The 72089-nt window shown below is 32.4% G+C and overlaps 4 protein-coding genes across 4 annotated transcripts; 2 read left to right on the plus strand and 2 right to left on the minus strand.

The window, feature by feature from the left end:
- Positions 1-17926: 17926 nt before the first annotated feature.
- LOC124941737 (probable xyloglucan endotransglucosylase/hydrolase protein 23) lies at positions 17927-19013 on the minus strand. Its single transcript, XM_047482086.1, has 2 exons — positions 18695-19013; positions 17927-18598 (listed from the first exon to the last, which is right to left on the minus strand). Exons 1-2 carry the CDS (start codon positions 18983-18985, stop codon positions 17993-17995), a joined length of 897 nt encoding a protein of 298 aa, XP_047338042.1. The 5' UTR covers positions 18986-19013; the 3' UTR covers positions 17927-17992.
- An 11448-nt stretch (positions 19014-30461) lies between these two features.
- On the plus strand, positions 30462-31531 carry LOC124942836 (probable xyloglucan endotransglucosylase/hydrolase protein 23). The gene is made up of 2 exons (XM_047483399.1): positions 30462-30758; positions 30864-31531. Exons 1-2 carry the CDS (start codon positions 30483-30485, stop codon positions 31476-31478), a joined length of 891 nt encoding a protein of 296 aa, XP_047339355.1. The 5' UTR covers positions 30462-30482; the 3' UTR covers positions 31479-31531.
- A 7797-nt stretch (positions 31532-39328) lies between these two features.
- LOC124941312 (nuclear poly(A) polymerase 1-like) lies at positions 39329-47042 on the minus strand. Its single transcript, XM_047481613.1, has 13 exons — positions 46873-47042; positions 46225-46773; positions 46060-46137; positions 45865-45972; positions 45458-45520; positions 45189-45350; positions 44306-44419; positions 44156-44218; positions 43729-44058; positions 43064-43228; positions 41906-42748; positions 40364-40437; positions 39329-39612 (listed from the first exon to the last, which is right to left on the minus strand). Exons 2-13 carry the CDS (start codon positions 46318-46320, stop codon positions 39567-39569), a joined length of 2142 nt encoding a protein of 713 aa, XP_047337569.1. The 5' UTR covers positions 46321-46773; positions 46873-47042; the 3' UTR covers positions 39329-39566.
- A 12775-nt stretch (positions 47043-59817) lies between these two features.
- Positions 59818-71060, plus strand: LOC124942703 (probable protein phosphatase 2C 8). Its single transcript, XM_047483250.1, has 10 exons — positions 59818-60174; positions 62194-62299; positions 65854-65890; positions 65989-66033; positions 67183-67235; positions 67569-67730; positions 69072-69155; positions 69886-69975; positions 70062-70109; positions 70759-71060. Exons 1-10 carry the CDS (start codon positions 59879-59881, stop codon positions 70864-70866), a joined length of 1029 nt encoding a protein of 342 aa, XP_047339206.1. The 5' UTR covers positions 59818-59878; the 3' UTR covers positions 70867-71060.
- The last annotated feature ends 1029 nt before the right edge of the window (positions 71061-72089 follow it).

The raw sequence follows: 72089 nt of genomic DNA on the forward strand, positions 1-72089 counted from the left end.
GTTGTAACATGTAACAGAGTAACTCGCATTGATCACAAGTTCTTTAGCTAATCAATAAATTTCGTCTACATCCCAAAACATATCTTTTTCTCCTCGATTTCCTAACCAGTCAATCCCGGTTATTGTCACTCCAATTAATTCATGCCCTACTGGTCAAAAAGATCAAGAAGAATTTTATCTCAACGAAGACTCTAAAGAGGATCGACCTAACTACATGGGTACAACATGAGGAGGTAATCAAACCCCTGGGAATACTGAAAAATAAATTCCAGCGATTGGCCAATTACTGCTAACGGAATATGAACGCCAGATGGGTCAAGTTCAAACCATGCAGGCATAAATGCAAGTCCAGCTAAAGATTTTTTCCCTTTTAGAAAATATTTATTTTAAATTTACTTTTTATGTGTTTTTAAACTTTTATTTAAATTGTCCTACCATGCTAATCTTAGTACTAAAGATGATTTCCCACATTTGTGTGACCATAATAACATATAAGTAATTAAATACAAGAATGAATATACATGTACAAATATACAAAATGAATCATTCATCTCCAACATTAGGCTGAAGTGAATGTTGGCTGAAGTCATTGTATCATATTGGATTTCTACAAAACAAATCAGTAACGGGAATGGATTCGAACAGGGGACATGCCTTTTGTCATGCACCCTTGCGTCCAAACTTCAAACCACTGCACCAATATGCCATTTAATTGTCCTATCGTTGTTTATGACCTTTTGTCTTTTATCGGAGAAAACTTATTCTTCATATTTTCTTTTATAACTCAACTATTTTTCCTAAAACATCAAAGTCAATAATTTTTGACAACACAAGCTAGTAAATAATTAAATGAAAGCACACGAACTTGTTTAAGATTGTTAGTAATATTGTCTTGAAATCACAAAAAATATAAAAGTATAATATTACAAAGAAATTGAATAAACTATAATATTAAAAGATACAAATTTACTGAAATCAAATGTTGATTCAAGGCATGTGTTTAACACATTTCTTTTAAAATAGTTACACCGTTCCCTTCTTGTGTTGGAGTTTATCAGATGGTTGTCTCCCAAGGTACAACAAATCTCGTAGTGATTTAGCACCAAAATCACTACGCAATGAACTTGACCAATATACCTAAACTAACACCGAAATCAAAGAATAATTGTGTAAAACCATAATTAAAATGATCAATGAAAGGTTTTTTTCTGAAAAACTAAGAAGTAACTAGCTTCTTGTGATGTTGAAAGTGAAAAACAATTAAGTTTATTTAGAGTGATTGAAGGATAAAACTTGTAATTCTGTAATTGCTATTATCTAGTACAATATGTGATCAATTGAGAAGTTATATCAAACTAAATTAGTCAATCAACATAATGACTAATATTTTTAACATAAGTGTGAGCATGAAAATTTGACTTACCCTAATTTTCAAATAATATTATTATTTTTAATAATATTCAAATAATATTTTGAATTTTAATATTTAAATAACTCAAAGAACGAATTAAAACATAATTAAGGGTTAATTATTGTGATAATTAAATCCTAATTAGGAAAGTTATTCAAAATCCCAAAAATAATTTGAGGATAAAATATTGTATTTATTTTACCCAAACTGGACCAAAGAAGAGGTTTAAAAATATTTAATTGTGATTAAATCATTAATTATGTTTAATTTATTACTTCAAACAATTAAATAAATACCCCAAAAATTCCCTAAAATACCCAAGAAATAAAATATGATCATAATTTTTATTATAATTCTAAAAATATTTTTTGGGAAATTTTGTGTGAAGAAAACATATAAAGGGAATTAAAATCAATTTTAAATAACTTTTTTTATTACAAATAAAGTTGATGATCATGTGTAGTATAAATTATTTTTAATCTTTGCAGTAGAAATTTGGACCATCAGATCAGCTCTCAGTCTTCATCCAATAACCCAAATTCTCTCATGCATCCGGATGCAACGAAGCCACGCGCGCATGCCCATACCGGAACAACTAACTGGATGGACAAACCTCGTTAGTCAATATAAAGTCTGGGGGCCTAAGTGAACATCCCTCATAACTTTAGGATATCAAAATAAAAATAAAAATTGAAAAGGTTGTAAGGGACTTCATCGACTTCCTCGTGTTCTCTTCCAACACTGGTAAAAAAATGACCTTTACCGACGGTTTTTACCGAAGGTTTTGTAAAACTCTCCTAAATACTCCCGAGAGGAACAAATCCTTCGGTATTAAAAATAGATTCCGAGAGGGGTGTAAAACCTTCGGTTTTATTAATCATTACCGAAAGTTCTACAAAGAACTTTCGGTTTTTACATTCCCAAAAAACCCAAAAAAATTCTAAGTGTTGGATGTGGGTTAATTGCGAAGGTTTTTGTAAAAACCTTCGGTTTTGAATTCCCTTGGTTTTTTAATTACGAAGGTTATTCAAAGAACCTTCGGTTTTGCCTTTTTTGAAAAGTTCATTTCCGAAAGTTTGATAAAGAACCTTCGATTTTGCTCATGAAATAAAAATTCTAAATTTTGTAATGGTTTTTTCCGAAGGGCCTTTAATAAACCCTCGGTTTTGACTAATATCAAAACCGAAAGTTTTATGAAAACCTTCGGCATCAACCTCTATAAATACAAACCCTAACCCTTCTCTTTTTCATTTCACTCATCTCTCCTTTCTCTCTCTTCCGCGCCGCCGCCGCCTGCCTCCTCCAAGCCGGTTCTTCTTCTCTTCTTCTCCTCTCTCGTTCAGGTAATTTGTTTCATTTGGTTTTTTTTGTTTTGTTTATTATAAGATTTAGATTTCTTAAGTTTATATATATATATATTATAGATCTAGATTTATGCTAGTTTACGTTATTTTTTTGATTAATATATATATACATATATCTGAAAATGCAATTAGGATATGGGTGATTCGACATGGAAGAGACTTCGGCGTACACCGGAGAAACTGCATCCGTTTTACCAGAATCTGATAGCACAATCAGAAATTGCAGCACGTGAGGAAGAGGTAAGACAAATGACGCTGGAAATGGAACAAATCCGATTAAGGGATGCGGAAAGAGGTCGTTTACTTAGTGAAATTAAAACCGACAGGGCCGAAATGGCCCAGAGATTAGAGAATCTCGAACAGGAACTTGTGGTGTTGAGGAGTCGACTGAATCAACCACCCCCTCCTTCCACCCCATCTAATAATTAATTAATTTCTAGATTTATTATGTTTTTATTAGTTATTCCGTACGAACGATGACAATATTTGTATGTGTTTTGTTTTAATATTCATGAATTATTAGTATTATGTTTGGTTGGTTTGGTTTGGTTTGGTTTGAATATGTTGTTAATTAATTATATGTTCTATTTGTTTACTTTTAATCTTTTAAAAAAAACAGCATGGCCAAAACCGAAGGTTTATTTCAAAACCTTCGGTTTTGACCCTATTTTAAAAAATCTAAAGGGTAAAACCGAAGGTTTTCAAATAAACCTTCGGTTTTGCCCTTAGATTAAAAATATCTTAAAATTTTCTAAGTGTGGGGGAAGGGTAAAAACCGAAGGTTTTCAAATAAACCTTCGGTTTTGCCCTTAGATTAAAAATATCTTAAAATTTTCTAAGTGTGGGGAAGGGTAAAAACCGAAGGTTTTCAAATAAACCTTCGGTTTTGCCCTTAGATTAAAAATATCTTAAAATTTTCTAAGTGTGGGGAAGGGTAAAAACCGAAGGTTTTCAAATAAACCTTCGGTTTTGCCCTTAGATTAAAAATATCTTAAAATTTTCTAAGTGCGGGGAAGGGTAAAAACCGAAGGTTTTCAAATAAACCTTCGGTTTTGCCCTTAGATTAAAAATATCTTAAAATTTTCTAAGTGTGGGGAAGGGTAAAAACCAAAGGTTTTCAAATAAACCTTCGGTTTTTCCCTTAGATTAAAAATATCTTAAAATTTTCTAAGTGTGGGGAAGGGTAAAAACCGAAGGTTTTCAAATAAACCTTCGGTTTTGCCTTAGATTAAAAATATCTTAACTCCTAAATTATTTTGTTTTTAACCCAATAATATTAACTCCTAACTAATATAATCTATTGTGTGTTATATTTTAAAATTTAATATTGTGTTTAATGTTAAAGTGTTTATGATTGTGTTTGATTATTATAGATAAGTGTATTTGAATGTTTTTGTTTGATTATCTTATGAATGTGTGTAATGTTTGATCATATGGATTATGCAATATTTGAAGGATGTCAAATGTGTTAAATTAATGTTGTTCAAGGTTATTAGAAAAGTGATAAACAAATGAATTTAACAATTGGTAAAGTGATAATTCCGAAAGTTATATAATGAACTTTCGGAAATAACCATCAAAAACCGAAAGTTAATAATATAACTTTCGGTTTTACCATTTCCAAGACCGAGAGTGTTATCTAAATCTTTCGGTTTTGATAGCTATTTCGGAAATTAATGATAAAACTTTCGGAAATATCACTTCTCATTTTTTAAATTATAGTGTTTTTTACCTTCACATATAGACTCCTAACTAATATAATCTATTGTGTGTTGTATTTTAAAAATTAATATTGTGTTTAATGTTAAAATGTTTATGAATGTGTTTGATTATATAGAGAAGTGTATTTGAATGTTTGTGTTTGATTATCTTATGTATTTGTGTAATGCTTGATCATATGTATTGGGAAATGTTTTAAGGATATCAAATGAGTTAAATTGATGATGTTCAATGTTATTAGAAAGTGATAAACAAATGAATTTAAAATTTTGTCAAATTGTAAAACCGAAAGTTTATTATATAACTCTCGGAATTAGTTATCAAAAACGAGAGATTATTTGACATCTCTCGGAAATATGAAAATGAAAACCGAAGTTTTTAGTCTAACCATCGGGTTTTACATTGATAAAACCGAAAGTTTAAATAAAACCTTCGGTTTTTACATTGATCAAAAACCGAAAGTTTTATTAAAACCTTCGGTTTTGATCAATGTAAAAACCGAAAGTTTTATTTAAACTTTCGGTAATAATTTAATAAAAAAAATTAAAACCCTTTTCCCCTTTTCTTCTTCCCATTTCCTCTTTCACCGTTTTTGCTCCCGCTTCTCTCTTCCGCCCCCTTAGCCCAAATCGACGCCGCCACCCCCAAATCGACGCCGCCAGATAGAAGACGCCGCCGACCAAGGACGCCGCCGACCCAAGACGACGAGCGACAGACGACGACGCCGCCGCCACCGACCGACGCCCTCTGTTCCTGTTTGCCGCTCTTCTCCTCCTTCAGCCGCTCTTCTCCTCCGACCAAAGGTAATCAGTTATATATATATATATGAATTGAAATTTAGGTTTATTAGAATTATGATTGGAGTTTATGTTAGATTTTTAGGTTTGAATTTGTATGTATGAATTTTAGGTATGAATTTTAGGTTAGAATTTGGATTTTTGTTTGATTGCATTTTGATTTAGATTAGATCTTGTTTAAATTAAGGTTTTGGTTTGATTTTTATTTGTTTTTGGTATGATTTTGGTTAACTTTAGGTTAGAGTCATGTATTGAATAATGAATTGATTATTATTGTTTGTTTATGAGTTTGTGAATGCATTGATTATTGTTCATTTAGGTTAGATTGGTTTGATGTTTGTTAGATTTAGGTTGGATTGGTTTCACGTTGGTTTGATTTTGGTTGGATTGAAATTTGATTTTGGTTTGATTTAGGTTAGATTGGTTTGATGTTGGTTTGATTTTGGTTGGATTGAAGTTTGATTTTGGTTTGATTTAGTTTAGATTGGTTTGATTTTTATTTTGATTTTGGTTTGAGTTAATTTTGTATGAATTGTTGGATTTGGTTTTTGATTCATACTTTATTGTTTGATTAATAGGGTTTATTATTGTTCGATCTACGTACACCGCTCGCTCTTCTTCTTCGTTGCTCTTTTTGTGCAAGGTTAGTTATTGTTGTTTTATTATATGGTTAGGTTAGTAATTTAATGTTTGATTTATGTTAGATTTAATGTTAGATTTAATGTTAGATTTATGTTAGATTTTAATGTTAGATTTAAGTTTGATTTATGTTTAGGGTTGATTTATGTTAGATTTTAATCTGAGACTTAAGTTTGATTTATGTTTGGGTTGATTAATTATGTTAGATTATGTTTGAAATGTTGAATTAGATTGAGTTTGAATTAGATTTCATTTTAGGTTGGAATTGATATATGGAATGAATTGTGTATGAATAAAATTATGTTGGATTATAATTGATTGGTTTGAAATGTGTAAGAATGAAATAATGTTAGATTATATGTATGCTAGATTTACGGTGGAATTTTGGTTGGATATGTAGAGATTATGTTAGAAATATGTAATCCTAATTAATTTAGACAAAGTTAAGTAAATAATAATGTGGGTTGTTTTCCATTTTATTAGAAAGATAGAAGTACCCGATAAAAGCTGGATGACCTTACGTCGAGATCATCTAGATTACGAGGAAGGTGTTGACAAATTCTTCGAGTTTGCTGTTAGGAGTACATCCCGACAAAAAGTGAAATGTCCTTGCGTGAAATGCTTGAACACGCCGTTTATGGAAATAGACGAAGTGAAGACTCACCTCATCATTTATGGAATAAATGTGCATTATGAGTACAGGTATTGTCATGGAGAAAAAAGACGTACTACTCAAGTGGTTAATGAAGATGTCGATGAAGATGGCGATGACTACGATGATGATGATGATGATCAGTCAGAGGATGCCGTACCAGAATTCAACGATCCGAGAATGGAGACGAATAATACAGTTAACGAAGAGGTCAATGAAGAACGTTATATGCACAATTTCATAAACGATATGTTCTCCAACGTTAATGATGTCCCGAACAACAATGAACCAGTCGAAGATGCGCAGAGATTTTATAAATTGCTTGATGATTCCAAACGGCCATTGTATGAAGGTGCTCGAATAACGAAATCATCGGCACTATTGAAACTACTTCACATAAAGAATGTCTGTCAATGGACAAATTCTTCGTTCGATATGTTGTTGCGTCTACTTAAAGACTACATATTACCGATTGACGCTCAATTGCCAAACTCCTACTACGAAAGTAAAAAATCCATTACTGATATCGGGCTTAAGTATGACAAGATAGACGCATGTAGGAACAACTGTATGTTATTTTGGAAAGACGACATAAATGAAGATTCTTGTAGAGTTTGTGGTCTTTCAAGATGGAAAGTCGACCAAACAAGTGTGACAGTTCGAGAGAAGCAAAATGGGAAATTCATTCCAAAGAAGGTGTTGAGATATTTCCCTCTAATACCAAGACTGCAAAGACTATACATGTCCTCAAAAACGGCTCCAATGATGAGATGGCATAAAGAAGGAAGAGTTGATAGTGATACGTTGAGACATCCCGCTAATTCCTTAACCTGGAAAACGTTCGATGAAAATTATAAAGATTTTGCGTCTGAATCTCGAAACGTAAGACTAGGTTTATCAAGCGATGGATTTCAACCATTTGCAAATGGAAAAAAGTCATATAGTGTTTGGCCGGTATTCTTGTTCCTTATAATGTGTCACCCTCTACTTGCATGGATTCTAGCAATTTTATTTTATCTACGTTAATTCCGGGTCCAAAGAGTCTGGGAGATGCGATTGACATATTTCTCCAGCCATTGATCGACGAGTTGACTGAACTGTGGCAAACTGGTGTGAGAACGTTTGATGCACACACCTCGCAATACTTTAACATGCGAGCGGCGTTGTTGTGGACCATTAACGACTTTCCCGCATACGCGAATTTATCGGGCTGGAGTACGAAAGGTAAATTTGCTTGTCCTTGTTGTAACAACGACACAGTATCTCTTCGATTGGTTCATGGTTCCAAACAATGTTACATGGGTCATAGACGCTTCCTTCCACCGAAGCACAAATACAGAAGGGATAAAGAGTCGTTGGATGGTCGAACTGATTATGGAGAGCCCCCTAGATTGTTAACGGGTCAAGAAAGTTACGAGCAAGCACGAGACCTAGAAGACATAATTCTTAGTACGGATCTAAGCAAGAAAACCAATATATATCATGAAACGCGGGGAGACAATTAGAACAAATTGAGCATTTTCTTCCGCTTGCTTTATTGGAAATCATTATTATTGAGACATAATTTGGATGTGATGCATATTGAGAAAAATATTTGTGATAGCGTGTTGGGAACAATAATGAATGTGAAAGAGAAGACGAAGGATGGTCCTAAAGCGCGTAAAGACTTACAACTATTAGGCATAAAGTCATGGTTACATCCTATAAATGATGAAAGAGTGGTTCATTATCCAGAAGCTCCTTTCACTTTGACATCCGATAATAAAAAACGTTTTTGGAAATTCTTGAAAGATCTCAAGTTGCCTGATGGTTTTTGCTCAAATATCAGTGGTTGTGTAAATTTGGAAGAGAAAAAGATTTCGGGATTAAAGATTCATGATTGTCACATTTTGTTGGAATATCTTATTCCTTTAGCAACCCGTGGATTACTTCCAGATAATGTGTATGATGCGTTAGTAAATTTGTCTCGGTTCTTTCGGTTGTTGTGTTTCAAAGAGTTGATTCAAGCGGACCTCGAACAATTGTACATGGATATTACATTGACACTCTGCAAATTTGAAATGATTTTTCCGCCGTCAATTTTAGACATCATGATGCATCTCCCAGTTCACTTGTCATTTGAGGCTTTGCTTGGGGGACCTGTTCAGTATCGATGAATGTATCCGTTTGAACATTACATGAGTACAATGAAAAGATATTTGCGGAATAATAACCACCCAGAAGCCTCTATAAGCGAGAGCTATCTTGTAAATGAGAGTATTAGTTTATGTGCAAGGTATATGGAGGAAGAAGAGCAAGAAAATGCACAAACTGAAATCTCGGGCATTTCTATATTTTCATCGTTGGAAGACCTTTCTAACGGAAAAATATACAACTTGGATTATATCGATCGAGTGACAGCTCATTCATACATTTTGAAAAATTGCCCCGAAGCTGAACCTTTTTACATGTAAGATTCTATGTTGCTGTTATTAATTAGCATTAAAAAGTATGCTATTTAATATTCGACCTATTTGCAGAGATTACATGCAGTATTGCAATAACAACGAGTCTCGTGGAGAAACGTTTGCCGCATATTTCAAACATAGAGTGAGTTCATTATAAACCATATATTCTAACTCTTTATATTTATTTTAACAACTACATGTCGGGTAAATGTATGTATAGGTTGCTCAATTAACCGAATTTAACGACATATCAAGAGACCTCAAGATCTTAGGAGAAGGTCCAAGTATGTACTCGTCTATGTATGTTTGGTGTAAAGTAAACGAATACAAATTTTGTACAGAAAAACACGACGAAGGTTTGACAACTCAAAATAGTGGGGTGGTTGTTGAAGGGTTCAATGGGTCTGAAACTATGTCATACTACGGAGTTTTAACAGATATAATCGAAGTGCAATATTTTTCTCACAAACGAGTTGTTTTATTCAAGTGTAAGTGGTTTGATACACACTCGGGGGAACTAGGAGTGAAAGTGGATAAATATGGCTTCGTAAGTATAAATGTAAACCGATTTTTAAAAACCCAAAGTCAAGACCCGTATATATTGGCGAGTCAAGCAAAACAAGTCTTCTACGCCCTTGATATGTCAGCCCGACCCGGTTGGAAGATTGTGACAAAAATAAAACCGCGGTTTACAAATATATAGATCAGATTAATTAGGTAGATTATATGTTATTTACTTTATATTATTTCTTATTACTACTTTATTTCAATTAGTCGCTCATTTATTAATGGTATGCATTAAGAATGTCTAAAGGTAGTAAAGAACCTTGGTGGAGTATGAGGAAAACACCCAGCAAACTCTTAAAGCCGTACCAGAACCTCATTGCATAATCAGAAAACTTAAGGCTCCGAGAATCGTCTACTAGAGATGCACCACCTATTGTTGTAGTCCCGATAGCTACTGCTCCCCCAGCAGACGAGGATGTTGAGGCTACTGAGGCAGAAGAGTTTGTAGAGAGTACGTTTGCTAATGTGGGGGATGAGGACGATGAGGCTGACGACGAGGGTCACGAGGACCCTCAGGACGTGGATGAAGAGGAGGAGCATGGATCGACTCCCGACCCATCATCGACAGGTAACTTGTTTACAATTAGTTATAGTTTGAATTGATTCACATATCTGATTATGAATTTGATCTATTTTGAAAATCTTGTGCCCGCAAGAGACGAGGGAAAAACAAGAATATTGCGTTATCTAAGAGACCAGCGGGGACAAGGATTCCTGGGAGGTCGGGCGGTGTTGACGTTGGAAGAACAAGGTGGTCTAGACATGTGGCGTCGGTTGTGCGGGATCCCTCAGCCGTCTCGCACCGTCTTTTGAAGTGGAAGGCATTAAGTGCTGACCAATTGGATTACATTTGGAATGCTGTGAAGGTAAAGATTAATTAATTATACATTGATCATTCAATAATTATTTTAAAACATTTGAATGTTTTTATTTTCAGGATCCGTTCGAGGCTACTAATGGTCCTATTGATTCTTTTCGAAAGACCGCAATGGGACACGTCAGACAGATATGGGATAGATGGCGCTCGGATTTGCACAAGGAATATATCTGCATCCATAAAGGAGACGAGGCCGCGGTACTTGACAATCCTCCACCAGACTACGATCGAGATGATTGGGAGTTTGTGTGTCGCAACCATTTCTTTACGGAGAAATTTAAGGTACGGTTTCATAATTCAAATAAAATATGATATTAGTTATTCTAACTTCAATTTTTTTTATTTGAATTTCAGAAAAATAGTAGCACAAATATAGCTAACAGAAAGCAGCTAAAATTCCCGCATCATACGGGAAGTAGACCGTTTGCTCAAATTGAAGAAGAGTTGGTAAGATTGTTATGAGTTATATAATAACTTAATATAGAGATTGTTATGAGTTATATAATTTTTTTTCAACAGGCGATTGAAATGGGACGGGCTCCATCTGTCGTTGAAGTGTTCAAGAGGACCCGTACCCCAAAACCGACAAAAGAAAACCCAACTCCCGTCCCGGACGACCGCGTTCAAGAGAAAATTGTAAGTGAATTGAATTTAATTAAATTACTTATAACTAGTTTATAAATTATTATATAATTGACAAATTATTTCAAATTTGCAGGTTGAGATGGAGGAAGTTCTAAGTAACGAACCGGAAATATCAGACTTTGAGTTGACGGAGAGAGTATTCGGACGCCAAAAACATGGGGGAGTATTCGGTATGGGATCAGGCGTCCGACCCACACACTTTCGTCAGGATCTACGAAGTTCTAACAATTCTCAACGAGCCACTGATCGATTGTTTGAGGAGAATCAAATAATGGCGATGGAACTTGAGGAATTGAAGAAAAGGGATGAAGAAAAAACACAAAAGATTAATCAAATCCAAGCGGAAAAGGTAGAATTGATTTCAAGAATGGATAGGGAAAGTGCAAAACAGGAGAAGGAAAGGTTAGAATTGAATGCAAGATTAGAGAGTTTTGAAATGTTTATGCGGCAATATCAACCACCCCCTCCCCCCACCAGCTAGTTCTAAGACGTTTCGACTATATGAATTGATTGAATATGTTTAATGGTTTAATGTAAAACATGTTGTTGGGATGATTGATTGGAGAATTTTGGAATGATGATTTTGTTTTATGAATTGATTGATTTGGCTGAACAGGTTTAGGTTTCGGTATGGGGTTTCGGTTGAGCACAAAACAATAGGGATATTTTGTAAATTGTTAAGAGAAAACCCAAAAGTTAAATGGAAGCTTTCGGTTTTTCTTTAAAGGGAAAAACCGAAGGTTAAGCTAATAACTCTCGGTTTTTCTTTAAAGGGAAAAACCGAAAGATAAGCTAATAACTCTCGGTTTTTCTTTAAAGGGAAAAACCGAAGGTTAAGCTAATAACTCTCGGTTTTTCTTTAAAGAGAAAACCGAAGGTTATGCTAATAACTCTCGGTTTTTCTTTAAAGGGAAAACCGAAGGTTAAGCTAATAACTCTCGGTTTTTCTTAAAAGGAAAAAACCGAAGGTTAAGCTAATAACTCTCGGTTTTTCTTCAAAGGAAAAACCGAAAGGTTAAGCTAATAACTCTCGGTTTTTCTTCAAAGGAAAAACCGAAGGTTCATTCAATAACTCTCGGTTTTTCTCATTTGAAGAAAACCCGAGAACTAGAGGACATCTTTCGGTAAATACACAATTATTTTTAACGACGGAGTCAATACTGAGGGATGGCGACAGTTACCTTAACTCTCGAATTTTGGTCTATACCGAAAGTTATAGGGTCAAAACCGAGAGTTTTCACTCTCGGTTTTGACCATTTTTTTACTAGTGCAATGCTCGCTAGTTCCTAACGTCGCATAAAGATGCTCTTGAAGACCGGACAGCGCCTGCTCGGAAGTCGCCTCAGAATCAGCTCGCCCCGCGTCGTCTATATCATGTCCGAATGTAGTTATAATTCATTGTCGAAGAACAGAGACATGCATTATTCTTATGATGTAGAAGGGAAGTTTCCGATGGAGCTTAGTCTCACCTCGCCATTGCCTCAAAGGATTGGATTTTGTCATTGAGGAGGCTCGCCTACATACTAGAGACCTCTAGAAGGCATTTTAATTCACTAGGATGGCCTACATACTCAAAATTCATCATTTTTCGAACCGATGAATCTAATTATATTAGGTCTCCCAAATTCACATTTGTTTATGAAAATGGTATTTAGATGCACAAACAAGCCCCGAGTTGGTTGTTCAGTACATTTTGTTCAACATCAATATTATACTCAAACTTCATAATTTTTCAGATCGGTCATTCTAAAGGTATTAAAACATCTGAAGCTCGAGTACGCATTTGAATCGCTATTCAAGGGTCTTTCTAGGCCAATTCTGAAAAGTTTTCTGAGTTTTGCTCCCTCGATCCAATAATCAAGTATGATTATCATATTAGACTAGGCAGATTTATTTTAATTTTGTGATGAAAAATTGAGTGTTTACAACCATATTTGGTCGTAAATATGATTCGTTGCAGTCCATTAGTGTTCAATTAGATGGCAAAAAATATACATATTAGAGTTATGTTATGAAGAATTTTCTACGGGAAAAATCTATGTGAAATTATGTAACAAGTGTGCGGATCAAATCTGTAGATGATAATTTGAGTGATTATGAGGATTTGGTTGATACTCGGGAAACAAATAACTCAAAAATTATTGCATGGATTACCAATTTTGTTATCCACTCTATTAAAATTTAGTTGGCCAAATATGATACAACTAAGGAGGTTTGAGATCAACTTACTACACTGTATATGCTTTGGAATTTTGCTAATTAGGATCAGCTAGAGACAAACATTCACTCACTTTAGCGGAATAATAATAGTATACTGAAATTTTATTTTGTCATGTCTGATTTTTTAGATCAATTGGCCCTCAATAAATCTGCAGAATTGCAAAAATTTGAACCCTACATAGCTCGTCGAGAAGAGCAATGTTTAGTGTAGTTCTTGATGGCCCTTCAAAACACTTTGAGGAATTTTGTGGAACAACTCTACATCGCTGCCCTCTTCGTACTATTGACTATATTATCAATGAATTCCTAGCTAAGAAAATTTGACTTAGGTCTAAAGAAGACAAGGGACCTCTTATGCCTATGCATTCATCTATTTTTGTTGTTAGCAATCAAAATCGACATTCTTCTAAGGCCTCTCTAAATGAATGTGCATTATGCAAACAAAAGGATCATTAGAAGGCTCAATGTCGGAAATTGGTGAGTAAAAATAAACAGCAATTATGATCACCTCAACAACGACGTTCGTCACCAAGTGCACCATGCACTTATTGCTCACCGCATATCGGTAATACAATTGTTTCTTCAACCTTGGATCCATATATGTTTGAGTGGTTTTAGTAGTTCATCACCTCACATTAAGCATGGAAATTTGAAATTGCTCCGCGGTAACCGAACCGAATTACCCCGTTTGGAGTGGGTTTTCCTCGAAACCGAACGAGGATGAGGTAGGGATGATATTTGTGTCCCCCGCCCCGATTTCATCCTAATTCTGCCCGAATACTATAAACACAATTAAATATATAAAATCATCAATATATTTATTTATTCATTATATTTTATAACAATTGTAAGTTTATTTCTTTATAATAATATAAAATTTCAATATGCTACAATATATATTATATTAAAAAATCTGTATATATAATTTTATTGTATAATTTATAAATTTTTTTAAAAATAATATTTTATAAATGGTACCCCACGGTTATTCCCCGAAACCAAACGGGGTGGGGATGGTAAATACATTCCCCGCCCTAAACCACCCCATTGTTATCCTTACCTCACATCATCACATCATGCCTGCCCCCTCTTATAAAGGTTTGTCATTGTCTTGTAATTAAGGTACATCGTCTACCTTATGTATATTAGATTCACGTGTCATTCATTATAGTCTCCTGATATTAACTAATTTATGTCAACTAATTATGTTCCATCATTAATGTCGATGGTACTCTAATGTTATTGGCAGGAATTGGTTAGTCTTTCTTTAAACCTTGCATCTATTAGTCAATTGTGTGATTTTGGTATCACAATTTTGTTTACTTCTAGAAATTGTTGTGTTAGGACCCGCGGTCGTAGAAGGTGTTCAGGACAGGTCATAGGAAATGAGGAGATTATGTTTTGGATGAACTCAAAGTATTAGATGTTGATACATCCATCATTGACTTGTCATCATTTCATTTGAATCATTCATCTTCGGAATTTTACCATTGGAATTTCCGTTTGGGTCATGTTTATGGATCTCGTTTAAAAGTTTTAGTGTCTACTAGAATTTTGGATTATTTAGAAAGTCATGACATTTTTTATTGTAGAGGTTGCAAATTGGCTAAATTTTAAGCATTACCTTTTGATAAAAGTATTTCTTTTTCCACTGTTTTATTTGATCTCGTGAATTCTGATGTGTGGGGACCTTCTCTTGTTTCCTCTAAAGGAGGTTCCTGATATTATGTTTTGTATATTGATGACTTCACTCATTATACTTGGGTTTATCTTATGAAACGTAGGTTTGATTTTCTTACTATAGTCACCAATTCTTAAGCTCTTGTGAGAACATACACTCTTCAGCATTAAATGTTTTAGGTGTGATTTGGGGGTGAATACACTTCTAATAATTTTTCTCAATGACTTGCCTCTAATGGTAACATTCACCAAACTTCATGTACCGACACTCCTTAGCAAAATTGTGTGGCTGGAAGAAAATACCATAATCTTGTTGAAACAGCTCGTTTTTTCATGTTATCAATCAAAATTCCTATTGTGTTATGGGTAGGGATGGCAATTTGAAACCGCCCCGCGAAAACCGAACCGAATTGCCCCGTTTGGGATGGTTTTTCCCCGAAACCGAATGGGAATGGGGCGTGGATGGTATTTGTGTCCCCCGCCCCGACCCGCTCCGATTTCACCCCGAATCTACCCCGAATCTGCCCCGAACACCATAAACATAATTAAATATATTAAATTATCAATATATTTATTTATTCACTATATTTTATAAGAGTAGTAATGTTATTTCTTTATAATAATATAAATTTTAATATATTATAATATATATTATATTAAAAAACTTGTTTATATAATTTTATTGTATAATTTTTATTTTATTTTAAATAAAAATAATTATTAACGGTGCCCCGCGGGATTCCCCGAAACCGAAAAAAACCGAACGGGGCGGGGATGGTATTAAAAAATTCCCCGAAATTAAAATGGTGCGGGGACGGTAAATGCATTCCCCGCCCCGAACCGCCCCATTGCCTTCCCTAGTTATGGGGGAAGTAGTTCTTATCGTTGCTCATGTGATCAACATAATCCTATCATCTGATAGTTTAGATTTGTCCCCTTTTGAAAAATTATATGGTCACACCTGATTATTCCATGTTGCGTATTTTCAGTTGTATTTGTTTTATCCTTCAACCACATGTTGAGCGTAATAAGTTGTCTCCATGGTCTTCATTATGTGTTTTTTTGGGTTATGGTCTTGGTCAAAAGGGATATCGTTGTTTTGATCTAGTTAGTCAAAAGTTGTATGTCTCACGTCATGTTGTGTTTGTAGAGCATATTTCATTCTTCTTTGTTCCTACTAGTTCACATCATATGACCCAAGCAAATATAGTTCATATTGATACCTTTGACATTGAGCCCGATGAAGATATATTTGATACTTTGGTTCACAATGCATCCACCTCCCATGTTCCTACTCTTACGACCGCCCAATTGTCGGATGAGATTGCAGATCATCCTCTTCATCACTCCACTCACATTCGTAAGTCTACTAAACTTCCCGATTTGAGTAATCTTCTTATTATATTTGATTTATTTCCTTTGTTACTTATGTTCATCATTTTTCTGAGTCTTTATCCTATAGAGAGGTAGTTCGTGATCTCATTTGGTAGGTTGATATGGCTGAGGAACTTACTACTTTACATGAGACTCATACATGAGATTTGACTTCATTATTGTCTAGAAAACATGTTATTGGCTCTCGTCGGGTGTACAAGATTAAAAATAATTAGATGGTTCCATTGAGCGATACAAGGCTCAACTTGTTGCTAAATTCTATTCTCAAGACTATGACATGGATTATGAGGAAACATTTTCTCATGTTACAAAATGAAGATTGTTCACATTTTGAATTGTGTTGCTTTGATTTTCCAATGAAAAATCTCTCAAATGGATGTGAAGAATGTTTTCCTTGAATAGTGACCTTCATGAAGATGTTTATATGACGTCTCTCCTAGGTGTTCCTCATCAGTTTGGTGAAGTTTACAAGCTTCACAAAGCTCTCTTTATGGTCTCAAACAATCACCACGTGCCTGGTTTGAAAAATTCTCTATGGTGATCACTTTGCTTGGCTTTCTTTTAAGTCATCACGATTTGACTTTATTTGTCAAGCATACATCGGAAGGTCGTATTCTTCTATCCTTGTATATTGATGATATGATTATTATAAGTGATGGTATTGAATCATTGAAGTATGAGTTTGCACAATGCTTCACTATGAATGATTTGGGTATGTTACGTTATTTTTTGGGAATTGATGTAGCCTATTTTTCAAAAGGTTATCTATTTTCTCAATCAAAATTGATACGCATTTTGGGGTAGACATAACCTGAATAACCAGTTGATTAGCCACCAATCGATGAAATTAAGTACCCCAGTCTCACTATTTTTATTGGATTTTCCCTTAAACATCCTCTTTTTTATACTGTAACTTAGAACAAAACTAGAAAATCTGGCCAAAAGCTCATCCAACTATGTGAGTAGCTGAATCTATTTACACGAATAGGTATGGTGGTAACAAAACTGGTTCCCCACATAGGTCTTTCCTGAAACTTCCCAATCGAAAAATAAGGGATGTTTTGTTAATATAAAGAAGAAAGTATTTATAGTCGTAGCGATATAAACAATCTTACTCATTCGAGCCACAAGAACATGTACATACAGAATATGAGAATTTCCACCTTGTTGAAGACCTAGTAGTGTTACCCGAAGACTTAAATGAATAGTCATCGTTGTTAAAAACAACCGAGATCCAATGATAATTTGCGCGTACCTTCTGGTATTTGACGTAATTTTTTTTAATAAAATGTTGCTAAGCTGTTTTCCAAAAAATAAATAAATAAATAAAATAAGATTGTAATAACGAAAGAACATGTAAAATTTGATTACGCAATGAAAGAATTTTTCCTAATAGAATCTAGCTCTTCTCACCTAAATGAAAAGTATTCAATTTCTTATTATATTTAGGATTCTTATTAGAAACAATTTTATTTGTAGCAAATACAAAATATAACATACAAGATTTTCAACCGAAGCTTACAACTACATACAAAAAGAATTGAGAATCTTGGCCTTGAAAAATATATATAGTGTAAATTTACTGCATTTTGCATTCCGGTGGAATTCCTTGAGGAAACCTCTTAATATCAGTGCAATAATTATACACCATATAATTCTTCTGCACCCATCTCAGCTTCTCTTCCCCCGTCGTATCCATCACCTCATTCAACCACCCATTTCCGCCGCCGCCGGAGCCCGAAGACACGTCGCCGCAAGACGACTTCTTTTCCGAATTCATCCAAACGCAGGCGGTTGAATCGTTGTAATTCCTATACGATGCTTTAAACGGAGCGTTTGCCCAATCTGTCTTCACCAGGCCGCCTCTTGTGGCCCAATCGTCGGCGTTCCATAAGCTTGAATATATCCTCATTGGCTGGCTCTTCAGGTACGGCACTCCGACCGATTCCGCGTTCTTGAATTCTCTAATGGGAGTTCCGTCGACTGAAAAGATTATACGCTGAGGATTCCAGAGGATGGAGTAAGTGTGGAAATCCAGGGTGGGATCGAACCATAAATAGAATTGTTGCTCTCTGTTTCCTTTTCCTTGGTTGAACACGTTCGTGTGAAGAATGTATGGATCGCCACTTAGATTCCCTAAGAACTCGAAATCTATTTCGTCCCAAGTTGTTCCAGGCGATTTCAACTGCATCATCATCATCCATTTTCAAATAAGTTCATCTTAAATAGATATATATAAACCAAGACTCTGTTTTCTCACTGGGTTTATGAAAAGACTTACATAATAGGCTGTGACGGTGCCGGCGGAGTTACCGGGGACGAGTTTGATTTGCATGTCGATTTTGCCGAAGAGGTATTCGTTCTTGGATTGGAAGCCGGAGCCGGAGGATTGATCTAGTGCGAGAGTGAGGAGATCTCCGTTGTTGAGTATGTTGGCTCTGCCGTCGCCCCACGTGATTTCTACACTTTGTATGAAATTTGCGGCGGCGAAGGGAGAAATGAAGAGGGTGCATGCTGCAATTGAAAGTACAATTGCTGTTATAGAACTAATAGATATCCATGATTCAACCATCTTTGTGTATGTGTTTGTGAAAAGAGAGAAGTTGTGAATTGTGATGGAGAAGATTGATAATGGCGGGTGGTATTTATAGGAAGGAAAATGGAAAATTATAGAGAGAAGTTGCAGACAAGTTAGAATTGGTTTCGTGGTATCTTCTAGAAAAACTAAACATTGTCAACATTATTGAATATATATTATTATTTTTGTAAAGAAAATATTTATTATAATATAAAACATTTTTCATTTAGGAGTAATTCAAAAAGAATAGTATGTACTTTCATTCATTGAATCATTGTAAATGTATTTATAATTTAGGAAGGTATTATGATGGAAAAGAAATTTTAATCTCTTAATTAAGATTTTTTTAACAATTTTAAACCTAGTATATATGCAAACCAAAGAAATAATAAATATCTTGAATTATAATGAAATCCACTATTTTCATCACACAAAAATAGATCCAAACTTTAGTTTAAATATTTCTCAACACCAAAATGGAATTCTTAAAGTCAATTCGTTTTAAAAAAATTCTATGAATTATATCATCAACACTTTGACTACTATAAATTCTAACCAATACGTACTAGCAACCGGTCACCGATCAAGGCATTTCACATTCAATATTTATTATATATCATAAAATATCACAATTTTTTTCTTACCAACATAATCTTTTTTTCAGCTAATTGTTATTTCTTAATTTGAAAAACTAGCGCGACCCGATAATTATGAATCGCTCTTATTTGAAATCGAACTCGTGAACAAGACTCTTACACTTAAACTATCGATCTTAATGAATATCATTTTTTATTAATCAAAAATAGGCTTAAAATTTCTAAGAAAATATAAAGAAATATAGGTTTTGTGAACTAATTAATTAAACATGGGAATTGGAAAAGATAGAGTTGGTAGAAGGAAGGTAATGAGTACGGGGTCTAAAATATTAAAAATAAAAAAATATAGATTAAAATTTGTTGTGGTGAAAACAGCTGTCTGGCTGGCTTGAATGTGAAATTGAGCACACCAACTCCCTATCTAATCCGCCACCGTCATTAACATATTTGTATCTTAATTTGATGCATATTTGTAATGTTTAGTTGTTCAACTTATTTAAAATTTTATTTAATTTACTTATTAAAATTATTAAATCTTGTTCAATTTAGTTTATTCACGGCTAATTCATTCGTTTAAATATTTATTTGTGACTTATTTGCTTCTCAATCACCTAATTATTAGGAAACACTGGATGTGCAAATAATTATTACAAGTTGTGTAAATGCATAATCGAATGTTATGTGAGTGTATGTAAAAATCCAAGCTAAAAGCCAAAAGGGTTATGTTTGTACAATTTAATAAGTAATCAAATTAATAATTCAGTTAATATACACACATAAAAGATATAAAACTAAGATGTTTATTTATTTTTTTAAATGCTCCAAGTAAAATGATATAAATGAGATTCGTTTAAACTCAACGACAAAAAAATATTACATAAGTTGAAAAAAAAAAATTAAAAAGCACAACACAAAATAATTCACCAATAATCAAACAAAAAGAATAAATTTTAAGAGTACGGAAATCTTCAAGAAAATCAATGAGTTCCCCAACTGTATCAACTGGTTTACCCAATGAAACCTCCTCGATTTTCATAATAATAGAATTATGAATTAAACGCATCGGTCGATAACGATCATTGAACGTTTTACAGTTCCTTTCAAGCCAATTGGTTCACTAGAAGATAAGCAGAATATGGGCCCAACGACTCAGACCAACCGAACTCACAGGCTCTATCTACACTTCTCAACAACTAACGATGGATTCTGTCATAACCCACTGAATATCAGTCATGTTTTATAATAAGCTTCAAATCGCAATCACTCCATCATAGTGTAAGAGTAAGTGAGGTGTCAACTCCACCTCTTTATGACACATTCTATAACGACTTGCCATAATACACCATTTTTTCATTCATTTATCATCTGTCAAAATCCCTCCATGCATTACACTTCATCCAAAGAACGAGATCTTCGATGGAAATTTAGAGTCTCACAACTTCTCTCCCATATGAGATCGTGATAAGAATTCTCCGCAATTAATAAATAATAATGACTAACCTTAAAATTATCAATATCTTTCCAACGCAAAATATTACACAAATAATGATTTATCTCTTTACGCCCCCAACAAGTTCAACACTATATCATGTAAAACTAACTTTTCAGTATTTAGTTTTCTCCTATACTTGATTCTCATTGCAAAACCATTAGAACTTGCGTCAAATATATCTTTGACTGTAGCATCTCTACATATGGGAATCGAGGCAAGGGCCAGGTACGATGAGGAAAGACTTCTAACACTACACCATACGTCATCCCAAAAACTAATTGAAGAGTTATCGTCAACCGAAAATCTGCACCACGAAAAGACTTCCACATTAATGATATGTCACTCTAAATACTGCATCTCACTCTCCGGTTAATAGGTTTGGTGAACCAGCCAGACTAATTATGTTCATACTTGCATATGATCATAGTAGCCGAATATCAAATGACGGAAGGATGACTTAGAGGATCCCAAAAGAAACTTACAAATATTTTTTTCTATCTTTATCGCCACACTTTTGAAATCATCTTGCTCTTAAAGATTGGTAACTTTCTTTCTATTTTGGCGATTATCGGATCACAAAAAGCTTTGAAACGGACTTTAGCATTGAGATTAACTCGCAATCTAGAATATGCTCCAAACAACTAGAGAATGTCGCGAAGATGCTTGAAATTAATTTTTGTGAGTGACTTAAATTATTTAACATACTTTAGTTATGATAAATACATAAATAAACAACTAAGAGGTTTATTTAATTAGTTAAATGTTTAGATATGTTTTTTTCTTTATATATATATATAAAAAAAAGAGTAGAAATAATTTTATTTTATAATAAATACATAAATGATGTTCGCTTAATGAATTGAGGTTGAGTGGGTGAAATCTTATCCACGTAGAGTAATTAACAAAAGATAAGATCAATTTTGTCACTATTGATGATGCAATCATAGTCAAGAGTTGGACTTAATAAAACAATTAGGTCAAAACAGCTTGCAAGAGTTGAGCAAGTGAAGCAGAAGGGTTAGATTAGTTAGGAGAGAAGTGGTTAATTAATTAATTAATTAAGAAGTTTAGTCTCAAATTTCAATATTAATCCTGAATGAAATATAAAAAAATATTATTTCACATATTTCTATTATCGTAACACTTAATTCATTAATAAAAATATTAAAATATATTTTATTTTAAAGGAAAAAAAACTCACTTACTTGTATAACTAGCTCACTTACCTTTTATATACTAATAAAAGGTTAAACATATGTATTATCAAAAATTGGTTAATTTAACCTCTTTTAATAACCATAGTTAACTTTTATTTTTAAATTTATATATTTATTAATTAAATATTAATATATTTTCTCTCTCCTTCTTTTTCATTAATTAAACTTGATAATTTATTTTATTCTTAAATTTTTATTATTTTAATATTAATTTCTCTTTTACATTTCATCTTCTTTTTTTATTAGATTTTATTTCTCATATTTCTTAAATTCTCATTTTTTTTTAAAAATTTAACAATTTATTTATGAGTTTTATGTTTTACTGTAATATTTTTTTGAAGGATTTTTTCTTATTTAATTTAATATAATAAAAATGAAAAAAAAATTCTTATTTAGTTTAATATAAATAAAAATAAAATTAATAATTTTTTATTTAATTTTTATTCACGACTTATATTAGTAATAAATGAATTGTTTTGTCTAATATTTTATTATTACTCTTTTAGTGTTTGATGAATGAGTTTTTATTATTATTTAATTCTTAATTAATTTATTTTTGTTTTGAAGAATTTTTATTTTTGTGTTGAAGAATTTTTATTTTTGAAAGAATTTTTATAGTTATATTAAATTATTGGGATCAAACAATTTTAAAATAATTAATAACTAATGTGAATATAAAAAATATATATAAAAAAGAAAAGAAATATAGAGTTAAAATAATTAATGATGAAGGCTCTTTTTTATATATATATATATATATATATATATATATATATATATATATATATATATATATATATATATATATATAATTTAAATAATCAATTATAAATACTCATTTAGAAATAATAAAAAATTATAAAAAAAAGATAAAAAATAGAGGGTTCATTTATTAGTAATAAATGAAATAATAAATGAAAAGGAAAGAAAGAGAAAATATATTAATATTTAATTAATAAATGTATAAATTTAAAAATAAAAGTTAACCATGATTACTAAAAGATGTTAAATGAACCCATTTTTGATAGTACGTACGTTTAAATGACAGTTTATTAGTACATACGTTTAAGTGAGTTACTTATACAAGTACATACGGCTAAGTGAACTTTTTTTCCTATTTTAAATTATATCATTATAAAAATGAGACAATACACACTTAACGAAGTGCTTGATGGATTCAAACTCATGACCTCAGATAGACTGAAAATATTCCTCTCTTATTTCCGTTAAAGTTGAAGAGAAGATTATTGTATTAATATATATTAATACCACTTAAGTCTTTTTATAAAAAAAAATTAATTATATATTTTCAAAATTAGTATTAATTATTATTTTTCAAATAACTAAAATTATTGAAATAACTCCTATAAAGCCAAATAACTAAAATTATTGAAATAACTCCTATAAAGTCTATTTTTTTTTTTAAATAACTCATTACAATTATCTTTTCATCAATAAATTAATATATTAATCAATGGCCCAATTGATATTTTAAGTTAGGAAATTTTGAATTGTGTCTATGATGCTTTAATTATCATAATCTTAGGTATTGAATTAAGACTTTTCCCAAACGAACCGTACTCATCTTCTTACTTTAACAACATTTTTCTTAACTAATTTACAACATTTGTAAAACAAAATAGCAACGATATTTTATTTATTTTTAAACTACTATTATAAATCACAAATTTTTTAAGCATTTAAACTGAATTCGATAGTTTTAAACATATATATCTCAAAATGATATTAAATTTAAAATATAAATACGTCTAAATTAATAAAATATGCACAAAGTTTTGTCATTAGGTGTCGTAAGATAAAAATATAATATATATTTCTATTCGAATTTTCTCAAAAAAAAATATATAATACAATTTCTATTCACCCAAATTATCCTTAACAAAATTGAATGCATAGATCTTTAAAAAAAAAATCATTTAAAAATAACTTTAAATTTTTTTATAAATGTCATTTCATTTATAAAATTGTTTTAAATTATTTAGAAAAATAAAAAAATAAATATTATAATAAAAAAATACTTATCTAGAAAAAAACTTTAAAGTGTTAAAATTTTAATAATTTAAGTTTAATTTGACTCAATTCAAAATTTGAGCCTAACTTAATTAAAAGATTCAAATTCAAACCTTAAATAACTATTTAACTATTAATTAATCAATTTATTAATTAAAATATTTTTAATTATATTTTTTTATTAAATATTAGTATTTTTAAGTATATATTTTAATCCAATAACTTGTCTTCTCATTCATAATTTAAATGATTTAAATTTGAAAACATTTTAATGATACCACCTATATTATCATAAACTAACGATACAGTGAAAAAATATTGTGAAGAATAATAATGGGTAGGAAATGACGTCACCTTTTAAATAGATTAAAAAGTTGAATATGAGAGAATTTTTAAATTTTTAATTCAATTTAAATATAACATATTATTCCCTACACACTTCACTTTTGTTAAGATTTCTCCCCTTCCATTATCATACGCGGTTTCTTTTGATCAGACAATCTTTTTTTATGTTTTGTGGGGTCTAATATTTAGTTTTTCTCATTATCAAAGACTGCAAAATGAACCAAACCAAAAGATTTAGGTCCATGCATAAGCACGCGTTTGTACTAGCTAGTGACCAGCTGTTTTTATTTGTTAAATATTTAGGATTGCTATCGCGTTTAATTTATCGGATCTCTAGGTTATTTTTTGCGTAGAACATACCGTCTGACTTGCTCGAACCTAGAACCTTAAGGTTAATATTCATTTCTTATTGTCGTTAGACTAGAAGAGGGGATGGATCTCTAGGTTATTTGAATTTATCTGTTCAGTTTTTTTTATATAGTAAATTTAAAAATCGAACCGAATTTAAATAAATTTTAATAAAATCGAACCGAATTCGATTTTGATTTTCGATTCAATTCGAACTGAATTCAATTTTTTTTAATAGAATAAAAAATAAATTTGGTTTTCGGTTTGATTTTTGAATTCCTAACTCGAAAATTAAATTGAAAACCGTATTTAAATTCAAATAAGTTTAAAATTCGATTCGAAAACTGAAAATTAAATTCGAATTCGGTCGTATATTTAGTTCATACCAAATTTTAAAGACTCGGTAAAAAAAATAACTGTTCGAATGATAAAATAAGTCATTTGAGTTTTTAATTTATTAAATTATTATAATTTTGTATTTAAAATTTAAGAGAATTTATAATAAAAAAAACTAAGTAAAATTCCAAAAGATAAAAACAAAACCCACATCAAACGAGCTCAAAGAGAATCCTGTATTATTTGGTGTGTTTCATTTAAATTTGTTCTTCCTAACTAATAGTGAGATGTATTCATTGAAAATAGGATATTTCTTTAATCTACTTAACTTTCTAAACTAATTGATATAAACAATACATAAATAATATAAGATATATGTGAAAACTAAAAATAATAGTATGTAAAAATATTATACGTGAATGATAAGAAATAGAATTGTTGAAGGAAAGACTATGCAGTTATATTACATTAAAAAATGTAAAAAAAAAAATTAGAATTGGTAAGAATTTTTTTTTTTTTTTTTCTAACAAAGTTTGGATCATCTTGGCAAGAAAGGTTCAGCTCAATTTGACTAGACTGAGTAACTCATATTGTAGATAAGGGTGGATGGGTACGGTATACCTTAATGTTTTATTCATACCTTATACCTTACCTAAAATTTCGGTATGCAAAAAATGCATACCTTTTACCTTATCTTGATTTCGGTATACCTTGATTTCGATATACCTTAATTTCGGTATTAAAAAAATTCATACATTTATCTTAACTTGAATTCGGTATACCTTAATTTCAGTACGGTATCGGTATTATACTTTTGATACCTAAAAACATATTAACTTAAAAAAAATCAATCTAATCGGTAAGGAGAAAGACATATATAAAATAATATTTCAGTATAATTATATTTTGATATTATTCAAAAATTATATTTTTATAATTAAATTAATATCAAATTTATTTTTATTTTCTTATAAGTATTATATATATATATATATATATATATATATATATATATATTTTAACTTATAAATATTATTTCGGTATATCTCGATATACCAAAATTTTAAAATTTTCATACATTTACCGTACCAATAATTTCGGTATCGGTATCATACATTACCTTTTTTCGGTATACCTTAAAAATCGATAATTTTGATATATTACGGTACGGTATTTTCGATATATCTTTAATATTGGTACTTTTTCTATCCTTAGTTGTAGATTTTGTCTTGTTTGAGAAGACGAAAGAGGAAAGGTAAACTTGAAGCTTTCGGTCATTGATTTGGTTCGTCTCGTCGTGTGGTTCGACTATGCTTGCTTATGTGCGTCCAATCTTGATATGGCATGACCTATGATGGTGACTAGTGTTGTGTCCCTAGTGCAAGCCAATCTTTCAATTATTTGATCCCAAACTTGTTATTGTCAGAATTTATTATTTTCACTCTAATTGCGATATTTTCTTTAAAAGTTATGGAGGTAATTATAAAACTTCTAAGTTTATTATTATTTTTAAATATTTTTAAAAAATGTTGAGAATTAGTTTTCATTTAAAATATTTATAAATTTTTATAAGCAGGGACGAATCTATGTAGGGGCTCGGGTGGGCTGAAGCCCTCCCCCAAAAAAATAAATATTTTTTTTTAACTGTAGAAATATGACATTACCCTTAATTTTTTTAAAAATTTTAATATAATTCATTGTTTTTTTATCTAATTATTAAAAAATGATAAAACTTTACTTTTATATACTTGTTTTTTTTTTAAATTTTCTCGTTATTATTTTAAGCCATCTTAATTTTTTTTTCAAGCCCACCCAAGTTCGAAATCCTAGGTCCGTCACTGCTTATAAGGTCAATTCAAATAAGGTTGTGCAAAAAAAAAACAAAAAACCGATAACCCAACAGAACCGATTGTTTACCGGTTTCATTTTACTAATTTATTGGTTAACCGATTCTAACCGTTCCGATTAACCCATTTTTTACCGGTTAAACGGTTCGGTTTTCGATTAAACTATTTTTCTAGCAGTTTAACCGATAAATCGGTAATAATTTAATTATATATATATTTGTTAGTTTTTTTTTATTTTAAATTATAATTTTTATAGAATTATTTAAAAAAAAATTAATTTATATGACTGTTACTTTAAAAATGAATATTTTTAAAATATATTATATTGTTAAAATAATATAATATATGATAAAATATATCTAAATTTATTTATGAAATATTATTATAATATATTATATTATAATAATAATATAATATAGAAAATACTTTACAAATAAGGATTTAAAAAAAAAAATCATTTAATAAGTTTAATATTTAATTTTAAAAATTGAATTATCGATCGATACTAACCGTCGATAATGGTTTCAAAACCGATAAAATCAATATCAATATTGGTCGGTTAACCGGTTTATAAAATAAGATGTAAGACCACACAGATTAACCGACCGGTTGAACACTCCTAAACTCAAATAGTCGAAAGTAAACAATATCTAATTTTTTATTATTCAAATGATATAAAAAATTAAAAAATTAATATTTGTTTACATAATTCATTTTTAACCCAAAACTTTTGGACTGTAAATTGAGCTTTGTTATTTTTATAAGTTTCGTCCATCAAAACCTTAAGAGGGGATGACCATTTAGTTATAGGAAATTTTGAAATAATTTCTTTTTAAAAACTCCAAATTATAAGTTTCTAATAACATAAAACTACCAAATTAATTTATCTGTCTTGATGGAGAGATATAGATGAAATGACATTACTTTAATTGAGGATCTAATAACAACGTGATATTAATTAATTATGTTTTAATTATTTCTAATCTAGCTTATTTATAAAAGTGATATCAGTCACTTTATATTCATGATAAATTCATAAGTTATAAATCTGATTTTATATTAAATTATATTATTTTGATTTATATTAAAGATGATATTTAAATAATTATTTATTATATTAATAACTCATAAATTCTAATTATTTAAACAATGGAGGATCCTACTAAACTCTTTCCCCTGCCTCTTTGAGAACCCACCCAAACTCAGCCTGAAAACCCGACTTTTGAAGTGAGTTTTAAATATTAAAAGAACGTGCTAATTAATAACTCCAAAAGTTTGACATGATGACTACAACTTACCGTGGCAAAATTCATTGAGTTATTGAGATGTTAACATCATGTTACAAATGCAGACTTAAATGAATGTTTCGTAAGCATTCAAACTCTTTATCGTGTTCAAAAAGTTGTCTTACCAATTTGTTACATTGTTAGCTTTGTAATTGGTTCTTTCATTCACTTAGGATAACTCATTAGCTTTTCTATGTTTCATTCATTTAGGAGAACTTGTTGCCAAATTAGTGATTCAAGAGAAGTAAGAAGCTTCTCTCTCAAATCTCAATAGTAGTGATGCAATGCATACAATAAAATACAAAAACACTTGATGATAGTTGAGCCTCCATCACACGAAGTTTCCTTTGGGTCCGACCAATTTTGTATATTTTGTGGGGACCTAGGGTTCAATTTTTGACCAAAAGCTTTCACCAGCTCACACTATCCCTTGATCCATCCTATGCATGCATTAGCTAGTTGTGGCCAGTTGTTCTTATTTGTCCTTTTCACTATTTGAGATATTACCTTCCCAAGTCCCAACTAATAATATAATGTAATCTTTTTATTTTTGAAAATGAGGATAATTAGTATGACACTCCATAATAGTATGACACTCCACAATAATAATTTACTTTCATTTAAAACGTTTTTAATGAAATTGAACTCGACACTCATGATGATTTGTTCTTTTAGATAATATTATATTGCAATCTATTAACTAAAATTATGGCATTTCTGTAATCTTACTCAATTTTCCGCACACACCGACAATTCGTTAGAGTAATTCATTATCGTGATCTACTCGTATAACTCATCATTTCGGAGTTTATGTTGTCGCGCTCTGTTAATGCCCGCTGAAGATTTAGGAGTCCCGTTAGTTGAGTAATGGGTAAACTCTAAGAGCATCTCCAACAAGTACCCAAACTCAAACCACATTTTTTCTCTAACTGATACCTAAACGCAAACCTAAAATTGGTTTTTCACTATTTTTCCTCTCTTCAAAATGCATATATGTGTTTGTATTGTTCATAATCAAAACTTTTTTTATCTTCTAATTTAATCCATAAACTTAATTTAAGTATGTTTTATACATTAAGCTTATTTATATAATTTATTATTTTTATTTATTTATTTAGGTATTTATATAATTTATTTTTTTATATAATAACTTTTATATAACATAAATTTATAATAATATTAAAATTGATAATAATGTTAAGAAAAATAATTTGTGTATTGTAATTTTTAAATTTTTAATAATTTTTTATAAATAATTATAATCAAATTTAATATATTGGGGTGATATTAAAATATTTTGATGTAATTTATAACATTATAAATATATTGTGTGATATTAAAAAGTTATAAAAGTTCAGGTAAAGAAGAATATTATAAAAATATTTTTTTAAATTTTAGAATGAGTTTTTTAGTTTGAGAAAAATTATTGTTTGATATGACATTTACATCAAAATGAATTTGAAAATGTTTTTTTTTTTAAATTTAGAAATGGTCTAAATATTTTATTTTGTGAATGTAGTAGGTTAAAATGAGTTAAAGACCTTACTTATTTTAATTTAAAACATTTTAAATTAGAAACGAAACATTTCTATTTATGAAAGTGATTAACTCCTTAAACATGTTTAGTAAACAATAAAATTATTGCTTAATTAAATAAGCTCCACCAAATTAAATAATGTAAAATATGCTAGTATTTCCCAAAGCATACATTATTTAATTTTAAAAAATTAAAGTTAGTATTTAAAAAAAATAAAATCAAATCTTCATATTCAAATTATACACATCTATAGAAAGAATGAAAAAACAGAGTGAGTCACAGCTGTTTACAGCTTCTAAGTAATAATTTACTACATTTTTCCAACTGGCACTTTTAATTCCATTTCTTCTTCTTCTTCTATGAATCTTCCTCTCTTCTTCTTCTTCTCCCATTAAACCCTATAAATAAAACATTTTCCATTTCCCATTTCTCAAACCTTCTTATTAACCAGCTTCAATGGCTTCTCCTTCTTCATTATCCAATCTAATCACAATAATCATCATCTCCATTATTAGTATTTCAGCCTCCTCTGCAAATCTATACGAAAATGTGGACATAACATGGGGCGACGGCAGAGCCAAGATTCTCAACAACGGAGATCTCCTCACTCTCTCACTAGATCAATCCTCCGGCTCCGGCTTCCAATCCAAAAACGAATACCTCTTCGGCAAAATCGACATGCAGATCAAGCTCGTCCCCGGTAACTCCGCCGGCACCGTCACAGCCTATTATGTAAGTCTTTTCATAAACCCAGTGAGAAAACAGAGTCTTGGCTTATATATATATATATCTATTTAAGATGAACTTATTTGAAAATGGATGATGATGATGATGCAGTTGAAATCGCCTGGAACAACTTGGGACGAAATAGATTTCGAGTTCTTAGGGAATCTAAGTGGCGATCCATACATTCTTCACACGAACGTGTTCAGCCAAGGAAAAGGAAACAGAGAGCAACAATTCTATTTATGGTTCGATCCCACCCTGGATTTCCACACTTACTCCATCCTCTGGAATCCTCAACGCATAATCTTTTCAGTCGACGGAACTCCCATTAGGGAATTCAAAAACGCGGAATCGGTCGGGGTGCCGTACCTGAAGAGCCAGCCAATGAGGATATATTCAAGCTTATGGAACGCCGACGATTGGGCCACAAGAGGTGGCCTGGTGAAGACGGATTGGACTCAGGCGCCGTTCTCATCGTCTTATCGGAATTACAACGACGCCACTGCCTGCGTTTGGTCGGCTTCTGCAGGTAAGTCGTCTTGTAACGACAATACGTTGAAATCGCAGTCCGGCGGCGGCGGCGGCGGCGATGGGTGGTTGAATGAAGAGCTGGATAGTAGTAATGAAGAGAGGCTAAAATGGGTGCAAAAGAAGTATATGGTCTATAATTACTGTTTTGACACTTCTAGGTTTCCTCTTGGAATACCACCAGAGTGTTCCTTGTAATAGGAAAATGTATAAAACCATGTATTTTATTATTTTCATTCTTTATACTATAATTAAATATTCTTTTATTTTCTTATGATTCAATATTTATTGGCTTCCTATGTTCTATAATTCTTTAACTAGTATAAAAATAACTAGCATTTAGCCCGTGCATTTGCACGAGTAATAATATAAAAATCGTAAAAAAAAATTACGGATAACATTTTTTGACATTTTTTAACCGTTTTAAGTTTATGGGTGAGTCAACCCATAATCCGACCCAAGTATCCATTTACTCAACATCATTATATATTAGTTAGTTAAAAAGTTGAACTTATATTAATATTAAAACGTCCCGCGTTTATCAAATTTGGTGTTGAATTTAAAATATAAAGTCTTTGTAGCCTAGTTGGTTAAAGAGTTGTACTTATTTTGTTAGGTTGCAAGTTCGAAATATATCTCTAGCCTTTTTAATTTTATTTTTAACCGTTTTAAATTTAAAAACGAGTCAACCCACAATCCGACCCAAGTATCCAAATTAACCACAGCTCTCGACCCGGCAATTCGGACACTTTAAAAATTAAGCATCATTATATTATCAATCAGGTAGGGATGTACTGCAAATCACTAAAATATATCAAATTCTCAAGTTTAATTGAGACTAAAATTGTTTAAGTGAAGTTCTCATAATCAAATATTTTGTAATTTGTTTGAATATATAGAAATAATACAATATTATGATAATAAAATTGAGAATAATAAAATCATATACATATTAATTTTATTTGAATTATTTTAATTATAATTTTAAATATAAATAAACATAGAAAATTAAATTAAACTGCCCATAACAGGCTTAAATATTTTATATTTAATTCAATTCATTAAATTAAATAAAGCTATCTTTATTAAATTGTATATTTGAAAGTATTTATTAAATGTGATTAAATAAAATCCAAAATATATAATACAACAAAGTCAATTGGGATATTAAATCAAATATACAACAAAGTCAAATATAATATTCCGGCCCACACACAAAAGATTATGATCCTTAACAGGCTTAAATATTTTATATTTAATTCAATTCATTAAATTAAATAAAGCTATCTTTATTAAATTGTATATTTGAAAGTATTTATTAAATGTGATTAAATAAAATCCAAAATATATAATACAACAAAGTCAATTGGGATATTAAATCAAAATGAAAAATAAATACCTAACATTGTCAAGTTACTAATTAAATCGAATGGATGGATTATGGATAGTTTCTTAATAACAATATTGTCAATTAACAGAAAAAAAAAAGTGTGAGTTGAACTTATTTATTTGTATAATTAATTTATTTACACGAATCAATTACTTAAAAGTTTATTTAGAGATATAACACTATAATACTAGTTTTCAATTTGTTCAAAAGTGACACATTAAATATTCATAAAATAATAATAAAATAAATTTAAATTTAATAATTAATGTGTCACTTTTCTTAATTTTGTTTGGATTATTTTTATCAAAATATGTTATAATATTGAATTAAATAATTTTAAATTTCTTTAAATTTAAATAATTTATAAATATAAGGTTCAATATTTTTTTATAGATAATAAGACTTTGATTATATTAATTATAACTAAAAATATATTTTAAATAAATTTAAATAAAAGATAAAATGGATTTAAGTGGTTAGCAAGAATATAATAAGAACTTTGAGTAATCTGTCTCCCTGGCAATAAGATCATCTTATTAGGGGAAATGATGTGAGTAGGCATAACATTGAGTCGATTGGCAAGAGTACTCTTGGCGAGTACCATATAAAAACTTCTAATCAAACTAATAGTTAAAAAAATGTTTAAGATCCCTTTGATATTAACAGATGAACACTATTTTCGAAAGAAGTTGTGACGTAAAAGTGATTGAAATATTGAATGAGTCAAGATTAGGGATGACAACGGGTATCTTATTCGGCCGACATTCTTGTTATTATAAAGGAAGAAATAAACTAGAAATAATAATGTTGAAGAAACTAGAGAGAATAATGTTGAAAAACTACACAGGATGATGTTGAAAATGAAGAATGAGGAAGAAGAAATAATATTTTCTTATTAAAATATATGAAGATGAATAATAGCAGTGTTCTAAATTTAGGCCTAGGCGCTCGGCGCTAGCCTAACGCATCGAAAAGCCTCTATTCGTTTGAAAAAATTGCTAGGCCGCCTTTTCGGCGCACATGGTTGCCTAGACAGTCAATTTGGGCGCCCAACCATTTTTTTGTAATTTCTAACTAAAATAACCTTCCAAACGTTACCCAGACTCTACTCACTACCCACTCTACCCATTGTCTCAACTAGAACTAGAACTAGAACCTGCCATTGAGTTATCTGCCTCATCTAGAACCTGAAGCTACCAGTGAGTTGTCTACATCATTATTTTCTTAGTTTACCTCATCAACATTTTCTTAGTCATAAAAGATTATGAGACTCGGGAAGACGACCGTTAATCAACTCGGTATCCCAAAGGAAGACGATCTTCGGTTTATCAATACTGTCAAGGCAAAGAAATACATCAAGAACTTACCTTATTCTAAAGGTACACCTTTCCCTTCTCTATATCCACATCCCAATCCTTTGGCCATTGATCTTTTGGAGAAGATGTCTGTTTTTAATCCGTCAAAGAGGAACAGTAGGGAATGATTTTTGTTAACTCTAAAATAAGTGGTATTATGATAGTATTATCTATCATGTGGGTCCTTTATTGTTATTCTATCATCTTGTAAAGCTCATTAAAAAAAATAAAAAATTTACAAATTGCATTTTAGATACATTAGATATACTTTGTTCAATGTTACTTTAGGTACATATTCAATGTCATCTTCAATGCTTCATCCTCAGCTAGTACTCCCTCCCAAGCTCAATTCTCATCCGAAATTGAGCCAGAGCTTAAATGAAAGTCATATAATATTGGTTGAGAGTATGTCATCTTGTATAATCCAATTAACTTGGACAAAGTCCAATGCAAGTTATGTGGGAAGCAAATGTCAAGAGGTACATTTAGAATAAAATAACATATTGCGCACATTCAAGGATATGTTTCTGCATGTCCTAATTCTTCTGCTAAAGATAAAGCCAAGTGTAGAAATGCTATTAATATAGGAAAGTACAAGAAGAGAAACAAGAAAATGCGAGAAGAAGAGCTGATATCCAGTGTGAATGTGAAGGGATAATTATTATTATGTTGAAAAAGATGAATTAAGGGAGTCATTATGGGCCACTAAATCGCCCCGTTATCTTGGACCTATGGACAATTTTGCTACAACCATTGTTCCTAAAGCTTCTCTAAATTTAGAAAAGATAATGAGAGAACAGAACATCCATGATGTCATTTGGAAAGAGAGATCAAATCACGTGAAGGATTATTTGGCTGATTGGGTTTATGAAGCTGTCATATCTTTCAATGCATTTGACCTTGATTTTAAGCTTTTTGAAGAAGCACTTGGTCAATTTGGATGAAGGTTTAAACCTCCTAGTCAAGATGAATTTAGGGAGCCACTATTGAAAAAAGTAGTTGATAGAATCAAAACTATATTGAAGATACATGAAGATGAATGAAAAAATAGTGGTTGTTCAATCATGACTAATGGTTGGGGTGATAAAAAGAGAAGAAGCATCATGAACTTGTGATCCAAAGAATTACTATAAATATTTTATCATTGATCACTAGTTCTTCTGGATTCTAAAGAAATTGGAGTACATTTGAAGAGGTTAGTAGCATAAATAATTAAATAATAAATACACATGCATTTTTCTACTTTTACTAGTTTTTTTTCTTCTTCCTTATTATAAAACTTTTTTTTTCTTGTAGATACTTACCAAGAAAAGGAATAGAATAGATTCTTCCCGATTAAGAATAAGAAGAAGGAGAAAGATATTGATGTATTGTTGAGTGGACTGATATTAATGATGATGAGTTTGGTGAGAACTTGACTTCTGAATCTTGAAGAAGTCCTAGGATGGAAGAAGTTGAATTTGAGTCGGATGAAGAACATGTGGTAGAAGAATATGGAGAAGAAGAGTTGGTTTGAAAGCATTGTTCTTAATTTTTGATGTGATACTTGTGTTTAAAACTTTGGATGATTTTGTTGTTGCTTGTTGTTATTATTATTATTATGTTATTTTATATTATGCCTATTTTTATGTTTGGACATTAGAATTATAATTTTTAATTTTTGTGTACTGTTGTTGTAGACTTGTTTGTAGTTTTGTTTGCAAGTTTGGATCAAGTTTGTGATTGTTTGAATGATTGGAATGTTGTTATTTTCATATTTGAAATTTTGGAATTGATCATTAACTGTTATAATTGCACATTTAAATTGTTTGGTATTGTTCTCTACTTAATTTTTGTAACTGGTTAAAGATTTATTGTTAAATTTTAGTACACCGCCTAGCAATTGATGTCTAGCGAAATTTAGAACATTGATGAATAGTAATGAGTAATAAATATTTTGGTTGAGATGAAGTGTGAATGGTAGGTAAGGATAATAGATTATATATATTTATTGTAATAATTATAATAATTAAGAATTTGAAAAGTCACCTTTTTTTTTTAATTATTTAATATTTAATATTTAAATATATATATATATTAATATATTCGGGTATCGGATTTGAGTTTAGCGCACTCCCCGAACCCGATTGGGTAACCTTCTACCCTTCTCACTCCCGACCTCGATTTAAAATACTCGACCCCGACCATCGGATATTCACGAGTATCGGGTATACATGTAATCATTGTCATCCCTAGTGAAGATAGCTAGACTTGATAAATTTCAAAAAAATCTTAATGAAATTAAGAGTGAAACCGTCTGTATTGGAGCTTTGTCCTCATCGACCGCCTTCCATTTCTCCTCCAATGTAAAAGGTTGCTCGATGAAGGATCTTTGCTCACATGTAATGCTCGTGAAAGGGACCCTGTGAAATGTGGGTCTGGAGAGACGAGTTTTCTTAAAAATTTCTTCGTAAAATGTTGCGACTTGATAATATTTGAATCTTCCACGTCCTCCATTGAGTCTGAGGATTGAAATGCGATTGTATCTTTTTCGAGTGTTCGTGTAGTTATGAAAAAACTATTATTAGTCGTCTTCCTTTATCCAAAGTCATATAAATTTTTTGTCTTGCATTGTTTTATTCCAATTTATAAAAGAATTATAGCGATTCCATAAGAGTTAGTTATTCACAACCTCTTTTTTTATAAATCCCGATGTTAGATTTGAGATAATCAAAATTAGTACGCCTTCATTCTTTTATAAATGTTTGAAGATCTTTTTGTTTTCGGGCCACAATTAAAGAGGGTCTGCTCGAACCCAAATTATGTGTCGTTCACCGGTTCTTGATAGCCGAAATGAAATTGGGATTATCTAGTATAGCATTCTCAAATCAGAAAGGGGGCTTCGACTAAGGATGAAGTTCACAAGATAATGTGATAGATCTATGATATGAAAGATGCCTCGTCATGTATCTTTGGTTGTATGAGATGAATAACCTCCCAATCCAAGTTAAAAAGAAATTTGTCTATTATCGACATTTGACAGTTGTTTTTGTTGTCGTGCCATTTAAATTTTGCCCCTTCCAACACCGGATCAATTAGATGAGAGATACTGATAAATATAATTAAAAATGTCAATATCCTATCGAATCTTTTAGCATTTCTTCGTTCCCTCGAGCTCTAACAAGATTAAAGTCACCACAAATGGTTTAGTGTTATAGTAAATCGATCCATATACTACTGTGAAAATCCACCCTATATCATTAAAAAGGTTTTGCAAGAGGATGGAGACAAAAATGCACCTTTTCAAAAATAGAAGGCCTTAAATTTTTTTGAATTACATAGAATAAGAATCCCTCCGGAGTATGGATGGCAATTTAAAACCGCCCCGCGAAAACTGAACCGAATTGCCCCGTTTGGGACGGTTTTTCCCCGAAACCGAACGAGGATGGGGCGGGGATGGTATTTGTGTCCCCCGACCCGCCCCGATTTCACCCCGTTTTCACCCCGATTCTGCCCCGAATATCATAAACATAATTAAATATATTAAATCATCAATATATTTATTTATTTACTATATTTTATAAGAGTATTAAAATTATTTCTTTATAATAATATAAAATTTTAATATATTACAATATATATTATATTAAAAAATTGCTTTATATAATTTTATTGTATAATATTTATTTATTTTTTTAAAATAAAAATTATTAACGGTGCCCCGCGGGATTCCCCGAAACCGAAAAAAACCGAACGGGGCGGGGATGGTATTAAAAAAATCCCCGAAATTAAAATGGGGCAGGAATGGTAATTGCATTCCCCGCCCCGAACCGCCCAATTGCCATCCCTTCTCCAGAGTGACCCGTTGCATAGAAAACTCTCTAGGTATAGTTGGTTCTCTCTGCCAGATCTATTATAAATTTCTTCAAAATCAGTAATGAAGATTTTGAAAAGTAATAATAATATCACAATTATAAGTTAATAAATGAAAACACTTTATTATCATCTTCAATCCACAACTTCATTCTCAAATTTAAAATCAGTAAATCTCACATTAAATAATAATTCATTTACAACCCAAAAATTAATTTCAAACTCAAACAAATATTTTTAGAATATTCTTTCCTTGCACTAACATTTTAAACTTATTAATATTGTTTATATATTTATTTAACTTTACATATTTAATTCTAATCTTTTCTCATTCATTTAATAAAATTAATTATATATCAATAATTCATACAAAACAAAATAATTCAATAATATTTTTAAATAAATAAACATATTCTATTAAAACAAACATTATTGATTATAAAATTATAATTTTTATATTTATTCGTACCGTTAAAAATTATAAATTTATAATTTATAAAATTTAAGTTATAAAATATAACGTAAAAATATAAAATAAATTATAAAATATAACGTAAAAATATAAAATAAATTATAAAAAATAAATTAGATAAAATTTGAAGTATAATACAATTCAATGATTCAGTTATACATTTAAAAAATATTATAATTTTTTATCTTAAAAGTAAAAGAATAAGTTGGAAGATCAATAATGATGGAATGAATAGTGGCAACAACATATTTGCATTTGGCCAGAGGAGAGGGGATGAAAACGCATTGTGCGTTCTGGGTTGGAGGAAGAAAGGGCACGCAAAACTCATTATGCGTGCCCGTTGAGGATGCTCTTAAGCACCCGCACATTCCAACTAATATTTTGTTCAACATCTAACAAATCGTAGAGTGTTGAGTCCGTATTCAGTTGCCTCAGCTAAGGCATTATCAGAGGCTTCTAGAATCACCAAATTCTCCTCGGCTGATGTCTCCTTGACTTTCCGATTTGACCATTAGGCGTAAATATTTAACTACAACATACAGTGACAGTGTCGAAATCGCCCTCGGATTCACTTTCAAAATTATCAGTACTAGGGATCTTTTTTTTTACCAGCCATTGAAGTCACTTCCTCTACTCTGTTCGTGTGATTTCTCTAGTTAGCTTGATATATGATTGGGTTTGGAGGAAAGTTACGAATGTGTAGAAAAGGTAATATTGCAGTAGATGTTTGTTATATGGACTGGTGGGTTCGATAGTGTTATGTTGGGGTGAATAATAAGTGGACTGGGTAATGGGTTGAGTAATCTAATTTGCAGGGGTGGGTTTTCGTATCTGCAGGAGTGTCGCCAACTAGCGACAACGTCTTCAACTAATAGACAGTTTCACACATAACACATAAATCACCACCAACGTGAGTTAAAAAAACACACTTGAAAAATCAAAAAATTATTAAATAGAAAGGAAGGATACTATTTGACACGTCCCTTGAACATGTTATTCTAAAAAAAACTTCATTGAATTCATCGTTAAAACTAGTTTACAAACCAGAAAATACGTTGAATATCAGTCATTTTATTTTGGCCAGATTACAAAAACAATTCTTGATATTATCCAAGAACAGCTAAAAGACACGTTCCTCTCCCAATTTGGCCTATTTTTGGCCTTCCCAGCCTAATTGCATATTAATTGCAATAGCCGCATCCTTAGCCTATCTTTCTTCAACTGCTTCCCCCAGCAGCTTTGGCAAAGGAAGTGAACTTAATCCTACAAATAAACCCGTTTGAATCTCAAAAAATACAATTTATTTGAAACTATTAAGGCAAAAATGGATTAAAATTCAAGCTTGCTCCGCTAGCTATTCATTCAAAATGACACCGCAAAACCACAAAAACGAATACAAATCAAAATCTCATGGCTTTAGGCTCAAAAATCTAAGCCTTATTCCGACTTTGACCTTTTTCCATTCATACCTTTCGCTTTACAGACCACGTAATCCTTGCAAATAGATTCCAAATCATTATGATTTGTAACAGTGAGATTACAGTGCATTTCTCACTAAGCGAGTAAACTAAATATATAAGTATAAAGATAAATGAGCACATTTACTTCGTACTCTCAAAATATAACAAATTTACTACTTGTGATAGTTCTTGACAATTTCACCCCCAAAAAGTTCAAAGGGTATCTATTCTATTTTAGAAAGTTCAGGGGCAGATTCTACTTTTTCCTAATAAAAACCGCAATGGTAATCAGACTGCTCTTGTTCCTATATTCTGACAAACCATTTATAGTTCAATACTCCAAATCACAAGCTGTCGCTACTTATTTCATGATCCTGGGTTATATATTTTTCGGCTGAAAATGAACTGATTATTGACCCATTCTTATCAACCAAAAATTACTCTATTTCTGTGGCTCGTCGATCTATTAATCATAACCCAAGTATCCACCACTATTTCAACAGGATCAAGAACTCAATGGCAATTTTAAGTATATGTAACATTTTAATTAATACCTGAGAAGTGGCTTTTCCTGTGTCATGAGTGCAGGCTGGACCTGGCTTGGCATAGGTGCCATAAGTTCAGATGGCTTGAACAAACCAAAAAAAGAAAACCAAAACAAAGACAAAAAGACCATTAGACTTGCATGTACTATCTACTAAATTGCACTTCTGTCTCAATCAGAAAAAAAGGACAAGCTTCAACCATGGAAGGACAACATCTGAGAACAAAGAAAGATTAACGAAAACTGAAATATGAATTGGTTGGAATAGTTGAGAAAACTACCAAGCTTAAAAAGAAATTGTCTACGAAAAGAGGTATCAAAGAGATCTCCTTAAAGTCGTTACAGGACATTTGGGGTTTATCATCTTAAGTTGAACCTTATTTCTTAGATCATCTAAGGGTGTGATAAAACTGGCAATGAAGTGTTGAGATGAATACTGAATTTTAAGTGTCAAAATGAATCACTTAAAATTTCTAAAGTTTATGCACAAGTTAGTCTGATAAAACGTGAAAATAATGTCAGAGAAGGACTTGACTATTTTACTATTTTACCCTGACAATGACGTATGTGGATTAATTTTCAAGGTCAAAGATGTGTCGTTCATAGCTTATACCAGCTTACAGAATTAAACAAGATTTTATTGCTTAATTTGAGCTAAATTTAAATAACCAAATAACTAAGTAACAGTTATCAAATGAACTTAATTCAAATAATCACTTAATCTAAAATCATTTATCAAAAACCCCTAAACTAAAGCATATTCAAGAACCAAATTTTCAAACAAAAAGAAAAAATGACAATGGCATCGTTAAGCACAAGTGCATAACAACTCATATAATGATGAAATCAAAGGGTAAGAACTCCTTGGCAAGAAAAAAGGTATAAGAAGAACAAATTTCCCTCTGCATAAATATAAAAAGGTATTTTAGCCCTTATATTCTCCTGGTACTAAAGATCTCAAGTGCTACATACTTTTAGCATGTTTCCCTTGTTCATAATAAAATGACGAGTCTTGTAGTAGTATGGTATAACTTATCTGTCAATGATTCTACATAGATCACATAAATGAATACTAAAATTAGCAGCAAACCAAACACCAAAACCTTTTCTTTTCTTTTTTTCCGTAGTAGACTCAAGTCACAGGCATGCACAATCTTTGAAAGCATGAGGGGTCTAATAGCCTCAATGATAGTCATCATGCAAAACAAAGGGCTGTTTTAAAAAAAAATTAATGTTGATCATGATCCGAAAATCTACATTTGTTATGTTTGCGAAAAATTACAATGATCCAAAATATAATCTGACCATGATCCAATAAATCTCTACTACAAATGATGCAACAAAGTATAGATCTAGAAAAAAAAATTGTATACCAAATGATGCTGCAAAAATCACACTAATCTGGATCATTAGCTAGAATATATCGAACGGAAAGAAATAACTTTCAATATATAAAATTTGAACTCTGGCAGATCGTGATTATGACAAAATACTAGTTTTCAAATAGGTTCATAATGCAATATGCAGAACAGAAAATGATGGCAGAAAGTACCTCAAGCTCTTCCAATCCAACAATTGCACGCAAATTCTTTGGAACAGGTTCGCTGACTGTTGCTACAGCATCTGCTTCAATATGTGTAGAGGATTCAGCTCTCGTATCTGTTGTGATCTCATTTGTACATTCAATTTTACATTTAACATCTCCATCAAGCTCCTCAAGTTCAGGTGCAGGTGACTGATGAGCACAAAACGGATCAAACACGATCTTCTCAATTGCAAGCTCCTCTGCTTCCTTTGAGCTCAATGATCCAATGGCTGTGCATGAGACTCCAGGTGTACTTGTAACTCCATTGCTTCCCCAGTTATCATATGATAGAGTTTCAACTGGACTTTTGTAGCATTCAGATATATGACTACTACTTACTCCATCTAATGTCAACACAGTTGCACCAATATTCTGTTCTTCATTTCCAACATTCATTAGCACACCTGGAGAAGAAGTCAAACAATTTGTACCTTCCCTCTTTCTCCTTTTATGATCTTCTGTTCTCTCATGTGTTCCATCACTTGGTTCAGCAACCCGTTTAGACTCACCAGCTATCTTCGCAGGACGAAGAGGTCGAATTCCACCAGGAAACACAAAACTTGGTATACTCCTTCGTTTGACGTGACTGACATGGATTTCCATACCAGGCTTCCAAAGGGTATACATTCCAACAGAGACCTTAAATTCATCAACAGTCGCCCTTATATCAAACTGTTCACTTTCATTTGCTTGAACTCCTTGCTGACGCTGAAGACCCATGAAGTAGCAGCAATGGAAAGGTTTGGATTTGTCTGAAAATTCCCCTGGGTGAGGATGGCACTGAAGCATATTGAAAGTGTACTTCTCAATCTGCAATTTCAAAATTGCCTATCTTTAGTAGAATTTTTAGATACAGCAAATATAAATTGAAACTGAGGAACAATTAATACATATAGCTTAGGCCTTATTTCACTAAAGGGTTATTTGAATTTAATCCAAATAACCCCTTATTACTATCATCAATCACTTTATCAATAAAACCATCAACTAAAATACCTTACTCATTTTTAACCACAAATAATCCACTTTTTCATCGAATGTGCTTTTCCAAAAAAAAACGATTATTTATAAACTATACATCAATCAAGCTCTTAATAATGCATTGACAGAAATGATGCAAGTGACCTTCAGTGTGAGCTGACGAAGGCGAGATTCGACCCATCCTTTCCATTTCCTAAGATCATCTTCATCTACAGCTGCAATTTCAATCTGCAAATAATTTTTATATGCTTCAAAAAATGGATGATACTCAAAGAGTGTATCCCAGGTGGTCTTGTTTGCCTCCATCGCCTGCCATCAAAAATAGCACCATATCATAATTGGAGAGAGAAGACATGATCCACAATTTTCTGAAGCTCAAGAAAAAATAGCATTAATTCCATTCACTAGTAATGTTATTGAACAAACTGACATTTGGACATCAATGACTTCAATAGACATTTAAGAACCAATTTATTTAGCTGGAATCTTTACACATCTTGGGGGCGAGGGGATATGATCACCATTATCCATGGTTTATTTGTTCTTAGAAGAAATGTTCTTTTGAATGTTTAAGAGAAATGAAATAGCAATCAACATGTAGAACACTAAAATATCACCCAGAAAGAAAGGTACAACTGAAGGTGCATCCTAAACATTAGAAGAAAAAAAAAACAATTGAAGGCCTGACCTCATGAAGAGAATGAAGAAACAACAATTCAATAAATAGTGGATTTGTGGTATGCTTAAATATGCCTGCAAAAATGAGGATTCAAACCTCTTAGGAACAACATATGCAGCACACTTCATACCTCACATATTTCACTTCCACGCTGAAATTCTTCTGTCATAATACGCAAAGTACTTGATGACACATTATAACTGGAATTCATTGAAGGATAGGCCGGAGTTATGATAGGCATCAAATGGAATCTGTCCTTGTAATTTCGTCTCGGATCCCAAACTTGCAGTCCAAGAGATCTTTCTTCAATGTCACAAAGTACTACAGGATTAGGCCAACGCCATTGTGTATAGACCCTAAAAAATCGAGACACCAACATGTTGGGAAGAGCATTGGGATAAAGCTGGCATATACGAGCAACAAGCAATGCCCAATTAATGCCACCTAAAAACCCTGCAACCTGCCAATGGAATAGAGAATCAATCTGAACTGTAAAGGAAGTGCACAAGAAAATTAATATGAACTTAACATAATAATTTACTAAAAATCCACCATACATTGGAATAAACACCCCTTCGCTTAGCCCAAAATCTCATGCATCTCAATGTTGTGCGAAAACTCTGCACCCCATAAAATGAACAGAAAATAATCATAACACTATAATTGTGAGAAAAAGATGGAACAGAGAAACAGGTTTCAACAATGACCTGAATATTTGGCACCAAACGCAAAATTTGATCAGTAACACGACAGCCATTGAGACTTCGAACAGTTTGCTCATCAGCACTCTGCAGTATTGAATCTTGTGAGATATCCAAGTCCTGCACCAGAAATCCATCCGCATACAACTATTATTTGAACGAAGCGCAAAAAATGCGATCTTTGTTGTCTGACGCACACTTAACATGGAAGATCGTGGGGACTTATTCTGAAATGAAAAAAAAAAACATGTAGCACGAGCAACCTACTATGCATCACGGAACACTACACTTCATTTTGTGGTCCCAATTGAAGACAGGATTATGCATGGTCTCACAAGCAAAGACAAGGTGATCTTCATGCATAATTCTCATTCCTGAAACCCTTCGCTTTATATGAACCACATATATTTTAACAAGGCCTAATAGTATATATATATTACATGGATTACAGCCTCTTTCGAATTTTATTATAAATATTTATAACCTGTGTAATCCTTGCATATACAATAAAACGATAATGCAATATGAGAAATAATCCATAATCAATCCATCATGTTAACCATGAAGTGGATACACCAAAGATACTTTTTACTACCAAATATATTTCTCAATGTCCGGCATCTTCTGGTTCCGGAAAATGGCCTATGCTACAATTTTCAATCCATAAAAAATTAGACTCAATAACAGATTATGTAAGCGAAAACCATCAAACTTCTTTCAATTTTTTTCATTCACACATCTAACTCCCTGACATTCCATGTCACAAAATATCTTATTGGCAAACACTACACATTATCCAAAGGAGCAAGAATGAAGGTAATAAATCATTGCTTATGCCCAAAAAGAACTAAGAGGAGAACCCAACAAGAAATGAGAATTGGAAACTCACTTCAGGGATAACCCAAAGTGAGAGTTTTGCATAGAGAAGATCTATCGAAACCCGTTTGAACTTGAATTTCATAACTGGAACATGAGCATCAGGAACAGGATGCAGTTCTGTCACTTCAGGCATCTCCAACAGCATCCTATATAGCTCACCGAAAAAATCATCCTGCAGTGGACGAGAAAGGAAAGAAAAAGATTGAGACTAAAATGAACAATACTTGCAAATAAAGGTAATAACTATGAGCATTGGTTCACAAAGTGAATAGATCCCACTTCACGGGTTGCATGTCGTGGCCCCACACATAGTGTATCTACATCTGCTCCAGGACCATGAACCTAGATGGAGAAAGGAAAAAGGTCAAAATTTGCATGAAGACAACTGCCAATTAAGATAGCAAAATACACTTGGAGTATGTTTGGATGTGGATAATTGGAATTAAATTTATGATTCCAATTTCATAAGAATTGGAATTGAAGTACAATTCAATCCTTATGTTTGGAGAAATCATAGAATTGCAATTCCAAAGTAGAAATCATGGAATTTGAATATATTAAATTCCATTCAAACAAACAAAGGATTTGGAATTGGACTCCAAATTCAACTCTATTTCCAATTCCACCCGAACAAAACAACATAAATACATATTAAAGAAAAAACACCACCCAAAAGATCTTCTTACCCCAAGACGATAAGAACCAAAGGTGAATATCTTAGCATTTGCCTCATGTACCAGTTGTTCATTCAAACCCTTTGCACGGCTAATAGATTTAACCCAAATCTTCACAATCTGTGCATTATCCGGCATCCATTGTGAGAGCAAAGTATACAAACTTGATCATAACAAATACAGAAAATACAGAAAAATGAAACCAACCTGATCTAATCTCCCTAGAACTTCTTCCCTACTGACAGCTTCCTCTTGACTCTCATGCAAGCCCACATCAACCAAGTACTGAATCAATGAATCATCAACTCAGCAAAATCAAATAAGTGCAATGAGAAACTCCCTTACAATAATGAATGCTTTAGAGACTAAAACCTTTTCAAGTTCGCGAGTCTTGACAATGTCATAATCTGTAGGACCACTCCAAGATATTGGCTCAGTGATTCCCAGTTGCTGGCCCTTAGTTCCCATTCACTTTATATAGTAGGATATAATTGATTATTGCAATATTTTTCTCGCTTTTCAGCTTTTTTTTATTGGAAAATTATTCAAAAATGTTACCCAAGCTTTCACCAAGAAAACCAGGTTAATTAAAATCCATATCCAAAAATCACAAGGTATCTACTAAATTAACTATTGAATACTCAATACTTGTTGGATTTATGGTCTGAAAGCTACAGAAAACTGAAGAAAAATAAAAAACCAAACTGATAAACAAAACCTAGGATTTTCTTTTTATAACTATGAGAAGATAGCTAAATACAATATCTATTGATGTTTGACTCCCTTTTTCTCCAATTCTTCTCCTTTTCGAAACAGACCAAGAAACCCTATTCTCAATTCAGTGGTAGCATGTAAACACAAATTCGCCCAACTTCATTCGTTTTTCCGGTTCATAAGTCTGCTTCCATAGACATCGACTTCCTGTAATGAAATCAATATATTGCTAAACGTTGATATAAGAAGACGTCGTATTTAGAAATCGTAAACAAAAAACAGAATCAGTTTGATGGTAGGTCATACCTTGTCGATATTGCGATAGAGAAAGCCATTGTAAGACCTGTAAAGATCATCAATAGGCAGATATCTTAGAGAGAGAGATGGAGATTAGCGATGGCGACGCGATATTGGGAGGTTCGATACTCTTCTTGGCGGTATCTCTCTGTCGTTTTTCTCCTTTGCGCAGAAATTGCGATAAGAAAAGTGAAAGAACCGACACTGTTTTAAGCACGGTGACGAGATGAAAACAACTAACTCAAAAACTCCGGTTTATTTCTCTTTCCTTAATTTCTCCTTTAAAAATTAAAGTAAATATAGGTCTTTTACTTTCAAGTGGTTTAAAAAAATGATAGGTTATTTTAATTTTTTTTTTAAATTAATTCAAATAAAGAGTTTGTAACTCTTAGGAATCGCTCCCCGCAGTTTAGCACGTGTCATCACGATATGTGGCAATACGGGAAATATCGCGGGATTATTTAAAGTTATTACATAACTAATTTAAAAAGATTATTTATTTGAAAATATAGTCGCCAAATTGTTTAGAAAAAACAGTAAAAGTAGAATCAAACAAGCCTTATGACCGAAGTCCTAGGGTCTGGGTCCGATTATGGCAATCTGGACTCAGACGGGCTCGGTCTAGACCGAGATGGTCTAGACTAAGGCTCTGGAGCGTGGGTCCGTGGATCCGGAGGACTCGATCCTGGGTTCGAGAAGCTCGGTCTCAAACTCGGACTACTCGATCAAGGGACCGGAGGGCTCGGTCCTAGGTTTGAGAGGCTCGATCACAAGTCTAGGTTTTCTCGATCGTGGACCTAGGAAGCTAGGTCTTAGGTCAGACCTCTTGGTCCAAGGTTAGAAACCTTAGTCGGATTCTTCGGTCCTTGCCGAAGAACACCGGTCTTGAATCTCGGTCCTAACTCAAGAACATCGGTCCTCAGTCTCGATCCTGACTCAAGAACATCGATTTTTGGTCTCGGTCCGGACCGAAGATTCTCGGTCTTATTTCTCGGTCCCGGTCCTACAGGACTCGGTCGTCGGGGACCAAGTGTTCTTGAATTGGTTAAGAACTGTAGAGACTATAACTTTTGATACAGATCATGGAATCATGATCTATAAGTTGTAGATGATTCATATGATCATGAAGAACAAAAGCCCCAACTCTAATCACGATCAATCGATCTCTACAGAGACCAATTTTTAAAAACCGTTTTTTAGGTCAAAATTTAGGATCTTTTGAATTAGGTCATTTCAATGTTTGATTTTTGTTTCATTAGTTTTGAAATGATAAACATAGTTGAACACAACCAAAACAAGAACATCATAGCATCACTGTAACAACTTTTGAAGATAAAATTCAAACTCAATTTTTTCAAAATTACAATTTGATCAAACATGATTGGGATGATGTTACAATGATATTGAAATTATCCTAACATGTTTACAAACATGTTTAACAGCTATTTGAATCAAAAATTCAGGATTAAAGCTCAAGAACATTAGTTTTTAAAATCCAGATTTTCAATTCAAATTTTCGTTTTTTTAGTTTAAAGTTGATTTGATCAAAACTCTTTCAACAAAAAGTTCATATAACATCTAAGGATTGATTCTAAACAAAGAAATTATACAATTAAACACTAGAAAAGATCAAACCGATCAAACTTAGAAAAATCTAATTTTCAATCACAAATTGAAATTCAAAGGTTTTGGATGCTTACCAACAGCTGGAGAACACTCCAAAAAGTTATTGTAAGCTTTTCCGAAGTTTGGATCGAAGTTGTGATCACCGGAGAAGTTTTTACAAAAAATATTCTTGACCGGAATTTGAATTTTTCAAGTGTAATATGTGATGTTTGTTTGATGATTTGATAGAGGATTACCTAAGAACTATTTATAACAGGCTTAAGTCGGTTGAGGAGGATGAATTCAAGTTCAATTTGATCATCCGAAGTTATATTCCTAATTCTATCCTAATTCATGGCAGCTAGGGGTGACTAAATAATCCGATCCGAAAGACCTAATTCGTTGATCAGGTCGATCCGATCCGAAATTCGATATTTTTATCGGATTTCCGGATCGGATACAGATCGGGCAAAAAAAATTTGGATACCCGAAGCCAATCTAATGAGTTTTAAAATTTAAAAATAAAATAAAATATTTATAAAAATTACAAACCTTAAGGGCCAAAACAATAGTTAGTCTATTTTTATTATTCGTCTAAAATACTATTTTGGTAATTTTCAACAAACAACATATGTCAGCTAAAATAATTCTCTGTTTACCCAAACAAAAATATTATTAAATAATTAATTATCAAACAAGACTTAGCTAATCTCCCTTTCTTTTTTATATATATTGCAGTTATGAGTTGAATTCATAATTGAGTTCCTTAATAGAACAATTTCTATTTTCTAGCATATGAAAAAAATTATAAATATGAAAAAAATCGGATCAACGGGTATTCGGCTGGCCAATCCGATCCGGTGTTTACGGATCGGATAGTGCTCTGATATAGATCATAATTTTTTTTTAAAATAGAGGCGGATATCCGATCCGAATACTGGATCGGATTAGTAGGTTTGCCCAACCCTAGTGACATCCTAGTTTTAGGGTAAGGTGTCGATCCTATGTATAAGGCTATTGATGACGAGGATAAGGCGAGCATGTAGGAAGAAAAATGGAAGGATATGATCAAGAGATGAAGAAGCTAAAGCTTCTGGAAGATCGTCGAAGATCATCGCGGCCTGTAGGAATTCGCAAAGAAGACGATCAAAACGACATCATTTTGATTTGTCCTAATCGCGTTGTTGGCGATCCGTCAGCGTTTTGTTGGCACTGAGCGATTTGGACTAACGGGCTTGACGTCCCGTTAGTTGTTTCTGTGTGGACCGTGTTGATTCATGGGCGCTGGATAAAAATCAAGGGTTGATCCAATGGTCCTGAATTCTGCTACATCAATTAAACATAACTTCGGCTACACGATCAGTTTTATTTTCTATAAAAGGGTTATTTGAAATCGAATTTTAATCCCCTTTTTGCATTTTTCTTCGCCAAAAATTTCACAAAAATTATTTCTGGAAACATAATAAAAATTATGTTCATTATTTTTATTTTTGGGTATTTTGAGTATTTATTTAATTGTTTTAAGGCATTAATTATACATAATTTATGTTTAAAATTATAATTAAATAATTTCAACCCCTTCTTGGGTAAAATAAATACAATATTTTAACCTCAAATTATTTTTGGATTTTTAATTAATTTTTCTTATTAGGGTTTAATTATCACAATAATTAACCCTAATTTGACATTTAATATTATTTTAGGTTGTTTTGAATTTAAAATATTATTTTAATATTATTTTAAATAATAATATTATTTGTGAATTAGGGTAAGTCAAATTTCCATGTTTACAAAACTACATATGAAAAAAATAATTTATAAATAATACAAAATAACATCTACAAAATTAAAACAATTAAATGAGAATATAAATGTAAAATATTTTAAAAATTTGCAAACATTAAAATTTCAATTGAGAAGTTCCAACAATTTTGAAATTTATTGAGGGTGACTCTAAATACGAACTTGTAGAAACTCGATTTTCACAACCGAACATTTTATAAAATAAGTTTGGTCTAGTATGTTTTTTTTCTCTTAGTAAATAATTTGTCCGATTTGCTCCGTTGGAACATACTATTTGCGATAAAATAAGTCTTAAATAAGAGGATTTTTATTTATTTTTCGATGCTTTGAATAGTTATTTTTCACAAGCATGACAACTCCATTTAAAGCACTAACCCCATTCATTTGAGGTAGATGACAAGAAGGATGTCGGAATCTCCTTTGGTGCAAGGAAATTGAGTTCCCGAAATAACTCAAACAAAATTATACTTGATTATTAGACTAAAGGTTTTAAATTAAATAGTTAATTTGAAAAACGATCATCTCTTGTCCATTTTTTAGTTAATTAAAACGTAAATATTTTGTAAAAATGTCAAAAATACAATATATATATATATATATATATATATAAAGTCGATAGCGCGAGCATGGGAAGCATGTTGGGACTAATATTGAAATTTTACGTTTTTCAGGAAAATGTCCACAAAATAAATAAATAAAGGATCGTCGGAGCTTCGCTGTACATGGCGACACATGGCGGTCAGCGCTAAATCGAAGGTCACACGCGTCGGGCACGACAACCGGTAGACCCAGCGACAAGTCAACTTAGACGATTCAGACCGAGTCAACCCGGAAATCACTAAGTCAACCCGAGGTCAACATGCCTAGCTCGGTCAAACTTCGGAAAAGAGGTGAGAAACTCCTTCGCGCATAAGGCCACATCACCCTTCTTCTTCGGGCTTCAAGTCACTAGGGTCTTGATTGTCTTCAACTGGAAAACGCATGGGGTGAACAACATGAACATGGTTCTTCATGAACATGGTTCTTCATTTAGTTTGCATTCCCAAGCATCGAAAAACTAAAAAAAATCATCTTACACCATTTTACTCAAAAATTTGCAAAGGGCTGAATTCTTAACCAAATTAGATGAATCTAGTGCTTATGGAATTTTAAGAGAATTATTTACCATCCTCTTCAAACCGAATTTCAAATTCATTCTTAGATTTTCCAGAAATCTCAAGGAAAGTCAAGAACAAGTACATGTAGTTCATTTTTTACCACCTTGCACTCCAAAAAGTATTGAGAGAGTTGTAGGGCACCATTTTGGACCCATGAGGTACCAAAATAAAGCTAAGATAACGAATGAAAACTTTGGTGTTGATCTCCTCACGGTATCCTACCTTTAACCCATCGAGAGTAGCCTTGGAAGGAAAGGAACATGATCCAGCCTTAGGAGTTAACTGGGGATATGCCAAGTGCATTCGTCCATATCTCAATCTACACCCAACTATTAGGACTCTATGTGGTATCAATTGAAAGATCTGTGAGTTACCTTTTTTTTAGTACCAAGCACGACCGGCCATTTAACCTACAACCCACGTGAGGTCTCTCATAAGGCACATTTGTTAGAAATGAGTCATTCGCCTTCTTTTGAAGATTGATGAACTTATGGTCCATCTCAATTGAAGAATTTGCTACCGAAATTGTAGCCCTCAAGCGTACATTTCCAATGGTACCAAGCTCAACCAATCACTTAACCTAAGTTGACCAAGAGAGCTCGAACAAATTCGTTGTCCAATGAACCGAGCTAAAGAAGACTAAAGACACTTATAAATTTTGATTTAAATATGACATGAGCTATGGTGACTTATTTGAAATGAAATTAAAATGAAAGTTGTGGGCTTTGGTCGGTTTGGGATTTCTATTTATGCGCCTAAATTAATTCAGAATAATCAAGAAATATAAAATGGAAAAGAAATACTTTGACCAAAATAAAATTTCCCACAATTTTTAGGACATGTTTAAAAAATTCTTTAACTTTCTAATGTCATAACTTGAGTTCCATAACTCCAAAAATCATAAAAAAAAAATCCTAAAATTATTTTTGACTAGAATATATTTTTTTTTTGAATTTTTAAGACATGTGTAAGAAAATTCGTTAACTTTGTGATATCATAACTAGAGTTTTATAACTCCAAAAATCACAAGAAAAATTCATACATGCTCTTAAAAACATCCTCAACAATTCAACAGGATTTTTAACGAAATGGCAATAAGCCGTTTTCCAAAAAAAAATATCCTCAACAATTCCATGTAAAGATCATTTTTTTAGCAAACTTGAATTTTAAGGTCTCATTTGTTTACTCTCATTTAATGAGATTTGTCTATTGTTTTCACTTTTCGATCTAGTCTACTACTATGAACTTCATAAAATCATTTCTAGGACCGAAATTAGCATAATCCCTTGATAGACGCAGTCTCGAAACCTTAGTCAAGCAACACAAATTCTAAACATAAATAAAGTGTAAATATCATTCACGTTTTAATGCCCAACCGTTTTGTAGTAGAGACCAACATTTTAGGACGGGCGTGTGAGCTATAACTCCAATGTCTTTTCCTACACGTAATCAAGCACTAAACCCTTAAACACGAATCATCTTTTCCTAGTTTCTTTAAGAAGCAAGCTAAGGTGGCAAATCTAAATAAAACACCACCAAAACAAATCAACCTATCCGATAAAGGACAGATTTTGGTGCGTACAAAACTCCTTTGAATTCCATAAGGATGAATGAAGAAATATAGCAAGTTGTCCAAATTGTGGTAAAAACTATCACTCTAAGAATGAAAGTGGAATAATAACAACCGTAGTGGAATGTAGAATAATAGCGTGAAAATAAGAAAGAACGAAATAATGACACAAAAATATTACCCAAGTTCGGACAAACAATGTCTTACGTCCTACTTTCAAAGAATCAATTTAATAAAATTATAATAGGATTACAAACTCTAACTCTAACTCTCTCTCTCTATTTGTTCTAGGTTTTAGCTTCAGCTCAAATTCACCCACAAGACCTTTTAACCAAAGTGCATACTTAACACCCTCCGACACAACGATATACTTGACCTCCGTTGTTGAAAGGGCAACTATGGATTGTAATTGTGCCTTCAACTTACCGAGCATCCAAATAGGGTAAACACATATCCTGTTAGGGACATTCTCTTGTAAAAGTCACCTGCAAAATCAACATCAACATATCCTATCAACTTATCATCACTTACACCCGCCCGTTTAAAACAAAGATCGACATTTAAGGATCCCCCAACGTAACGAAGAACCCACTTCATCGCCTCCCAATGTTCTTTCCCTGGGTTCACCATAAAGCGACTAACAAGGTTGACTACGTGAGTAAGATCAGGTCGTGTACATACCATGGTATACATTAGGCTCCCGACGACACTCGCATATGGGGTTGTTTGTCATTCTCACATTATTCTCCTCGGTACTCGGTGATATCTTTGAGGAGAGGTTGAAATGAGTAGTTAATGACGTTTGAACCACCTTAGCGTTATACATCCCGAACTTCACTTTTCGGAGGTAGTTGCATTGAGACACAAACAAAGAGCCTTTCTCCCGATCCCGCTCAATCATCATCCCTAAAATTTTCTTTGTCAGTCTCATATCTTTCATCTTGAACTCACTCCCTAGAAAACTCTTGACCCTTCGAACCTCTTCTTTGTTTCCCAATGCGATCAACATATCATCTACGTATAACAATATGAAGACCCTGCAACCATTAACCCACCTGATATAGACACAACTATTGAAATTACTCCTCATGAATCATTACGAACCATGATCACATCAAAACGTAAATACCATTATCTTGGGGATTGTTTCAAACCATAAAGCAAACATTTAAGGAGACATACCTTGCCTTCATCATTGGGTTTGATGAACCCCTCGGTTGCATCATGAAGATCTTCTCCTCCAAGTTCCCATGAAGAAATGTCGTCTTCATGTCCATTTGCTCGAGCTCCAAGTCAAACTAATTCACTAGAGCAAGTAACACACGAATGGACGTGTGCTTTACTACCGAGGAGTAGATCTCGTTAAAGTTGACTCATTCACGTTGGGTGAAGCTCTTAGCTACCAATATCGCCTTAAACCTTGACTTATTACTACCCTCTACACCTTCTTTATAATTGAACACCCACTTTGAACCAACCACCCTCTGATTCTTGAGTTTGTCCACAAATTCCCATGTCTCATTTTTTTTCAAGTGATGTCATCTCCTCTTCCATAGCACGCTTCCATTCGGTTCTCTCCATCGCTTTTGTAATCAATCTCGGTTTTGAATATCTTACATTAACTAGTATGAGTTAAGGTTCTCTTATGGATCTGTGCCTTCCTCCTCTACCTGGTCGTCTGTTTCTTCATCTTTACTAGCCTCTTCTATGTCTACCAGTAATCTCTCCTATGAACTCCACCTCAATTTCGGTCATCTCTCTAAAGACTTTGCCAACTTCGACTAACTATGTTGCTCCATAATAGGACGCGGTTTTTCTAAAAACCACGTCACGTCTAATGATGCACTTTGTCATCTCTCCGTCATTGTAAAACAATTTCCAACCTTCTTCGCTCTCGGATCAAACTTTCTATCTCGTTGGTGCATCTAACCCACACACCTAAATACCTTCAGGTTGTCTAGCTTTAGAGGAGCATCATTCCAAACTTCTTCTAGTGTCTTGCATTCTAATGTCGTCGATAAACAAAGATTGATAAGATAAGTTATAGTGTTAACCGCCTCACCCCAATACCACTTTGGTAGAACGACCTCAAATAACATACACTAGATACACTCAAGTAGCATTGTGTTCATAATATTTATGCCAAGCCATTCTGTTGCGGTGTCTGTTTAACGATTTTGTGATCAATCATACATTCTTCCTTGATAAACTGATTGAACTCCTTGGCTGTGTACTCTAAACCGTTATTTGTTCGGAACTTTTTAACCTTTTTTCCGGTCTGATTCTCTACCATCTTCTTCCACTCCTTGAACTTAGCAAATGCCTCATCATTGTACTCCTTGCCTAGGTACTCTAAACAATCATAAATGAAGGTGATAAAGTACCGACCTCCACCTAGAGTTGTAGTCCTCGCCGACCCCCACAAGTCTAAGTGAACATAACTGAGCGTCTTCTAAGTCACCTCAACCAACCACCCAAACATCATCCTTGTAGCTTTACCGTATATGCAGTTCTCAAAAACTCTAAATCATCAAGTTTCTCCTTGCCAAAATAGCCTCTCTTACTTAACTCTTTCAAACCCTCTTACTCATGTGCTATAATCTCTTATGCCATAAACTCATGGAGGATACATTTCAAGGCTCTACCACTACCGTCATATCACCAACCAAAGTGCTGCCTTGAAAGACGTAAATATTCTTCTCTCACATGCCTCTCATTACCACTAGCGACCCATTTGTGACCCTCAATACGTTCTTCTTACCCTTCCATGCAAAACCAAGTTGGTTTAATGAGTCGAGAGATATTAAATTCCTTCAAATGTCCGGGATGTGTCGTACGTCTGTCAATACCCTCTCGATTTCATCATGCGTCTTTAAATGCACTACTCTAATCCCTATCACCTTGTAAGACTTGTTATTACCTAACAAAACCTCTGGAATCCATAATCCAACGTTTGTTGGACTGATTAGTGGAGACAATGAGAATGTCCTCACTTTCATACTCGTTCTCGACCTCTTGAACAACCGCCACTTCTCCATTCTTCTTCTCGTTGTTACTAAAATCTGGACAATCTCGCTTAAAGTGCCCCTCCTTGTCACAATTGTAGCACTTAGTAGATTTCTTCTCGGGAGACTTCGAACGCCTCTTCTTCTTACTTTTATTATCTCTCCTCCCGATTCTCCCTCAAACTGAAAGTCCATCTCCACTTACATTGCTCTCTTCATTCTTCTTCTTTTGATCATTCGATCTCAACACACTCATCACGTCATTGAGAGTAAGTTCCTCTCTCCCATGCTCGAGTATGTCTACGAATGTCTCATACGACTTCAGTAAAGAATTCAAAAAAATCAATGCCTTATCCTTATCCTGGTATTTCTCCCCAATGTTTTCAAATCAAGGAGAATTTTAACATAATCGTCAAGATGCATTTGTAATTCCTTCCCCTCAGTCATTCTAAACTTGAAGAATTTCTGAATAATGTATATCCGAGACGACAATGTCTTAGTCATATACAAAGACTTCAATTGAAGCCACACCTCTGTTGTCGTCGTGACACTAGAAACCTCTCGCAACACCTTATAGGCCCTTTCCAACACCTCCATCTTTTTCTCTATGTCTATCGAGGCTGGTAATTGCGATTCCCCCTCGAATGTTTTAATAACTCTCAATTTGCCTAAGTGTGCCATCATCTTCATCTTCCACAACTCAAAGTTCTTTGTCCCATCAAACTTCTCGATATCAATCCTAGAAGTCGACCCCATCTCAAATTTTCAAAATAATTGACCGAATTAAGAAAAAAAAACTCACCAAAAAAATCGAACCGTGACCGCCTTAACCCAACTTGACTCGAATACCAATTTATGATGAAAACTATCACCCTAATAATGAAAAGCGGAATAATAACAACCATAGTGAAATGCAGAACAATAGTGTAAAAGTAAGAAAGAACGAAATAATGACACCAGAATATTATTCAGGTTCGGACCAACAATGTCATAGTCTTTCTTTCGGAGAATCAATTCAATAGAGTTATAATATGAATTAAAAACTATAACTATCTTTGTTTGTTTTAAGTTTTAGTCTCACCCATTTTCTCGTTTACAATGTAGACTTTTAGAATTTATAATTAGGGTAAAGATCATGTGATATTTTTGACATCTCCACCATGATATTATCTCGTGGCAATTTAGTTGATATTTCCATAATAATACGATTTGATTGACATTTTCACCATTATATGATTTCATATCTTTTTGAATCTAACAAATAATCGCACATATCTTCCTTCCCCCTTTTGTACCTAACATTGAGGCACACCAAATTGGGTCTCAAAACTCTAAGCCCAATTCCACACAAACCAATCAAATGATATCGAAAAAATCTCTACCAAATATTCTAAAAATGTTCTTGCCCATATGTTGGTAAGCAACGTCAAAAAATGTTCGACTAAATGATCACTCACAATTTACGTACAGAACGTCAATCCAAAGTTTGGAGGCCCTTATCAAAAAAAAAAATATTCTTAGTTTTTATTTAATTTTTATGTTAGATTGAGAACATATAATCGTTTTATATTTATATTTAGTTTAATTGGTTAAATGATTTAAGAGCATTGTTAATGTCATGAGTTCAAATCTTGTATACAGAGAAACAACTAGAGATCGGTTAAATTCTTATATTTTACTTCTAAGAAGGGGATAAACACCTATTTGAGAAATGTTCATTAAGACAATTAACGGTTATGAACCACAAACGAACCATTAAAGAAACTATGTATAAGAAAAAAATTACCTTTGACATTCTCTAAAGATTTTTAAGAGAGAAAAAAATTAATCTATTATGATTCTCTTGAGTTTAGTATTTTAATTAATTAGTGATTTAATTGTTAAAAATTATATAATAATAAAATATATAAATTTTAAATGAAAATTTAGTAAAAAAAAAAAATTCTAAATCAAACAAACTCGAACGATTTAACCATTTAAAAACATTTTACCCTAAATCATGATTGAACGAGAAATTTGATGAAATGACCCTCATAAAGGGTCTAAATCCAAAAAGGACCCTGTCTTATAAACTTTGCAAAAAGGGCCTTTTCGCCATGCGAAATGTCCGTATTACCTCTCGCGCACCCACTTTACCGCTCATTAACGCGAAATACCACTCTCGCACTTTTCTCTAAAATGCGTTTTTGAACTCACGCGTTTTAGATGAAACGCGTGAGTGACATTTCGCGTTAATGGAAAGATGTGAAATGTCACTCACGCGTTTAATCTAAAACACGTTTATGAACTCACGCGTTTTAGATGAAAACGCGAGAGTGTTATTTCACGTCTTTCATCGTATATATACTTTATTTGCCCCCTCATTTAAAAAAAACATTTCCTTTCACGACTCTCTCACTTTCCATTCACGAATCTCGACTCTCTTGACTTTCTATTCCAACTTCGTTCAACATCAACATCGATCAACTCTCATCATTGTTCGTTGTCCGTCTCTTCGATCATATATTCAGGTGAGTTTAGGGTTTAGAGTTTAGGTTTAATCTGTAATGTTCTTATTATTTTGTCGTTTATATTGATGAATATTGATGTATAATTCTTAGCTTTTAGGGTTTATGTAGCTTTTAGAGTTTATGTGTGTATATGATGTTGCTTATCCAATATTCTTCACTCACGAGTATTATATTAGTGTTCTTATTCTACATGCATGCATGGTTTATGGTTTATAATAACCGTGAATTATTATTTCACGAGCATTGTACCTATATGTTGCTTATCCAATTTCCTCGTGTATTCTTTGAAGTTGTTTACTTGAGTTGTTATGTTCTATAGTTTAGATAATTATAATGTTTTGGAGTTGCTTACTCCAATGTTATTCATTTTTTTTAGATGGAGTCCACAATAATTTCTGAGTTTGTTGGTAGGGTCTCATTGAAAATCAATATCTCAAACATTGCCAGCAAGTTTGTTGCAATGGATCTAATGGAAAGGATAGAACAAAGCCAATTTTGATTCTTATTCAAAGGATCCACGTTACTGCAGTTCTTAGAACGATAATACATCAAATGCTCCTCAGGAAGAGCAACTCAAATTCTATGGAAATGAAATTCTTCGTGAATGGAGATGAGTTGTGCTTCGGGATGAAGGAGTTTGCATTGATCACATGCCTCAATTTTGGGAGATTCCCTGCGGTGAAAACCATTTTCAATCAAGTTGAAAAATGTCCAACTTTGGTTGTCAAACATTTTAAAAATAATATGATTGTTAGAACAACAAACCTTCACTCAAAATTTGTGTCATACTCTAATAAGGAAGATGCATGAAAATTGAAGGTATACCTGGTTTGCATCTTTGCCATTGACACAAAGAGGATAATAAATATCAAACTCCTCAGAATGGTCGAGGACATCGACCCGGTTTTCATGGGGAAAGTCGAGAGTCGTGAATGTTTTTTTTTAAATTAGGGCAAAATAAAATATATATATACGATGAAAGACGTGAAATATCACTCTCGCGTTTTCATTTAAAACGCGTAAGTTCATAAACGCGTTTTAGATGAAACGCGCGAGTTACATTTCACGTCTTTTCATTAACGCGAAATACATTCACGCGTTTCATTTAAAACGCGTGAGTTCAAAAACGCGTTTTAAAGGAAAGTGCGAGAGTGATATTTCGTGTTAATGATAAAGTGGATTCGCGGAGGACAATAAAATTTTGCAGGACGAAAATGCCAATTTTGTGAAGTTTATCAGTCAGATCTTTTTTGGATTTAGACCCTTTATAAGGGCATTTCATCCAATTTACCGATCGAACAAGAACAAGATTTACCCAAACATACGAAAGCTTTTGACAGTCAACATTCTCACCTCGACAGTTTAATGTCAACCAAAACTAATCTAGCCGAGAGGAGTACGATGTCGGACGCCGCCTCTAGCGGTAAGCGTGAGGGCCAGTTTGAAGACGATGGTTCGGCGGCAAAGAAGTTGAGACCTGATTCCTTAGAGGGACAATCTTTAGTTCAAGAAATCAAGAAAACATGTTTATCGGGTGTTAAGGAGCCAAGTGTTGTCGAGATTGAAGCAGAAGCAGCGGAAGATAAAGGTACAAGGCACTCGATGGAGGATACCTGGGTTATTCTTCCTGACGCCACATTAGGTCTTCCAGGAACATTGAGGTAATTTACTTTTATATTGAATGGTTACTTTCTTAATGTGGTTCTTCTGTCTTGAATCTTGATATCTGCATAATGTATGACTTCTGCTTGTTCTATTGGTAGAAAATATATGTAGTTGTTAAAGGTTAGAACGGATAAGAATCTGAGTTGGGTCTATAACCAATAAATTTCTTCTTTTATGTAACAATGGAAGAGAAAGAGTTTGCTTTCTCCATTTTCTAATTAAAGGAGAATGTTTGTTTGACAAAGGAACAGACTTCTCATGTAACTCCAATGGATAGGATTCAACCAAAATATCTCAAGCCTTCATTTGTTTAGATTATTAGGTGACACTCTATCACAAGTCTCATGGTTGTTGCAACCATTCTCTATGGTCTACTTTAAAGTTTCATACTTGATATGATATTCCAGGAAGAAGAAGACAAGAGCAATTAGAATTTTATTAAGGATTTCATGTGGCAGTTAATTTGCTTGAGAAAAAATTGGTCAGGAGCAGGGAACAATGGAATAATGTACAATGTACACTAGTTAAGTTATATCTGTATAAAATAGTCAGGTAATGAGTTAAAGCAAGTATGGATGATTCGCACAGATGTACACATATCATGTTTATCATATGAGTTAATCATCCTTTTATTTTATTATTCACCTTAAATATAAAAGGTAAGATTATATCTTTATGAATCATGTCTTATTGTGATGTTCTTCAATTAAAATAAGAGAAAATTGTGGTTAAAACAGATGTATATTTGATTTGAGATTTGCTGGATTGTTTGTAATGTAATATGGGATAATTATGTTCTCTTTAGATCATTGCATGGTTACTCTTCGAATGGTTGATAGTATTTTCAGATGTTTCTGACCGCTGCTTCTTTTGTATTGTTGTATGTAACAACTAAGCATTTAGAGATGACGATGAGAAGCTTAGAACGAAGATAACTGAGGAAAGAGAAGGTGAGATAGAGAACAAAGGATAGTCTAATATATCGAGTGGATAGAAACTACACCATTTCCGTTCATACCTATGAAATGAGAATCCTATTCTCTTATATAAGACCTGGCCTAACCATTTACTGCCAGGTCATTAAAATTAACAATAAAAAAGAATCTAATAAATGGTAGTTATTCCTTAGCTAACTGACCAATGTACATCTCATGTTCAATTCTAAGAACACCTTGATTAAATAAATAAAGTTATGCATTTTTCTTAGTTTGCTAAGAATTATGTTAAGCCATAGCATCCCCTCTTCTAGCCTAGCGGCAACAAGAGGTGTTTATCCCCAGTCTGGTTAAATGGTTAAGTGTGTTTGTAGGCTATGTGCTTAACCCGCGGGGGTTTGTCGCACTCCAAAAGAGAAGCGGAACCCAATGTTCTATAAAAAAAGTTAAGCCGTAGTTACAAGATATATCATTCTCTACACCCAATTCTAGAGTAAATCTATACATATACTAATGACATCTACTGTAGTATACTAGGAAAGCAGCAGAAAATGGATAATTTTATTGACTCCCTTCACTCCCTCGTTTGCTATGTGACATCTATCTTAAGCATAAAAAAGTGTAGTATACTAGAATTTTTCAACCAAGTTTTTCTTATTTTTGCAAAGCTAACTGAGGTACATACAATGTGAGACTTGACAGATAGCACGAAGTTAATCTGTCAATGTCAAACAATATGCCTAAGAAATGGAAGCCTAACCTTATGATATTGTTTGTTTTTGTTATATGATCACTTCCGGGATCTTGCATTTACTTATAATGGAAATGTTTACCATAAAAGTGATATCATTCATTGCAACACCTTCTCTTTTAACTATAAATATATCTTCTTAATCCATACACTAATTCATACAGACGTAGGTTGTCCTTGTAAAGATTGATTATGCAAAGCATACTACTGTAGTTACATCGCCTATTGCCACTCCTCTTTCTATTGGGAGATGATATGACCTTTTCAAAAATGGATCACATGTGTGAACTATAATGGAGGTCTTACTTTAGCCATTTTTGTTTCTGTAGATGTTCACACTATGCAATCTATGATGGACATGGAGGCCGGTTAGCTGCTGAATATGCTCAAAAGAATTTGCACAAAAATGTTGTCTCAGGCTTACCACGTGAGTTGGTGTGTTTACCTGGTCTTCTTTCATGCTTGTTTAACATTCGTCGGTCTAAGACTTTTCACAAATTATGCTCTTTTCTTAACATTTTGGAATATGAATTCAGGTTTGAGTCTGCCTCATATTTTTTGGCAATAATGATCACTAGATTTGTGATGTTGCCATTAATACTATCACTATTCTTCTTTGTTAAGAATCATTAATTGAGTTGAACCGATTAATCATCTTTATGAATCTTTTCTTTTTCTTTGTTTCTTATTTTTTGGGGTTGGAAGGAGGTACTGGTTTATGGTTCACTAACTTTAGTTTTAAAATAAAGTGAGAACCACATATTAGTAATTGTAGACTACCGGGATCTCAACAAGGCAAGCCCTAAAGACAGTTTCCCACTACCACACATCGACGTGCTAGTGGATCACGCTATAGGCTCAAATTTACTAAAAGTATAAACTATAAAATTGGGGGGTAAACAATGAGTGTATACAGTAATAACCAAACAATAGAACATACTTTCTTGATGCAAATATGCGGAATACATCTTGTTGTGTATGACATGGAAGAATATTGTCAACCCCTTTTGTTATATCATTGAGGATATTAAATCCAATATTGAATGTTTTTGTTGTTCAAGCTTGCCTAACGAAACAAAAAGTGTCAATTGATTTTTAGGTCTCTAAGCTATTGAATTGTATTTAGTGATTATGTATGTCAAAGGTCATTGTTCCATGTTGCCATGTGGAAGCAAGTATTTGAATGCTCAAGTAGGGTAAAGACTTAGTTTTGATTAGACCCAAAGAATCAATGGAGCATGGGTAATGTAGTGATGTGAGGCTAAGACCTTAAAGGTCTCTAGATGATCCTTTTGGAATGGTGAGGAAAGTACACCCTAAGGATGTCCATCAAGGAGATAGGGTGCGTAAAATGGGATAAGACACTTTTGAGTTTACGTCTAAGAAAAGGTGGCTCTAGATAGATAAATGGGCACGCCAACAAAATAAAATAGTTAAGGCCAAATAAGTAGTTTTCTATATTGCTCCTACTTCTGGGATGTAGCCACTTGTTGTGCGGGTATTGCTGTAAGCTGTGTTTGTACGTGTTGCGTGTTTGAACGAGGAATTTAGGGTTTTTGAAAGGTCGGGTAATCATCATTGCATTTGTGCATCAGGCTAAGTAAGGGATGCTATTTCTCATCTAGTTATGTATCCTAATATTATTCCTATCCTCAAGATGTATTTGATACAACGACCATCAGTTATCGATGCAAGAAATGACAGTTTATTAAATTAGATATGGTATTTGGTGTCTAGCATATAAAGTGATATATTTTTGTTCATTTGAAGGTAGCTTGAGTGAAAAAAGTGTATTTTGAGAAGGGATATCCAATTGCTTTAAAATTGGTCAATTCGAGAGACCAACTTTCATATATTCCAATCTCCAAACCAAGTTTATGATATAACTCAAAATGGGATTTCAACTTGTAACCTAGTTAGAAGGTGAAGATACCTTAAATTATGGTATAGAGTGGAATATAATGTAGGTTGAGAGGAGATTCACAATAGAGAATATTAGATGAATAAGGTAAGAAATTAACGAAGAAGGAAGAAAAGATAGAGATTATCTCCTCTGCAGATCAAAATTTCCAGCCAAATATTCTACAAATCAGATTCTTTTCCTTATATACTCATCAGCTGTCATGACCAATTTTCCAGCCAAATAATTATCCTATCTTTTTGGCTAACTGCCTTATTAATAATTATTTATTTCCTAGTCAAATAACTATTCCACTTTTTTTGGTTAACTGCCTTATTAACAATTATTTACTGTGCTGAACTGAAATATAACTGCCGACCTTGGTTACGTCTACCCGTCAACTTAGTCTAGGGTTAAGGAAACTAACCCTAATGATCCCTCGTAACATTAGCCTCCCTTTCAGTTCGAAAGGATGGAAGTTGTGATAACTTCAATGAGTGATGCGATCGATCGATTAAGTCCAACAACTGTAAGTAATAATCATGAACCACGAAACGAATGTTCAAAACCCCGATGTGATAATCAGCGTGATCGCAGACGAGACGAAGATGACAAATATCGGGAATTTCATAACGAGGAACGTGAACAGCGAGAGCAAATGTATCAACCTCCAACTAGACTGTCGAAGATAGATTTCCCAAAGTTTAACGGCGGAGAAGTGGATGATTGGATTTACGGAATCGAGATCTTTTTTCAAATAGACCGAACAACAGAAGATTCGAAGATTGAATATGCATGTGCTCATCTGACCGGTCGAGCGCGTTGCTGGTTCTATTCATAATTTAAACACCGACTTTGGACAATTTGGACAATTTATATGGTTCGAAGAGCCACCAGATGCTTGGGAGTTTCAGCTGAACCTTCGTTTATTGACGTTCGTGGACGAATGAATTGAAGAAGGGTAATGATACAAGGGAAAGGGTATTATGTTATGATAAGTGACGGTTATTAAAATAGTATTATAAATAAAATATTAGTTATTAAGGGTAGTTATGAAAAAATGATGAGTTGAAATTCTCTTGTTAGAGTTTATCTCTCTTATCCCCATTGTATTCACCATATCCGTTAATGTTTTATCTCCCTTCATTAATTTTTCATTTCTTATCTTAATATAATTCTTCATTCCTTTTATCCATTATACTTCTCATATGCTAGGCGTTGCTCATCTAAGTTTTGTCGCTTGTTATATTGCACAAGGCTAATTGATTTGTGTATTAAGTTGCAACAAGAATAGTATTCTATATTGATTTGTATATTAAGTTGCAACAAGAATAGTAGTCTATATTGATTTTTTTATTGAGTCCAACTAGAATAGTAGTCTATTGAATTAGTATATTAACTTACAACAAGAATAGTAGTCTAGTTGTATGTGTCAAAAGAACTTCCCTTGTGTTTATCTCACTTACATTAGGAAAGTGGGTTAAGTTTTTGTTGCTTGAACCAAAGCACTAGAGTGACACTCACGTTTTCAGTTGGAAAAGTGACCTAAAATGTAAGGTTGCATGTGCACATGAGCTTTAGGGTAAGGGGGCATTTATTGTGTTTTGGGCCTATCTTAGACTAGGGTTTGCTTTACATATTTTATTTATAGCTTAAACTTTGACGGTTTGACCAGTACACATGATTTAATAGTTGAGTTGTTGAAATGAACAATGTTCAGGTCACATGTTCAAGGCACATTGTTTGCATTATTATAAGTTATATTCTCCAAAAATCTATTAATACAAACTTTATCATTTCAAAACCAAAATTATAGTTAAAAACTTGAAGTCATAAACCTACATTTAGTAACAATAATAATTATGAAATAAGTTTAGTAACACAAGCAACTTAATAATGCCAATGTATCTTCTTATGGGTTTTGAATCCCCAAATCACTTATCAACATTGTTTATATGTCCATCACTTTTCATATGTCTATTTGTTGGTGCTGATTTGAATACATGGTTGTTTCCTATGATCACTGTTTTTTCAACGATATCCTGTCTGACTTGGTTTTTATTTGCTTTGCTCTATTATGATAATTCAGTTGGATGTAAAGGTTGCAAAGAAGGCGATACTTGATGGTAAGGCTGATTGCTTACTTTCATCAATATAATGTTTTCTGGCACTAGTTAATTAGGTTTGATAAGAGAATCACATTTATTATTTTTCCTTGCATCAGGTTTCAAGAAGACAGATGAATCTCTTCTCGCAGAAAGTTCTACACGTATGTTTGCATTCCCCTATATTTAAGAATTCTCTTTACGAACCACATATTGATTGGTTTGGTATCTTTATCTTGATCATCCATTGAATCCTGTACTTGGTTGGAGCCATAGTGATGAAATTCAAAATATTCATAAGCTACATTGAGATATCCACACTATATGTAGAGTAGTTGTTGTAGGAAGAAGTATGTAAAGAGCTTGGATAGTTAGCATGGATTGAAGTAACAAAATAATTCTTGGAGTAGCTTATAATTTCTTGAGTAAACAATTTGATTCCCTTAAGACCATCTAGCCTTCACAACTAAGCTTTGACAAAATAATTCTTGGAGCATAGATCATCCTTAACTTGTGTGAGATATTAATTTTGAACCCTAAACTTAGTTCACTTTCAAAACAAACCTGATACTTGTGCGATAATTGAAATAAACCTTAAACTTGTAGTCTTGTACAAAGAAACAAAAATCAACAATGTTTTTCAAGAAGGACAAAATCAACATTTTAATGGTTTAAATTGACAATTTTAATATTTCTTTGAATCATGGATGGTTTATAGTGGTTAATGAAGTTTATTTTAATAGTTAAGAAATGTTTATTTTGAGATCATTTTGAAGTAAACCCGAAATAAGGTTCAAAATGAATCTCATACTAGTTCATGGTTTAATTGTGATTGTTTGAAGCTGTGAAAACTATATTTCTTTTTTGGTTTGTATTAAACAAAAGTCAACAAATAATTCAGCAAAGAGAGAACTCGTTTATAATCAGTCAGCTGCAAATTTGATGCCAATAAGAGAAGATTCACTTTGATTTGATTTTATTGTAACTTATTATCATTTATGGAGGATGAAGGTTGTATATAAATTGTAATTCCACAATGTACCATTCAATTTGAGAATATAAAAAAAATCAGGCATGTGTGTGCCTCCAAACCCCTCTCTCTCTCTATCTGTCTCTTTTAATTCCATCTTTAACATCTTATGTCTTTCCCTGTTCTTCTGTCCCTGTAAAGGTAACTTCTGGCAGAACTGTATTGTACCATATTGACAACATGTATAATTCCCATCTAATTGTGTTCTATATGCAGATTTATATGCTTTTGAATATATGCTAATTCATTTTCTATTTTGTGCACATTTATTTTGTACTATCAGGTGGGTGGCAGGATGGTGCCACAGCTGTATGTGTTTGGGTAATAGAGCAAAAGGTATGCTACTCAAGGCCTTTTGATTTACTAGAAGACACTTGTCTTTGTTAATTGGTCAAGTTTAGGAAGTTCTGCTAATTTCATTAAAAAATGTTCATGTTCGCATTGACTTGTAAATTCATTTATTGCAGTATTTTGGAGTAAATGCAATTGCAACTTTTTGTTTTTTTATCCTACAATCATCGCTTCAGTCTATAAGCAAGTATCCAGAGATCTAGAATTCATTTGATGAGAATGGAAGGCCTTGACCATAATTTCTCATTTATGTTTACATGTTGGTTGGTGTTTAGTGGTTCATTTCTTTGTAATTGTAATATCTGTTCTTATTATTAGGTGTTTGTTGCTAACATTGGTGATGCAAAAGCAGTCGTAGCACGGGTATCTACTGCAGATGCACCAGGGAATATTTCTGATGGACCTAGTCAGTTAAAGGCTATCGTATTAACAAGAGAACACAAAGCCATATATCCACAGGAACGTGCAAGAATTCAAAAGGTGAGGACTTCTGATTACTTTCGGTGACAGACATGCCTTCTTTTCAATTGTGCTATTATTTTCTCTTGTCACTACGCAATCAGTGACTAGGTCTCCTTCATTTGGGCCTGGTTTGATTTAGGGTTATTAATCAAGTGATTATTTTTAAATAACCTTGTTTGATGTAGATTATTGAAAATTAGGTGTAAAAAGACATTAAGGGTATAAATGTAGAATGAAAATTAATAAAAAAATAAAGAGGGTATTTTGGTTGATGTGATTGATGAGTAGATTATTGGTTGAACACAATCCAAATAACCCTCATCAAACAGTGTCTTGTGCTTTTCTACACTGAACTTCAATTATTAGGTAATCTTCTTACTTCCTTGATCCATTTTGTGTGAGACAATTTTCAAACCTAGTTTTTCTGTCCATTTGATGAAAAGAAGGCATTTTTGTAACCCAAATTTTAAACTCTTGAAACTAGCATTAGTATCACATAACATATGATGGTGGGAATATATTCTTCCAAAGAAGATAATTCCAATGATCTTTTTCTGGCTATCAGTTAGTGGTGAATTTTATGTTGTGTTCTGATACAAGGTTAGGGTTAATTCTTATTGTTAAGGTCAGGGTTGTCACTTTCTCATCTTCATATAATTCTGACCCTAGTAGTTTAGGATTTTCTCTTCTCATCTAATTCTATGAAATCAATCTATTTTTCATCTCAATTCTAGATCTATATGCAACATAATGCTGTATTCTGATACATATATTCACAAAAGTTTTAGCGCTCTGTGGTTGAAATTGATATGGATTTAATGCTGTCATCTGATACAAGGTTAGGGTTTGTCTTAGGCTTTGAGTCTTAACCCTTTTATACATTGGATTTCAAGGGTTGAGATTGCAGAGACTGGGCAGTTGAGATGAAAGGAGGCCAACATATATTAGTAGGTTCTAGCAGCTAGTTTGAGTGGGCCTAGCCTTCTCACCTGTGGATGAGAGGTTCAAATCCACATCCTTCCCCTATAAAAAAGTATAAATAGTGCTAATAGAATAGGCATTAAGATGTTGATGATGTAATTTTGTTTTCTCAACTAATGAAATTCTTCATATTCTCATTTGTAATACTAATGATATTTGACCATGCTATATCTTCCACTGTCTGACATGTCTAACAACTCTGCTACTAGAATTGTTTACTACCTTTATATAGTTTTATCTTGTGGATGGTAATTGAGTGTTGACATTATGAACAGTTGGGTGTTAAAACCATATAATTTGTTTTTTGATGTCACTTTCGTCATTTGGCCTCTTATCTAGTGTTAGATTGTGTTCAATTTGGTAATTTTCTCTCTTTAGGCTGGTGGATCTGTGGGTTCAAATGGAAGATTGCAAGGTCGCCTTGATGTTTCTAGAGCTTTTGGTGACCGTCAGTTTAAAAAGGTGATTTTACTTTTAATGTAACCGTAGTTCTCAATTGTCCAGTTTTGAGTTTCCCATTTGTGAATTCTAACTTTGTTGGTTCCCTTGTTGTAAATTACTTGAAAGCATACGTACCTTTGAGGGACGGAAAATTTAAATAACCTCGTCGTTCCATTTGGAAACACTTGTTCTTTCTGTTTCTGTATGTGGATATGTTTCCAGATACGGAAACACAAATAGATTTATGAATTTGTCCTGACAAAATTTAGTTTCCAAATTATCTGTGTTGGAAATGGATCAAGATATAGAAACAATAAATACTTTCAAATGGAGCATATTTGCTATTTCCAGTTGAACTTTTAATTTCTCAACCATATGCACTTCTTTTTAAATAATAATATAAATACTGTAAAGTCATGGCCAAAATGATTGTAACTAAACGACAAGAATTAGAAAAAAATATTGGCGCACTCACTGTCCTTAAAGAGATTTCGCCTTGGGCTAATAACTCGTTGAAGTAGGAATTTGATGACGGTTTCTCCAATCATTCAACAACTTCTTCCCATTAGAACCACAATAAAAATAATGAGTTCACAAAACAACAGTTAAAACTATATTATATAACACTTCTTTGAGAGTATTTCTTGTGAATTTCCATTAAGTTTCACAATGAAAGTGAACATTGCAGGTTTCTTTGAGAGTATCTCTTGTGAATTTCCATTAAGTTTCACAATGAAAGTGAAAATTGCAGGTTGGTGTGATTGCTACTCCAGATATTCATATCTTTGACATTACAGAAAGAGACCGATTTATCATTCTTGGCTGTGATGGATTATGGGGGGTATGTTTTCCCATTGATTCGCTTCAAATCTCCTCGAATTCATATATTTGTTTCTTGTTAAATTGTCAATTGCTGAACTTTTTCAGGTTTTTGGTCCTGGTGATGCTGTTGAATATGTTAGCAAACTTCTAAAGGTTAGAACCAACATACTTTTAATTCTATTGAGTTCCCATGTTTTCCTGCCTTAAGAACCTCCATTTAACTTTCAAATAACGTGCCTATATGAAAAATGGTATTTTGTCACATTTTTTGGTATTGCCACAATCCCTTTGAAGAATTGTCAAAGTTTAATTTGAAAGTGTTAATATTTTTTATTCATTTGGAAATTGGTATTATATCTCGATATGATTGGAAAATCGTAAAAGTTAAAAACTAAAGTGATTTTTGTTGTTATTTGATATAAGATTGTTTTATGAATCCTGATCCAAACTATTTTATAGAACATGATCCAAATCATATTGTGATTTTTTGTTTCGTTTGGCTTAAAGATTTATTATTATTATTATGAGTGTGATTATTGACGTCATTTAGTATGAATATTATTTTCTAGATTATTTTTTTTTAAACATGATCTTAGATCATAAATATTTTTTTTAGAATTAAAAAAGAACTAGCATTACATCTCACCGTCATAGCATCTCACCGTCATAGCTTCCCGCTTAAACAAATATGTTCATATATGATTGAAAATATCTTTGCTTATTGACAAATACTGTTCTATATGCTCATGTTTTGGTGTTATCTCTCTTTTTTCGAAGATTTATGAAGCATTTTACATTGCAGGAAGGATTACCCGTTTCTACAGTAAGCCGACGTCTGGTTAGAGAAGCTGTTCGAGAGCGAATGTGCAAAGACAATTGCACCGCAATTATCATTCTACTCAAGAAGTAAATTTGCCACAACTGCCACTTATAAACTTCCCTTTTCTTCAAACTGTTGGTTAGATAAGTCATTTGAATGTGCCTGGATTCGACCTACTTACAATGGGATTATGTATAATCATAAAATTAGACACTTTTCCTTTTTTTGAATTCAGTTGTCATTTACTATTTTGTGAATAATAGTAGCAACCTTGAAATCATCCATTTATAATTTTCTAAATAATTTAAGTCAAATATATTTTAAAAACGTTAATATAAAATTCATTCCACCAAAAACGTTACTATAAAATTCATCTCACTAGTCACAGCCCGTGACTAGGCATTGTCACAAATTTCTAAATATTTACGACCTCATTTAGACATAAAAAATAAAAAATGACACAGTTTTTATTTTAACATTTACTATCTTAATACAATATTTCATTTCATTCGAAGTTGCACAGCATTTCCGAAAACATTGGTTGGAAATTGGGGGCAATTAGGGTTGGTCTACTAAGGTTATTAAAATCTCGAGAGTTTGACTCTTAAAATTTTATGATTTTACGTAAAGTTATTGAGTCTGATTTTAAGTAAATTCTTAAATATATAAACTTTTCGATTTTTAATTTACGATAATACGATTTTACGAGTTTATAAATAATTTTGATTACGATTTTATATGATTTTATGTTTAAAAAATAAATTTATATTAAAAAATTAAAAAATAAAGTTATTATTTATTTAAATTAATTAATTAATATAATTAATTTTGTAAGTATAATATTTTTATAGTATTATTATTTATTATTATTTTTAATTAATTTTATATTTAAATATATAAATTTTTAAAATTGGTTAAGTATAAAATATATATAAATAATAATAATAATATATAACTATTATTTTTTTCAAATTAAACCCTTACGATTTTAAGTAAACTCTAGATTTTACGAGTTTATATCTAACTAACGATTTTGACAACCTTAGTTGGATCTGAAGATGTGAAGCATGCTGAGTTGATTGTGGACAACATGGCTAGTCCTTAGTTCCTAAGCAGCTTTAGTGCATTTGCACGCATAAGACTTTCTTAACTAGGTTTAATTTTTTTTAAAATAAATATGATATGATGACCTAAAATTGTGTTTAGAATTTGAGAAAAAACATAGTTGTTTCTTGGATTTATTTGAGAAATATGAATATTTTGGTCGATTCTTCAGTTTATTTTGTTCATCAAATTTTTATTCAATTTTTGTT

Source organism: Impatiens glandulifera, chromosome 6 (assembly GCF_907164915.1).
Source record: "Impatiens glandulifera chromosome 6, dImpGla2.1, whole genome shotgun sequence".
NCBI lineage: Eukaryota > Viridiplantae > Streptophyta > Magnoliopsida > Ericales > Balsaminaceae > Impatiens > Impatiens glandulifera.

Excerpts from the sequence above, each read along its gene's own strand:
- LOC124942836 (XM_047483399.1), top strand. The coding sequence starts at position 30,483 with ATGGCTTCTCCTTCTTCATTATCCAATCTAATCACAATAATCATCATC. Across the intron at positions 30,759-30,863 it reads GCACCGTCACAGCCTATTAT|TTGAAATCGCCTGGAACAAC; the intron begins GTAAGTCTTTTC and ends ATGATGATGCAG.
- LOC124942703 (XM_047483250.1), top strand. The coding sequence starts at position 59,879 with ATGTCAACCAAAACTAATCTAGCCGAGAGGAGTACGATGTCGGACGCC. Across the intron at positions 67,236-67,568 it reads TTTGGGTAATAGAGCAAAAG|GTGTTTGTTGCTAACATTGG; the intron begins GTATGCTACTCA and ends TCTTATTATTAG. Across the intron at positions 70,110-70,758 it reads ATGTTAGCAAACTTCTAAAG|GAAGGATTACCCGTTTCTAC; the intron begins GTTAGAACCAAC and ends TTTACATTGCAG.
- LOC124941737 (XM_047482086.1), bottom strand. The coding sequence starts at position 18,985 with ATGGTTGAATCATGGATATCTATTAGTTCTATAACAGCAATTGTACTT. Across the intron at positions 18,599-18,694 it reads GCACCGTCACAGCCTATTAT|TTGAAATCGCCTGGAACAAC; the intron begins GTAAGTCTTTTC and ends ATGATGATGCAG.
- LOC124941312 (XM_047481613.1), bottom strand. The coding sequence starts at position 46,320 with ATGGGAACTAAGGGCCAGCAACTGGGAATCACTGAGCCAATATCTTGG. Across the intron at positions 45,521-45,864 it reads TTGGTTCTTATCGTCTTGGG|GTTCATGGTCCTGGAGCAGA; the intron begins GTAAGAAGATCT and ends TTCTCCATCTAG. Across the intron at positions 44,420-45,188 it reads CACTTTGGGTTATCCCTGAA|GACTTGGATATCTCACAAGA; the intron begins GTGAGTTTCCAA and ends TTTCTGGTGCAG.